Source organism: Andrographis paniculata, unplaced genomic scaffold (assembly GCF_009805555.1).
Source record: "Andrographis paniculata isolate CXL003 unplaced genomic scaffold, ASM980555v1 Contig51END, whole genome shotgun sequence".
Classification (NCBI taxonomy): domain Eukaryota; kingdom Viridiplantae; phylum Streptophyta; class Magnoliopsida; order Lamiales; family Acanthaceae; genus Andrographis; species Andrographis paniculata.
The window spans coordinates 2,993,383-3,064,780 of record NW_026137586.1 but is presented as its reverse complement, the minus strand read 5'-3'; the positions used below and the strand labels follow the sequence as shown (position 1 = coordinate 3,064,780).

The following is a 71,398-nucleotide window of genomic DNA, read 5'->3' as shown; positions in this document are numbered from 1 at the left end:
TTTTATAGATGATCGGGTCCTCAATCACTCCCTTAATTGTTCCTTATTACTTATGATGCCAACAATCAAGCTTTAATTCCCGTAATCCACCTATTTCCTTAGCATGGGAGCTTAATTCAAGTCTTTCCAAAATTCTTTGATCGAAAATATGGCATGGACATGAATCGCTCAATTGCCTTGCACAAACCAATACATGCCAAAAATGAGCATGAATCTATCCAAAACATTGATCAAATCTTATAATTTATCTCTATAAAATATATAACAATACATATTTATCACCAGAGTTTACAAATAGAAAAATCATGCAAGAATGTCGATGAACTATTGGATGCAGTCGATGCAAGCTTCAAAGAATTGACATCATAATGTTTTAAACAATGTATTTTTAAGTTTACAAAGTTGCATGATTAAAGTAATGAAAGCAAAAGGAGACAACTCATACAAGATCCCAGGTATGAAAAGAAACAACTTGTTTAGAGTTGACAATCTCCCAAATCACCTAATTGTTCTTATAGAATTAGTGCATAAATGCATTTAATATCTAATTGGAAAAAAGTGAGGTGAATGGATTTGAAGGAGTTATGATCTAGGATACTAAAAGGTAGGAAAACGTTTATGCAAAACTCTTGTGAAAAATCTTCTATTTTTGAAAACATCACTGAAAAGTTTAGTGCAAATTTTGTTTTGTAAATGTTTTGAAATTTTTTTTTTGGATAGGATAAGTACATACATATGTAGTGACATAGGAGTAATCTTTGTAATGAATGTCATTAAAAAGTTCAAAATATTTGTTTTCACAATTTTAACTCAAGTTCATGCTCAAGAAATCGAGTTTACGAGTGAAAATATGATAACTTTGAATATATTCAATAAGATCGGAGAGAAGAAAATGAATATCAATCCAATCCAGCAATGACAAACTACTAATCATTCATTAATAGTGAGCAGAGGGCATGTACACACATTATTGGGACATAACAACCACATATGGAGGGATATCAAGATGTATCAGAATGAAGGTAAGACGCAATAACATTCACCACAACCAAAGTAAGGAAAAAATAAACCATAACACTCAAACAAGACATACATTGCAATAAACTCAAAATTAATTCTACAACACTGAGTGATGAGTAAAAGTTGGTATAAATCTCACCAACATTCTCATAAGGGACGTGTTCGTCGGAACGATTAGAATAGATAAGTGGTTTTCTCCACATCGTGCTCAACCTCACGCTCATCTTCTGAGTCAGGGATGAACCCAAGTAGAAATCAAACATTAGCATCATCGGTAGTAGATTCAATGCCGCCATCTAGGCCCACATCCTTTTTCGGCATAGCTCAAGGAGGACGAGCAATTGTAGGCGCTGGTTCACGAAACCGAGCACCGACTTTGACATCCAAACCCAAATCGAAGAACTCCTCCCTGTTTGGAACCTAACCATCTTCTCCTTCGCTCCCTCCTAGCTTCTTCTCGGAAAATATGAACAGATTGGTGTCGCCGAAAATAGTTTGAAAAGCAAGTGTTCGGATTTTACTAGATTTAAGGACGGCGAAAGAAGAATAGCCACAGTTAGGACAACAAGGGTTTATGATTGGGGTAGGACTTGGAACACATGGAATCGGAAGGATAGTCGGGTTTTTGGACATTGAGGAGAGAAGGGGGAGAAAAAGAAAAGAGAGACAAAGAATGAGGTGGATATGGTGGGTAGGGTAGGATTGTAAATATAATTAGGTTAAATTAAGAATTTTAAATTAGGTTAGAAGTAGCCAAATATGGAAAATGACAAAATATATTAGATAGACACAAATATAAAGAAGAACATGATAAGTTGGACAAAAAGAATATTTATTTTTTATTATAGTAAAAATAATGAATATACAAATATCAAAATATTTTTTATTTTTTTATTTTTTTTTAACTTATAAGCATAAAAAGATCAAAATTATTTTATACATTTTTACTCATCAATAAAAATATTATTATTTTTAAAATTTACTACAAAAAGTAAAAGGATACATTCAATCGATACCGAAGAAATATTATATTTAAAGTATACAAATTATAAAAATTTGTTCATTTAATATTTTTGTTAGAAACCCTTTCTTATGAATATTATTTTAAAAAATACAATTATATAAATTAATATAATATATATATATATATATTTTATCATCTTACATAAAATCAATCATTCAATACAAAATATTATTTTTTATATTACCAATTCAATTCCAACTAAGTAACATAAAAGCCACATTTAAAAATACAAAATAAACAAACTATAATTTCACCTTTTTTTTAATACATTATTTAGAAGTTTAAATTTTATCCGTAACTTGTAAATATTTCTTTGGATTTAAAAAAAAAAAAAAAAAAAAAAAAAAAAAAAAAAAAAAGGTAAGAACGTAAAACCGAAAGAAATATTAAGGTAAATTAAAACTAAAGGAATCTTGTTATTTTATATCTAAAAAAAAATGTCTAGTAAGAAGAAATAGAAAAATTCATTACATAAATACAATGGAAATGCGGGGGATCGAACCCCGTGCCTCTCGCATGCAAAGCGAGCGCTCTACCATTTGAGCTACATCCCCTTTGCTGTTAAATTATTTTTAAATTATTCTTTACCATAACTTAGTCTGATTTCGCTAAACCCAGCCGCCGAGGGCCAGAAAAGGCCACACTGCCGTATTCCGGAGGTATACAGTCCTCGTTTCTCTTTGCAAACACGCGCACAGACTCGTCGGAGGGATGGATTTTCAAGTGGTGGTGTTAGCTGGCGGATTTTCGAAGGCCTTGGTTCCTCTAGTGTCGAAGGTTTTTTGGTTCTTTTTGTTTTGCTTTTGATTTTGTGTTTTTTGAATTGTGCTGGGAAATTGTTGATTTACTTTTGATGTATGGAAGGTTATGTTGGATTTGTAAAATGTATGCAGGATGTGCCGAAAGCGCTTCTTCCGGTGGCGAACCGGCCTGTTCTGTCGTATGTTCTCGAGCTTCTCGAACGGAGCGGGCTAAAGGATGCCATTGTGGTGAGTTTGTGCTTATTCGTTTGTGTTTTGGTGTGTGATTGTGTTTGGAGATGGAAATTTGAGATTGGTGGTTTAGGTTGTTGAAGGGGAGACCGCTGCTCTACTAATAAGTTCTTGGATTTCTAGCGCTTTTGCCGATCGGTTAAATGTTGAGGTAAACTCTCGATCCATGTTTTTGTTTCCACAATATTTTTCTCTGCCCGTCGATTCATCTCATCTCTGATTGATCTGAGAGGCCAAAAAGAGTGTAAGGGGAGGGGGATATGACAAGTCTGATGATACTTAAACCTAAGAATGTACTGCCATCGTCACTTTAGGTTCAGAAGATGATGTTTGTTAATTTTTATATAAGATAAGATAAGATCAACAAAGTCTCAAACTGTTTATCAATTTGAAGATTACAGAAGAGAAAATTGTACAACAGCTCACAATCTATGTGTTTGTTTGTGTTTGGGGTTAGATTTAATATATTTATATTTACACGAAACCTGCGTTTTCGATGTGTTTTGAACAAAAAATAGTCATTGGATGTAATGTTTTGAGTAGAAGATGTGTTGGATATCATACTTTTTCTATGGAGAAAAAATGATTTTGTTGTAGATTGCATTGTGCGAAAACAGCAGGGGAAACACAACAAAACTGTGTCTTTGATCATAGACAATTAGGGAACGTATTCATGTCGGCATTGGGCAATCGTTGTGGATGTAATGAACTTAGGACATGCTGAGACATGACCCGGCTGCAGAATTCATTCTTCTTGTGAACCTTTGTGAACTATCTTATGTCGCAATAAACTAGTTTCTTAGGCTGGCTAATAAAAATGATTTAAGATTTTGATCTCAAAGAATCAATCCATCATATTTCATAACAATACTTGGTGGATTCTGACACTAGTGCCAGAATTGTTGTATATTTTTAAATGTGACTTGTTCCTTCAGTGATAGGGGGAAACAACTTCTCCTGTTGCTGAATATCTTGCTGTCCATGCTACGGGGGTTGACTTAGCCTATGTAAATTTAACGCTTAACAGTATCCAGCACGTTACTCCAATCACAAGATAGTTTCTCCTGTTCAGTATCGTAGTTTGAATTTGATCTCTGATTCTTGAAGGTGACTGCAGTTCCTGAGGATGTTGGTACCGCTGGTGCTCTTAGAGCTATTGATCACCGGCTGAGCGCAAAGGACATCTTGGTTTGAGTTTTGTTCTATAACTAGGTTTTTCTTTAATAATGGTGTAGTCTATTGAAGACATGACTTTTCATCATATAGGTTGTGAGTGGTGATCTAGTAAGTGAAATCCCCCCTGGGGCTGTGGCTGCTGCCCATAGACGACACGATGCTGTTGTTACTGCGATGCTTTGCTCTGTTCCTGCTAGTGGACCATCAGATTCAGGTTCATCTGGTGCCAAGGACAAATCCAAGAAACCCGGGCGCTATAACATCATTGGCCTTGATCCGACTAAGCAATTTCTATTGCATATAGCAGCTGGTAAGATGTTCATACATGAATGTCTTTTTTATTGGTCTTGATGTGTGATTTTTCCCTCTGTGGATATCTTCATAATTTGTGATAGGAACTGAAGTTGAAAAGGATATTCGTGTTCAAAAGAGCATTCTTCGAGCAGTTGGCCAGGTATAGTATCTTGCAACTTTTTGTTCACTTGCATTAAGTTCCGAAAACATGTGGTCACCATCATGGCTTTACAGTACTTGCATGAAATATTACTATATTGTATGTGTGTAAGCATTTATAACAATTGTATCATTATATTGGGGAAGATACAGATCCAAAAGTATAAATATGTGATTAGTGGTTTGACATGAGGTGTGTTTTGGGGATGTTGAACTGAATCTGTCCTTCCTGCTTAGCTTTGAAATTTTAAGTACCCTTCTTTGTGGTAAGGGCATGATATTGATACTTAAAGATGAGAACAATGATTCCCGCATGAATGAGAGCAGCCAACTGCTGCTGAAAGAATATAAGCTACTAAATTTTCTGGTTGAATTTTTCCTATGCAGATGGAAATTCGTGCTGATTTGATGGATGCTCATATGTATGCATTCAATAGGTGTGTGAAATCTTGCTCTATTTTTATCATGGAAATAATTCTTGTACACATTGCAAAAATTATTAGCTTGACCTTTCAGATTTACTTAATATTCTTGCAGATCTGTACTGCAAGATGTCCTTACTCGGAAAGAAAAGTTCCGAAGTTTGAGGCTTGACGTATTGCCTTTTCTTGTTAAGAGCCAGCTGGTTGGTTTCTGTTCCTTGATAACTCTGTCATAGCAATTACATCAATTGGAAACGTAATGCAGTTACTGCCGGTTTCTGAACTTCAAATTCTTGATAACATATCAGAGATCTGAAATAATGTTAAATGGTGCACAATCAGACGAAAATGGCAATGGCAATGTCAATGATGCGCTCCAGAACAGTAAAGTCTTGCTTTCTCAACTTTTGGCTAATGCACCAAGTTTTCACGAAATCTATTCTCTGGGGCGGGCTGGCTCTGCTCCCGCTATTAGGAAGACTCACAAATGTTGTGTTTATATTGCTGATAAGAGCAAGTACTGTGCACAATTGAATTCGATTCAAGCATTCAGTGATATAAATAGAGACGTAAGTTTTCGTAACTGAACTTCTTGGAATAGATACAGTTTCAGGATATTTGCTTCAGATTTGCATTTCATGATGTCTCACAGGTAGTGGGAGATGCAAATCATCTGTCAGGTTACACTTTTTCTTCCCATAACAACGTAATTCATCCCTCCGCTGAACTTGGATCTAAGTCCACGGTGAGTCATGTAACTTGTGCAATTCGTCTTTGCAAATTACATTGGGCTATTGCTTGATCATGTCTGTAAATTGTTTCTTGTTAGGTCGGACCACAATGCATGCTGGGAGAAGGTTCCCAGATGGGCGACAAATGCAGCGTAAAGAAATCTGTTATTGGCCGTCATTGTCGAATAGGTTCTAATGTGAAGGTATTCCAAATTGACTGAAAATCTGCCAGCAACATCACATGCAAAATAAAAAAAAAAAAAAACTGACATGGAGAAACTGGTGGATATATATGCTGCAACAAATCATCTTGTAGCTATAATTTATTGAAGAGTAAAAACAATTTTCTTGTTAAATCTTCTTTGCAGATTGCCAACTCTGTTGTCATGAATCACGTCACTATTGGGGATGGCTGCTCGATTCAAGGCTCCATTATTTGCAGCAACGTGCAGCTTCAAGAGCGCGCCGTGTTGAAGGATTGTCAGGTAGAATTCCCAACAACCCCACCCCCCCCCCCCCCCCAAACCCCCAATAAGGCAAATCTCTTTAATTCATTTGAACTGTTATATAATCGTGATGATCCCCGATTCAGGTGGGACCGGGCTTTGTAGTCACTGGTGGCAGTGAATACCGGGGAGAATCCTTGGCCAAGAAGGAAAAATGAAAACAGGTTATTCTCAACAATAGTTTTGAACATCCTTCCTGTTTATACCTGGCATCAATGAAAAAGGCTTTTTTTAAAAATTTATCTAGTTTGGAACATGGGCAAGAAGGTGGTTGGCAGTAGCATCAATTTTGTTTGGCCATTCTGCTTAGATATGTGCTTACATTAACTGTACAATCGTTTCTTCGATTTCCATTTAATCTCTATTTGGAAAGAAAAAATTTTTGGGATATTTATTTGATGTTTAGTGGAATTTGAAATTGATTTCTAAAACATTCAGGTGTGTTTGTTTGTGGGTTTACACGTGAATTTTGTTTTGTAGGGTTGGTTTTAAGTGGATGATAAAATGAGAGTTATTCATGGTTGATTATGCCATTGGCAGGGTATTAATTAGGAAATGCACTTTATAATCTTAATGAAGGTGGATTCACCGCAGCACTGACAATAAACGGTATTATTACAGGCAGCATACCATGTGTATTCATATAAATACAAATACAACACAATGTTATAGTCTTACACCGCACAAGCAATAGTTGATTTTATCACATTGCATATTGTTATACAGTAAACTTGTAATTATGAACCAATAATACAAATACACCACATGAACTAACAAGACATGCTATAGTATTCTACAACACATACAATAATTGATTTCAACCCATTACGCTGTTATACAACACATGCTATAGTATTCTACAACACAAATAATAATTGATTTCAACTCATTATGCTGTTATACAACACATTTGTAATTATGAACCAGCACCATCTGATTTTTTCATTTCAGTACCTTGACCATTCCCCTTAGCGAAATATAAATAAGATTAGATTATAGCCTTGGATAGTAAAATTAAGATACAAGAACAGTACCCCAATTATAATATTATGGATCGGTGCAAGAAAGGTAGACATTTGCCTAAATTACAAATTAGCAAGCTTAGTTTGTGTTTTGTGTCATATGAATCCATATTACATTATGCACCAAGATCAAAAATATAATGGTGATGTGATGTGATGGGTGCAAGAAGAAATGAATGAAGAAACTTGTGTAGGTATGCAAACAAGTTTAAAGATGAAATGACATGACATTCACACAACGCAACCATAGCCATTTCCTATTTTATCAATCATGCCATTAACAACGCATTACTATATATTACTGCCTCCATCCCGAATTTAGGTATGTATCAAAATCCTGCTAACATGTTTTCAAGATAAAAAATAATTAATTATATTTAATCTATACCCACATTTTATTCCATCATATCACCCAAATAAGGAGCCGCCTGATGGTGCGGGGGTTAAACGGGTGACCGTGAACTCATGGGTTCAAACCAACGCCTCAGTCACCTGCCATACATGGTTCGCCTAATGTGACTTGCCTGTCGGACCTAATTTGCAGGATATTAAATTCGGTCGGAGTTTACCTTTGGTCACGGAGGGAGTACATTATTACACTGCAATGAACTTAGAAGCCCACCCTCCCTAGCTGAAATCAGATGGATGCTTTTCAAACTCCTTAATTTATTCATACAAATAACTTAAAACATAACTTGAAGAGGAGGAGGAGGAGGCTACATGCAAGACCTAAGTTGTGAGTGAAGAAAGAAATAAGCATAGATAGATGGATAGATAGATGGATACCCAACTTCAATCCAATCCATGAAACCACCCTCAAATTTGGAAGCAAGCACCAGCAGAAGAGCAACACAACATAACATAGAAAGAAAGTACAGTAGCTTAGCTTCCTTTATTAATTACACAAACAAACCAGCATCTTTGTCATGTCAGGTCATCTGATAGGAAGGAAGGAAGGACCAGTGAATAATTCAATTCAAGAAGATGCAGCATCGTCGGTGATGGGCTTGAAGTCCTGAAGCTCCTTGAAATTCATCCACGACTTCTCCCACACCTTGGCCTCATAAGCCTTCTTCTGACCACTACCACCCTCTTCCGCCTCCAGCGTTATGTAGTACATCTTCCCCGCCACCACTTGCTCCTTCACGTTCGTCACCCTCTTAAACTCCAGGAGCGCATTCTAACAACACAACACAACACAACACAAGCAAATTAAAATTCTCACAATAACTCAGCCACTCTGTCTGACAAGTTATGGCGCAACCGTAGACCAACCCTAGGTTTCCCCTAATGTCTCCATCCCATTCCGCAATAACAAAATTGTGAAAAATAGAAGCAAGTCGGTCGTGGAAACAGACTGACCGACTCAAACCAAAACCAACACCAAAATCAAAATCAAAATCAAAATCGGCGAAAGAAAGAATGAATGAATAGAAGTAACCTAGGTACCTGTTTCTTGTTGTGCTCAGCGACGGCGAAACGTGCGAGATTCTCGATTTCCAGGCTGTTATGCGATCCTCCTCCAGTCTGGCGAATGCCTCCGAGCGTTGCCATTTCTGAAAGAGAGAATGAATCCGACTGTTAGTGTGCGTGCGATTGGAGAAGGGGAGAGAAGAAAAAGCTATGTCTAAGTGTAAATGCAATAATGGATGGACTGGATAGCCTTGGAATTAAGCAATTACAGAACCTTATTCGGGATCCCATAAATCAATAATACTCCTTTACGTTAAAATTAGTTTATTTGGATAGACACAAAAATTGAAAAGGTAAAATTATTTATAATTTCAATGCGATTTCAAAATTTAGCTTAAAATCTCTCTATATTTTAAAAATTGTATGTACCCTTTTATACTTTTATAATTTTTATCTATATGTTTTGCATGGCGGAGGGTTTTATGAATATTTTTTAAAGTACAAATGAGCGTCATGCAATTTTTTTTTAAGTAAAATGGGGTTTTATGTTGAATGTGATTTCATGCAACATTTTTTAAAGTATAATGGAACATCATGCAATTTTTAAAGTAGAAGGGAATTTACACTGAATTTCGAAATTATAAGAGAGTTATGGACAATTTTGTCCATTGAAAAAATATAGATAGTTGATGATATTTTTAAAAATTTAGTTAAAAAATAAAGTAAATAAAGAGAAAATGTAATAAATTATTGGTATTTGTTATAAATAAATATTGAATGAAGGGTAATAATTAAATGTTTGATTTTGTCAAAATTAATAATTGAATAAATTTAATGGACCAACTAAAAAGAAAAATAAAAATAAATTTAATGGATAGAGAAGTAATAATTATAACAATAATAATAATCTTTAGGTCATCTTCAATTATTAACTCCATTTTTGCAATTGTTAAACTACAAAGTATAAACTTCAATTTTTATTCTAAAAAGTATATTGTTTTTATATTATTTTATACAGTATAATTTTTCATATTTATAAATTACACTACAATTTTAATTTATTTTTACATTATAATCCATACACGTATAATTTATAATTTATAATTTCTTTAAAAATTACATATATGAAAATTAACATTTATAATTTATATATCATTTTTAATATATAAAATTACACATTATTTTTTTAAAAAAAATAAAATTATATCACATTCTAAAAATAAAATTATACTCCCTCCGTCCACTCCCAATCTATTCATTTTGTCATTTTAGTCTATCTATAGCAAATGTATCTATTTTCTTTTTTAGTAAATGTATATTCCACTTAAATATAAAATTACTCCACCCTTTATATAATATTACACAAATGTCATCAAATAACACTATTTAATACCATAAATGTTAAGGGATATAATAATTTTTATGTATATCAATTATACCACATATCAATATAATACTAATATACTAAAATCTACGTGCATAAAATAAACGGATAGATAGGCGGTGGACGGAAGGAGTATCACTTTTTAAAACATAAAATTATACTATCACTTTTAAAAATAAAATTTTTCATTATTTTTCAAAAAAATAAAATTATATATAATTTCTAAAATATAAAATTATATATTATCTTCTAAAAACATAAAAGTACACTATACATCCAAAAAATAACAAAAATACAAAAAAAAAATACAATTAAAATATCATAAAAGTTCCGCTCCAAAAATAGAGTAGAGTTATAGTGTTAAATGGAGATGGGGTTGGGGATTTGGGGGTAGGTTGAAGCCCCTCGCTCCCCACTTTTTGTACAATTCAGTGGATCGGAGATGATCTCTCATAAAATTTGCTCCATTCATCACGCGGTAGTTAATTAAACATATTTTTTATTTTATTTTATTTTATTCGATAATAATTGATATATATTTATTTTAAATTTATAAATAGTAAGTATATTTTATAAATATAAATAAATTTTAATATATTGCATATAAGTGATAGTGGTGTAATTTTTTTTGCATTTTGGTTTGAAAGAATATTTTTTTATATTAGTTATAGGAAATTATGTATTAATATAAAATAATAAATGTATATAGTATAGTATTATTTTTTAAAATATATATATATTGAAATTTTTTTGGTAAAAGAATTACTCTCTTTACTAAATAAATATTTTTATCTATATTTACAATTCTCTATATTTACAATTCTTTATATTTAAAATAAAATATAGCTTATGCTAATCATATATAAATAAAAATATTTTTTATTTAATTATATTATATAAAATTTTATTCTATACGAAATAATATATATATTATATATTGAAATATAATATTTTTAAAACATTTAAAATTATTTTGATCATATATTTAATTTTTAAAAAATTTAAAATTACCTCTAACGCAAAAATAATTAAATAATTAATTTATTTGTTTTGTGAAAACAAAACCAACACATTTTTTTTCCAAAAATTAATACTACACATATTCATTAATTTTATATTATTTACACAATTTTACACGTCACATAAATTTAAAACTCTTTCCGTCTTGCCACATGATTTTTTTTTCTCATTTCATAGAAGATGACTCATTTCTATATTTTTAATAAAGTTATTTATTTTAAACATACTTAAAAAATATAAATTAATTTAATTAATTTTTTAATTTTTTACGAGTATCTTAGACCTACTTATTCATAACTTTAAATATTTTTATTTTAAAATCTGTCGGTCAAAATGATATTAAGTATAAAATTTTTATGATTAAAATAGAGTATGCTATCATAAGAAAAAGTTTAAAAACCAACTGATTAATTTTAAAAAATCATCATTTGAGCAAACTAGTAGCTCATTTAATAACGGGTTAGCTCATCTTGTATTGTAACAAACTATATTTGTAAGCTCATAACTTGATTTGGTTTTTACTTAAATTGTATAAAAGTGAATATATGGAAAAATTTATAGCTGATACTATTGATAATGAAACCATTAATCTAACTCGAAAAAGAATAAGACATGTATTTTACTTCCAAAGGTTATTAGTTGTCAATCGTAACAATGTATTGGTAGTATCATATTGATTGAGTTCGTTACCTTGATATAATTACCGAAATTGATACGTAATTATATGATAATAATATTCACTTAATCACAACTTAATTGTCGTGTTTGAAGTATAATTTCAATAGCTTAATAATTGTATCGTTGTAATTCAATATCAAATACGAAAAATGTTATGACTCTTTTTGACGCTCGATAGTGATGTGATTCACTTGGTTCGTCATTGCTCTTTTTTCGTGGATCTCATATCTTATACATATAGCATGATTGCTATGTGTGGACTTCTTGAATTTTACTGTTATTTGCAATGTACGGTGTTTGGCGATGACACCATCTTACGTACGTATATTGATGTAGGATTATATTTTGCAATAACGACAGTTAGTCGGACAACCGATTGATCTGTGTCGCAGGGTCTTTTGTGGATTAGACTTGGTTATTTATAGTTTTATATAATCATTATCGTACATGTTTTGGTCCACTCATTAGATTGATCACTAGTGGGGTCTACCTGATTCCTAAGGTGCAAGAATTCCTCTACTATACACAAGATAAATCTCTGGATAGGTCTATCTTTGCTATCACGAACGTGGTTGATGGCGATACATGTCTGCTATTCATGTGATTGATTGACGTACTTCTATTATTTTTACCTTGTTGGTTATATATTTGATGTTGGGTTGAATATCTATCCGATTGTATCAGACTTTTTATATTATTTATCGAGGCATTCTTGCTGATTTATTTTAAAATATATTATTTATAAAATAAATAATTTAAATTGTATTTAAAATTATAATTAAAATCTACTTACCTCTAAGAATGAATTAAAAAAAATTAAAATTAAAATTGAAATCGAATAGGAATAATTTTCATTGTTTTTTTTTTTTTCCTCGTTCTTTCTTGTCCTTCTTCTTCCTTCTCTAGACGTTTCTTCCACTATTGAATGGTAAATGTGGATTTGTTTATTTTTTTATATTAATTTACATATATGTATATATAATTATATTATTATTATTATTATTATTATCGTGATCGCCATAATTTATTATCTATCTTACCATATTATTTTATATATAATTATATTATATTATATTATATAATTATTATTTTTATCAATATTTATCATTTTTTAACTTTCTCTTCGGGTGTGTTTGTTTGGGGGATTTAATAAGATTTTTACTATTCATCCAATTTTTTTCCCCCAAAAACATTAAATCAAACACCTATTTTTTATTTTTTATATTATACTAAAAATCAATTTTACATTCAAAACATCACATCAACACCTATTTATATCACATCATACAACTATTCAAATTCAAAATTTTTACTATTCAAATTCCAACTCAAAATTCAAACCCCCAAACAAACACACCCTTCCTGTTCTCAATTCTCGGAAGAAAACAGTTCCAAGTTTTTTAATTTTTAATTTTTTTATTTTTATGATTCGGCAAGTGTCAGGGTTCTTATGGTATAAAAACCTCCCATTGTGGATCGTGTGTGTGTTTGAACGGGAATTGGATTTTGAGTTGGGATTTAAATAGTAAAAATATTGAATTTGAATAGTTGTATGATGTGATACAAATAGGTGTTGATTTGATATTTTGAATGTAAAATTGATTTTTAGTATAATATAAAAAATAAAAAATAGGTGTTTAATTTGATGTTTTTTTAGAAAAAAAAACATTAGATGAATAGTGTAAATTCAATCCAATCCCCCAAACAAACACACCCTTAATAGACCTTCTCAGGCCATCAGCATCAAATAAATCTTAAAAGTTTTTTTTCAATTTTCAACTCATACTATTTTTTTTTATTTCACAATTTTTTTTTCCACTTCACCATAAAAAATATATGTTTTTTAATTTATATTATAATAATTAATAATATTATTATTAAATTTAAATAAAATTATATCAATTTTGTAGAGAATAAAATTTTATATAATACGAAAATATTAAAAAAAATAAATAATTAAATAAATAATATTTTTTTAAAAAATAATAATAAAAAATTCTCCTGAGTTGCTCTACCCAGCCGCCTTCTCTGCTGCAGATACTGTCCACCACATTATTTTTATTTTTATTTTAATTTAAATTGCCGACATGGGTTTCTCTACAATAGAGAAATCCCAGTGCTGATGCTCTTAGGGTGTGTTTTGTTTGGGGGTTTGGATTTTGGATTGGGATTTGAATAGTAAAAATTTTGAATTTGAATAGTTGTATGATGTGATATAAATAGGGTTTGATGTGATGTTTTGAATGTAAAATTGATTTTTAGTATAATATAAAAAATGAAAAATAGGTGTTTGATTTGATGTTTTTGGGGGAAAAAAATTGGATGAATAGTAGAAATCCTTCAAAATCCTTCAAACAAACACACCCTTAGTATTCAAAAGAATGAAACCAATTTTTATTTTCAATTCTCTTTCTCTGTTTTGATTTATTTGCTACAAGATATGTAAACGAAGTGTTTTTATAATTTGATTTTAAAAATAATTAATTTTAATTTAATAGTAAAATAATATTTTAAATTTTTTTATGAAAGATAAAAATATGTACTTTTAGATTTATGTTAAAAAACATACGATTTACCCTTATATTATATATATATATATATATATTATTCATCTCTCCATTTATGGTATTAAAATAATATATAATAAGATATTTTGTAAGAAAAAAAAATATAATTTTTTTTTTAAAATACAATAATCCAAATAGCAAAAATCTGAAATTTTTGACAAAATAAACATATTAATATGCATTTTATAATACAATAGGATTATTAATAGAAATTGCAAAATTAATCACACATCTTTTTTAAAGAATGAGACTCCATTTATATATATATATAGTTTCTGGAAGTTAAATTGATATTTCTTGAGATAATTATATAATTTTTTTTCAATTTATTTATAATTAACAATTTAATACACCTGTAGCTTCATTATATTCATTTTAACAAATAATAACAAATTTACAACTATTTTTATTTTAATTTACCTTATTATTTTATTATTAATTATTTAATAAATTTTTACTTTACTTTAATTTTTTTTTACATTAAAATATTATTATTTTGATATTGTCTCCGAACACCGGGGCATCATTCGAGTGCTCATCATTACCCCTGACATATGAAGTACTATTATTATTGCTCCTGAGAAATTCATGCGATGTCTGAATTTTTTATATTTTATTTTTTATCCATCAATTTTGTTTATATCTTTTCTTTTTAATTTTTCATTAAATTTATTTTATTTAATTTTTATACTCTCTCGGTCTATTTTTTAATATTTTATTTGATATTTATACGTATTTTTAGATAATTAAAATTTTTGTTATAAAATGACAAATTTATTTTTAATCTTGTCTATAGAAAATAAAAGAGTAAATAAAGTAGGGATAAAAGAGTAAAATTTATGTATAAAAATAAAAAGAGGACAATAATTGTTGAATATTCCAAATAAAAAAGTAGGACGTTAGTTTGTGGACGGAGGAAGTATAATTTGTGTTTATTTAATTATTAATTTTTATTTACTATCATTATCACTATCAATATATATCATATTATTCTCTTTAAATATACATTCAAACAAATATATATCATAAAAAAATCAAAAAAATAATTAGGGTAACATAAAGAATTATTATATAATTAATATAAAATTCTAATTTAAAACTTATAAAAATTTATGAAATTTTATAAATACTTATTCTATCATCTTTAGAAAATATCTTCTTAAATTGTGTTGCTTATTGGTTTATGAAGTATGAAATTTAGAGTGGTTAACAGCTGAGTTTACTCGAATTTTAAGTGTTTATATTTGTTTGTTAACGTTCGCGAACAAGACTCGTGTTTGTTCGTTAAGCTTTCGGACTCATTCGTAGTGTTCGAGCTCAGCTCATTAAGGATTTTTATTGTTTGAGCTCGTGTTCGTGTTCGACTCATTTAGGCTCAATTAAATTCGTTCAAGTTCATTCAAGCTTGTTTATCTCACTTTTTTTTTTTAATTATATATAAATTAAAAAGAAAATTTAAAATTATTTTATTTATTTATTTTAAATTGATAGTTTATTTATTTATATATAATTTTATATGTATATATAATATTTATAATAAATATATTATTTTAACGAACATTCACGAATAAAGCTCAGACACGTTAATCAAACGAGTCTGTTTATATTGTTCGGCTCAGCTCGTTAACTTTCGTAAATGAACTTTAACCGTGCCTAACCGATCCGAGTTCACGAACGACCCAGTTCGTTTAACAGCTCTAAATATAATATATTTAATTATGAAAAATTACTATATGTTTTTTTTATTAAAAAATAAGAAAAATATTTTAATATAAATTCTATTGATTTGATATTAATAAATAAATAATACTCTCCCCGTTCCATAAAAAGAATATTACTATTTTTCTTTTATTCGTCCCAAAATAAGAGTACCACTTCATAATACATTTTTATTTTTTTACTATAAACCAAAATAATATTACAATATTTTTAAAAATCCTACCCACTTCATAATACATTTTTATTTTTTCTATTATAAATCAATATAATACAATATTTTAAAAAATCCACATGAAAAAAAAAAAAAATAATGATTTTGTTGCGGAACGAAGGTAGTATAAAAATTAGAAAATTAATTTTAATAATACATGCACCATTTATTATTTTTATAAATGTCTTATTATAATATTACTTAAATATAAATGTTAATATTATAGTTTTTTATACTATACTTTGTAGAATATATTAATGTATTGTACAATAATAAATTTTATTTATAACTAATTTAGCATTATGTAATTAATACAAATAATTAATTAAAATGTATAGATGATGATCAATTAGTATAAATAATATAACTATCATTAATTATGAATTTAAATGTAAATTAAAAAAAATTGAAAATAATTTTAAAATTATTAACAATCAAAAAATGAAAAAAAAAAACTTTGGAATTACGGGATCCACCGAGCTCAAATTATAGTAAATTATATAAGGAATATATTAAATTATCTATATAATATACTCTATGTTCCATAACAAAGTATCTATTTTTTCATTTTAGTCCGTCCTATAACAAAGTATCAATCTTTCTTTTTAGTAACTGTATTATCTACCTAACATTACAAATATCCTTATAACTTAAAATATATTACACAAACGTCATTACCTTTATATCACATACTAATAAAATTATTTTAGTCATTTTTACTTTATTCCTACTACATCTAAATATAATATTAATATTTTTAAAATTACGTGCAAAAAATTAATTATATGACGGATGAAATATATATAATAATAATAAATTTTGAACTTTAATAATTATATTTATTAGCTATAATTTTATTAATTATATCAATAATACCTATATAATATTAATGCTAACATATTAATTATATTAATTAATATTTTTATTAAAAAATCAAAAAAATAAGAAAAAAAAAACTTTGGTGGTTTAAAACCACACCGACCTCAAAATATATAATATATAAATTACATAATAAATATATTAAATTGTCTATAGAACATATAGATAATAATAATAAATTTTAAATTTTAATTATTATATTTATTAACTATAATTTCATTAATTATATTAATAATATCTATATAATATTAATAATAACCTATTAATTATATTAATTAATATAATTATTCTTATTAAAAAATCAGAAAAATAAGAAATTTTTTTGATAATTGAGACCCAAAGACCTCAAATATAGTATATAGATTACTATAAAAGAAACATGTAAATAGAGCCTAACGTTAATCAATTGTGGTGGTGAACCCCAAAGCCCTTATCAAACCTAATTTACATACTATTAGATTCGATCAAAAATTTACCCGAAACATCCACTCGAAAAATAACGATCGCAAATTCTGAATTCCCCTTTAAAATAAAAAGAAAATAAAAAAATAATAATAATAAAAAAGAAATGTTACAAATACGCGTTTTTGATGTACTCCCACACTTAGAAACACAACCACATTTGCCATTTAAACTTCCTCCATGACTGTACAAAATATATACATGTAGCATCAATAAGATGAAGTTTGACTGACTAATATTTTTCACTAAAAATATCCATCCAAGAATACTTACCAAAAACAAACATCACCTCCAACAACTTAATTATATGTAAATTTCTATTCAAAACTATTGTTCGTTCTATTCTAGTATAAATCTTCCATTAAAAACATTCAAATCTAAAACTCGAAAAAGCAAACCTCAATACAATCATGAACAAAGATATGAACGTAATAAATACCTTCCCCCAGTACTTGTACCCGGCTGGCTTCGTCCTTAACAAGTTCCGGGCCGGTTGGTTAATAAATCTTCGACCTCCTCGATGCCACATTCCCGACATAAATCAAGAATCCTGTCCGTCACTTGCAAATGCAAAGTGTCGTAAAAAACTAAATATGTAGTGTAATATTGGAATCAATGAGTAACCTGACTTTGAGAGAGCAAGTTCCACAAGGAAGAATGATAGATGCAGGCGAAGATCCCGGAATTCGCAGAAGAACTTGGCACCCATTTCTTGAAACCAGGCAACCTATTTCCTGCAACTCGGAAGAATCGAGAGAGAAAGTGTCACCGCATCTGCAATGGTGGGAGAGTTCAAAGCAATTCCCATCAACGCCATCATCTTTGACGGTCATGTCCTCAATGCTCACATCTTCTATGTTCACGTCTTGCCTCAAAGTTTGTAATTCATTGTCGTAAAGTGCTCGCGATCTTGGATTTGAGAGGATTTCCCATGCCTTTTGTACCTCTATAAACGCATTCCCTAAATCAGCTTCACATGTCGATTGCACTTTATCTGGATGATGATTGAGGATGGCAGTTCGATAAACTTTGCGGATTTCTTCTTGGCTTGCATCTTCCTTAACACCGATGATCTCGTAGTGGGTTTTATGGCTTAAATTGTTGCTCACTATCATGGCTTCAACTGCAGATGCATACAAACAATAGAATAAGAATCGAGTTTATAGATTCTAGAAAGTAGAGTAGACATTGCTACTCCAAATATAATGATAGTAATGAAAATGGATTTAAAGATTGAAATCTCCGATGAATTCTCATAACATAATACACACAACAACTTACTATGGCTCTGTTTACTTATGTTTTCAAACCACTTTTGACACTATTCATTAACTATTATATCTTTTTAAAAAAAGTATTACTCCCTCCGCATTCAAATCTATGATTATTTTTCTCTTTGGATTGTCATAAGAATATTCTCGTTTTATTTTCTAGTAAAATTATATTTCACCTTTTTAATACTTTTTTACTATAAAAAAAGTAACAATTACTATCTACTTTTATTAAAATTCGTGTCTCAACATTTGAGCACAAATTTGAATGACGGAAGGAGTACATCGTATACATTTTTTTTTTTCCTTCTTTTTTATTTAAAATACTGCATCCAAAACTTAGTTCTATACAAAACATCACATCCAACTCCTATCTATGTTACATCAATACTTATTTTCATTCTAACTTTCTACAATCTCTAAAATTGCCAAAAACTCCAAAATACTTCCAAAACATGATTTAGAGATTTAAAACAAACCACAACTATCATTCTAACATCATGTGCCAATACATATAGTACATTAGCAAAAACACAAAAGAAGGATAGTCAGCAGTCATACAATTTAGAGATTTAAAATAGCTACAACTCTCCCACAAACCATTCCGGCTTCGTCCAAGCAGAAAATTGATCTCGAAATAAGCCATAACCTACCTAATGAAACCATTTGTAATAGAAATGACGTAAAACTAATCATTTGCTTTGTGCATGTAGAGTCTTTTTTAAGAACTTTCCAGAGTCTGGACATCATTTAGCATTAAAAAAGTGGTTTATTTTTACTATCTTATTTGCCTTAGATCTTTATCCCATCTCTTCCATGTCTATACTAATACTTTGATCCAAATATCTAAATGCCATAATCAATTTTTCCCCAATCTGCAAACAATATAAAAACCTAAACAACAAAAGGGAAAACAAATTAAAATAAAATAGCAACTATAATGAAATTAAACAGTAAGTTTGAGCAAAGCTGCAACAGCTCACATACAGAAATCACATTAACATGAAATAGCAAAAGAGCAAAAAGATATCTTTCCATGGAATTAAAATAGCAAAAAATACATAAAAAGTCACGCACCATCAGTGTGAATCGGCAAGAAATCAACCATAATCATTGTGATTAAAATTGAAATTGAAAACCCTTATCAATTGAATTTAATTTGTAATAGCATAGCATACACATAAACAATCAGCCATATACCTAAAACAGCAAACACACACAGATGCTCTACCGGTGTATCTGCAAATTCTTCTTTACTGTGAACACTGTTCAATTTTCCGATAAAAAAAAAATACAAAAACAAAAACAGCAAGCACGCACTGATGACGACAAAGCTCAGAAGAAGAAGTCAGAGTTAAGGGATTTTGAGATCATAGCATAGGAGTGGTCGCCCCCGAACAAGTCCTCAATCTCAGAAGAAAAATAAGAAAAAAGAATTGAAAGAAATCAAAGAGTATTTTCTGAAGTAATAGAAATATTTGTATTTCTCACCCTTCTTTTCCAAATCAACAAACACGACCTTGAAGACGAAGAGCACGGCGGCCAAGGAGTATTTTCTGAAGTGATAGAAATTTCTGTCTAGAGACAGGAAGAGTGAAAGAAACCGTCGGGAAGGTTTTGCATCGGCGGCAGTTGGCGGTGGGGGCAGCAGACGAGCAGGTCGGCGGCGGCGGCGGCGAACAGTAGAGGAGTATTTCTGGAGCAACAGAAACTGTCTAGGAAGAGAGGAAGAGGAGAGAGGGAGAGAGAAAGAAATCAGCTGGGGTGGCTTCTCCTGCACCGTAATTTTGCCCGGAGGGAAGAGAAGCTGTCGAAGAAGTAGGGGAAGGCTTGCTATAAACGAGCCATTGTCAGAGCTCTTAGGGTTGTCATGTGATGTTTGTTTGGTTTTTAAATTTATAGTTTAATTTATTAGTAAATTGATTTTGACTAATTAAAATTTTTATTTAAAATTATAATTATATAACTTTTTATCGATTATCTATTTTAATCGATACATTTTTATATAATATTCATTACAAATTATTGCCATTAATTAAAAATTTCCAACCAATTTTTTTTTAAGGGATTTAGAGTAATTAAATTGTAGGTTCATATCAAACTTATTATACATTTGATACTAAAAAAATTAAAGGTGGAGAAATATGAAAAAATATAAATTACATGAATGAAAATGTAAAAGTATAAAATTTGATTGAAATATAGAATTTGAGCTTATAATAAATACAATGAGATTATTTAATGGTGTATTTTGAATTGACATTATATTTTTAACGGGAGAGGATCCTCAGCATCATCCCTCGGTGCTCCTTATGGCAATAATATTTGTTATGATTTTATTTCAGAACTATTGGTCCCCTTAATATTTGTTTAATGCGTTCAGACATTAATTTTAGGGGGTAATATAGCCCTCTCTCCCTTTCTTGTCAAATGGCTAAACTTCTTGAAGCCATTTTACAAAAAAGCTTCATAAACTTAATTTTAGATCCGCAAAGACTTGTTTCAAACTTCAATGCATGGTATGGTTTGACGATAGGATTATCGTCAAGCCATTGTTCGAACATGCTCTTGATTTGATACATAAAAATCCAGATCTCGATTAAGGAAACTGACTTGAGAGTGTTCTCCATCCGTTGATACTAGTTCATAATTGCTACCAATATTTTAGTTTTTAGTTATTAGAGTCGGCCTCATCTCAAGATGTGCATATCATACAGAATCTTTGGAATATAAACAGACACAAATCCCAAGGCCTAATTTCTATAGAGATTATGGTTATAGTCGGTTTTATATCTTTCAAGTATAGGGTCGATTCACAGGTTCGGTATTGTATCCGAAAGATGTTGGATCTACTCACACCATCTTAACCTTATCTTCGTCCCAAAATATTAATTGTTGATGGACAGTGGGTAGGATGTAGTGAGCAGAATGGATCCAATCTTTTCCATCTTAACATATTGAGTGTATACATGACAGAGAACACTTGGACATATTTGGCTTGAAACCAATTTTGGAAGAAACTTCTTTCTGAAATGTACTAGCTCGGTGCAAATATTTCTGACATTTCTCGATTCAGGTCGAGTATCTATGTCCTTGTGTTGCAAGATATAGTCAAACCAATGCATCTGATCGGGAATCTGTTTATTGTGACAAGTTATATATTTGGCCACAATGTTTTTGACCGACAAAAATCTCTGATTCTGAAAACCTTCGGTTGGTCTAGAGTTAGGCAATGTCATTTGACAAGGAGCTTGAAGTTTTTAAGGGCGAGGTCCGACTACTAATGTATTAGGGTTTCCTTTTTTTGTTGTCCAATACAATAACCATAACTCTCAATCATTTATTATCTTCCTCAACATTGGAATACATCTTGGAAACTGGTCTAGTGAAAATATAGCTTCAACCTTGAATTCTCTAGAAAAACATCGTATGATTATCATACCATGGGGAGTTTTCGGAATATAGACTTGTGATTTATGAACGAGAATCAAAACTGTGATGGTTGTGGGCAAAATAGCCTTGACGATTGCCAAGATAAATTACCCCAATAGATCTGTGATTAAAGTGAGAACCAAATTTTTGTACTACTTTCACAAGGCCATCTTGTGAGGCTTGCGGTAGATCTGAATAATTGGCATCCTTAATTTTTGTTGGGCCTTTGTCATAACTAGATGAAGACCGTCTTTGGGGCAGTCTGTTGCCTTGAGAGGGTGTTTCTTTTGGCGAGGCTGACTACGGCATTATAGTGGTAATATGAACCTTAGAAAAATGCTCATCATTCACCTTCATATCGGAAAGTTTGAGATGTTCGTTCTTCAAAGGTTTTTGTATGATCGCTCTAAATTGAAGGTAATTTTTGGTGGTATATCGGAATGAAATATGCTATTTTCAATACTTTCACCCTTTAATTTCTTGGAGGAAAACTAATTCTGGTAATTCTTGAAGGTAATTCTTTTATCATTAGACTCCAACTCCTGATTCCAACATGTCCTCCTCAGATTCATTCTTGAAATCCATCTCTCTCCTACTACCCACATAACCCATGCCTGCATCAATTCAACCCCTTCTCCTACCCCCTTAACCTCTATCACTTTGTCAACTTCTAAGACTACCACATCTATCAATTCCAACCCTATGCCCACCTCATCACATCTCCCCTCCCCTCCCCTCCCCTCCTTAACCTCATCAATATAATCCTCAAACAAAACATCACCGCTATCATCTATTTTAGAAGTCATTACATATTCACTTTCACTCTCACCGAAATCAATACCTTTAAACTTAACTTTTGCTTGGAAAAAAACACAAAATCATCACACTCCTCACCATGTTCTAGTACATATTGTCAAGAGTTTCCTCATTGCACACCATCCGTATAGATTAAAAAAATTCACATTCAAATCTTTTCCTACACCAATTAAAAGTGCATACCTTTGAAAAGACGCGAGGTCAAGGGATTGACCTTTACTGACCTCTCCTCAATGTATTTGGGAGTTGATGTTTGAAAAATATTACATCAATGCAACAGGGGTAACCTTAACCAAGATGGTACCCACAACATTGTAATTAACACAATTGTTAAAATAGTGAAAACAACACCCCTCAATAACAAGAGCAGATGTAGTCTTTCTTCTATACCATAATACATAAGAAAAACCTTGGATAGAAAAATAATAGTACTCATAAAAAATAAAATTAACAAATAGTAGGGAACCATACCAATGTCATTTAAACCAACAAGGACAAAAAGACAATGACAACAAAAATCATGTGTTGGCTACTCAAGATTAACATATTACTATAAAAGCATCGGCAATCAAACTAAACTTCTAATAGCTAAATCAAAATGTACGGGCTCGAGCAAATAATTGGTATACAAGCACAAGTTTAGCAGATGAGAGCTCCATTGCATCAAAGATGGGGCACCGGCTGAGAAAGCCAACCACCCGTCGGCATCGAGAACGTGGGGTCCATTGGTGGCTTGATTTCGATGGCAAGAACGTGGGCAACCATTGACAGGCTCCAATACGATTGAAGGGAGAAGAGTTCGTGAGGGGAAGCTTTGTTCGAACGATCCACTGGAATGGGCAGCTAGGGCTTGATTTTGTTTTAGTTAATCTAATTTTGCAATCTTGGTCTTATTGGACCAAATTACAATTTTAAAAAAATTGTAATTTGGCTCAATCGGGCCAAATTGAAAATATAATTTTTAATTTTTTTAAATATTAACTTATCCGATGAGCACCGGAGAATCTCTGCATGGCACACACGTCGGCCCCTATCATAGACATGTCATCAGCAGTAGTACACATCAGCTACATGTGCATGCATGTCACGTTCAGCTTTCCGGCATCGGATAATAGAAATAATGAACTTTTTTGAAATAGTCTTTTATTCGGAACCTGAAAAATTAGTATTTAAAAATACTAATGAACTCAATTTACAGGACAAAAATTACAATTTTTCTATAATTAAATGTAAACATTTTATTAAAATAAATAAAATAATTTATCTACCCTAGTCAAACATGCACGGCCTAAGACAGCAGTGGTGGTAGCTGAAGAAAATACAAATACATTAATGCAACATATCATAGATCTATATACAGCTCTTCAAAGATTCAAAATAAATCAATGCTGTTCCTCCAAAGATACAAACTAGTTAGCCTTCCTACACACACATATATATATATATATATATATAGTACAGATGGTTGGCTGCCGGTGTTGAGACATTCGAGCGTGTTGAGACATTCGAGCAGTTATATGGTGCCGGAGATGTCAAAAACTCCTCTTAAAGCAACCATCACTGCCACCAGAACCACCTTAACCATTGCATCAATGGGAGACAGCGGCATCGGGGCTGAGGAGAAGTTCACTCTTCGAGCCTGGTCCCTGCACCACAAATATATAATTATAGGGCGGTGTAGTAAAGTAATGCTCCCTCCATCCGCCTCTACAGATCACATTTACCTTTTGCGTCATTGTATCTAACATTAAAAATATTCTTATATTTGTATAATTTTTTTTGTACAAATATCATTCTATTAGTATTATAAAAGACCGATAGAAGTATTTTTGCAATTTTTTCTTAATTTGGATTACGTTTTGATATAATAATTAATATTCAAATATCAACACGGAAAAAGTAAATGAGACCCTTAGAGCCGGACGGAAGTAGTATATGTTAGACAACACATTATATATAAATCTAACAGCACAAAATATATATTTATATATAACCTATAGAACACTCAAACTAACAGCACATGACAGTAGTCCATACCGATCTCTAAGCACACAAAAAGGGTACTAACACAACACATACAAATAAAGACCTAAACTATGCAAGGATGGTGTTTTACGCAATAAATAAAATATAGGGTGTTTTATGCAATTTTATTAAAATACAAGGGAGTGTTATATAATTTACTCATTTTTATATGGTATCTATAGTATTTTCATATGATATCTTTAGTATGTTCATATGCTAATTGGAAGAATCAACATGGTATTGATATCCCTAATCAGTACCATTACCGAGGCGATAATTATAGGTAGGATTCAGCATGAGTAGTTGAAATAGTTTGTTATATCCATAACCGTAGTAACAGAAGAGATCGATTGCTTACTTCTGCAACGAAGAGAGTTCACCGCAATAAATGGTGTTCTCGGGCAACTCAACCTCTGTGTTGTCATTCTCCGGATTCACAGCGTTGATGTAAACTTCCTGACCGAGATACCATGAGTCGAGATTCTGGGAACGCAGGTTCCACATCCCGGCATTGTCCAGAAACACTAATATGGCTGACCATGCACCGGGAAACACCTGTTAATTTTCGGACAGATCAACCTACACCATTTTCAGAAGATTGACCTGTAAAACATTATGGATATCGAATGTACCTGGGTAGTAGAACGAGCCACACCATCCCATTTGTTATATGTGCTTCGGCTGTTCTCCGTCCACACTCCGTAGTCCATCCTTCATTAAATCAACACATATGCTCATTACTCGTTACCCAAAAGTCTGAAATCAAATTCTTTGTATAAAAAACAGAAATTATAAGTTTAGCTTGTTCCGTATAATGAAGTTTAGGGAAAATTGCAAAAAATATCTAAAATGTATACATTGTTATCACTTTTGTCATGTATTTATTCCGTTGGCAAAATATATTTCACATGTTTGCAAAAGTCGCTATTTATATCTTTTGGTCGCGCGTAGCCGCGCGTAGTGTGAACGTCACGCGCGGGTTAAATGATAGAAAGAACGACTTTTGCAAACATGTAGGATATATTTTACCAGCGAAATAAATTCAGAACAAAAGTGATAATGGGCTATACATGAGGAATATTTTTTGCAATTTTTTCATAAAGTCTACACTTCCCGCTTTAATCAAAATGTCGAAACAAAGTTCAACTTTTAGTTTAGTCCCACAATCTTACCCGACAACGAAGAAGGCGTAGCCATCAAGATGGTAACTCTGAACTACTGTGTCGTTGTTCTGGAAAATAATTTCGACAAATCCTTTGAAAGTTCCATTAATCACGGATGCATCGAGCTTTGCAGGCCTATTCATGAACCTGTTAGGAAAATCAAGCTTGAAGACCCCCGGGACCTTAAATTGCCTAGCAAGTGTGAGAGGTGTAGAAGGAGCTAAGTATGAAATCCCATTTAAAGTAGTACGCCGTTTTCCATCAATCAACTCAGCTGGCCGGTTAAGGATGACGAATACATCAGTCACAGTTATCTCGCCATATCTGAATGATCCCTGAGGGTTCGGACGAGCGGCTCCAGCAGAAACATTCCATCTGCATCCATGATATCGTCAAACAAAGATATAATATATTATATTATATGAGCATTAGAAGAACTCCAGTTAACTACAACCTTATGGATCTTGCCTGATTCATCGAGAAATAGGTGTCGAATTCATTAGGGAGGCCAGGAAGTGGACCCGAAGCAGGGCCTTGTGAATTTGAATAATGCAATATAGCGACTCCGGGAGGTTTGGTCCAGTTCGAGGAATCAAAAAGCCTTGGACTGGCGACGATGTAATAATCATTTGTAGCATTTTGGTCCATCGTAACCAAAAATGAGTACGACTGGCCAACATGTATGTCCATGTTCGAGTATTTCTGTTGCACCGTGTAAGACCCTTCAGTTTCCACTAGAACCAAGTCATGGTTTTGGATCCTGAAGTTTAAGCTAGTCGAGATCCCGACATTGTGGACTCGTAAGCGATAGGTTTTACCTGTCCGAAAGAATTTTTCATCATAAAGACAGATTAGACTCGCAAAAATCACATTCTGTGTTCCTCGTAATGTATGAATCGAGCATCTACTTGCTCAGCAACAAATGTAGAAATTTACCTGGTTCGACGTTTATTATTTGGTAAGGAATCCCGTCTCGTACCACGGCCCTATCAAATTGATAAGGGCCGAGACCATTGATCAAGACTCCATCTGGGGCTGCAAGGCTGTCCCCTGACTCGAGGTCATTTCTGAGTTCCTATGTCATTGGATGCTTTGCTCAGTAACGATATGACATATATTTGTGACAAAGAATAATAAACGAACCAAGAAATGATATGATTGAACATTAACCTTGTGATTCTTTATGTACCAATCACCGATAAAGAGGTTAACATCGCCATCGGGGGTTGCAAAAGGTACGGGAATAACATCTCGATTGTTGACAACAATACCGCCATATCCACCACTGGCTCGTTGGAATCCAAGGGATGGAAAATAAAAGAAACTCCCTATCTGGTCTTTCACCTGAAACTGATATGTCCAATTCCAACCGGCGGGAATCGGGCAATTTGTCCCCGAAACACCGTCCTGCCATGAATTCTTTCTTTGTTGAATTCCATTCCTGCATTCCTATAACAGTGGTTACTCTCTTATACATGCATACATGATACACCATTATATGCCGGCATCCCAATATCGAGTAGCATACCATGTTAATAGAAATGGCTCATCGAGATTATTTTTAACATTGATGACGACATTCCAATTCGTGGTGACGTTCAAAACAGGGCCCGGAAATTGCCCCTCTATACCAATCACCTGAAAAGGTGAGACATAGATGAAAAGTTAACAAGCCAACTCTGTCGATGATACAACAAACACCACAAAAATTGAGCAATATCTAAATACCACATTCAACACATGATGGAAAGAACAAGACCGTTCATGTTTGAGTTCGACCTGTTAAAGACTCAAGCCACTCATGTTCATTCATTGGGAGTCACGTGCTAACAAAGTTATTTAAGCTCGGTTAGTTAAACATTTTTTCTTGGTTTAGGTTTGGCTTCACTCATTAGCCAATTCTTTAATGTAAGCTTAAATTAAACAATTTTTTTCTTTTTTTTTTTTCCAAAAAAAATAAAAATAAATCATTATTTATTTTAATTATTAGACTTCATTTAACAATTAAAATCAGGTACAACATGATAAAATACATATAGTTTTGAAATATAAAAGTATTCATTTAGGCTATGTTTATTGTGATTGTTTTTTTTCTACTTCCTCGTTAATCTCTATAAAAATAAACTATTTTCTATCACAAGAAGTTGTATAAAATACAAAAACACAACTAAACACAAGGTAAAAAAAGCCCTCAATCTATAAATGCAAATAAAATTCGAGCTTATTCGTGGATATTACAAGCTCAATTTTGTTTGAATTCATCTTGAGCTTAGCAAGTGAGCTTTTATTCAACCGTAACGGCCAAATCGACCGAGTTCAATGCCATCAAGGTATCAAACATCCCAACATTTGACTATCCTAGCAACTAACAAGAGAATCTCTCACACAATAAACATTTGTTGCTTTGTCTACTATAGAAGTTGAGTATGTAGCGGTGACTAAAGCAAGCAAAGAGATTTGTATAGTTGCAAATAATCTTAGTTGGATTGGGGAAAGAGCAAAAGAATGGCATACTTATAATGATAGTCAAAGCACCATTTATTTCGCTAAAAATCCTGCATTTTATTTAAGGACATACATGTCAACTCATTGAAAAGAAGAACTTGCAGCCTATAAAAACTCAAGAGGTAGAAAATCCCGTGGATATGGTTACTAAAGTTGTGACCTTAGAGAAGTTGGAGTTGGAGCTACGTAGCGTTTCAACAGGCCGTAAAGGGTGAGAAGAAAAGAATTAGCATTGTCATTTGCGGTTATAATAAAATGTAAAAGTAGGAGATGCAATCCTGAAGCCTAGGGATGAGTGTATAATTGGCAGAGCGAAGGGTTCAAGTGTACAAAGGGGTGGGATGGTATACCGAACTTCATGCAACAGATATATCGTATACTATATCAAAATTTTTTATATGATATTTTACCTTAGCGAAAATTTGATATGATAGATATATATACCGTACCATCCCGACATATCGAATACTAAAACATCAAAATAAATTTATCAATTTATATGCTGACCGTAATGAGAAAGTTCGATTACTTAAATCTTTGGTATACCAAAACTTTACTTAATGTGCGGTATGTCAGTTTTTTTTTTTTTTTTTTTTTTTTAATAACGTGACTCGTCAAAGACGAGTAAGTGCACTCTGGTAAACCCTAGCTAAATCTAATACCCTACAAACTAGGTTCAGCCAGGCAAGTCCGGACACGTTCGGATTTTGACCCGGCACCATCACGGCCACTAATTCACCCCCACACCACCGGGCATCAATTCTTTTTCATTTACCCACTCCAGGTGTACATCACAATTACACATTGTAAAATTTTTGACTTGGCAATGCCCTAGGTTTAGGTCGTAGGTTCATGTCCATCATTGCTTTTTAGCTCCGTAACAGTAACACTTCTAAATTCAACCAACAATAGAACTTCACTCCAAAATCAACTGCTCCCATCAATGAATTAAGCAATTTTAGATGCAAAAGCTAGCCTTACTTACAAAGCACTGCCCAAGCAGCGAATTGAATCAAACAAACAAAACGAAGATCCACCATCAAATTACATTACATTACATTACATGAACTACAACGATAGAAGCCAAGCCAAACAAAAAAAGGAAGAAATTAGAAGAAGAGAAAGCACCTGTTGCTTGATCCCGAGAGGGGAGGCAGTGAGATAGTCCACAGTCCAATCGTAGAACACAAATGGGTCCGCCGGTAAACCGACGGAAATCGAGCAGAGAAACAAGGTGAAGCAGAGAAACCCGCGGCTGCTGAGGGACATTGATTTGATGATATGATGATATAGCGAAACCCAACCCTCCAAGAACAGCAGCGCAATCGGTTTCCTGCAGAGAATGATTTTGGAAAGAAGAAAGATTTAGGGATCTAGCTAATGAGCTGCTAACTGTAAAAGGAATTCTGAACACTTGCCAACTGCGAGGTGGCCTGTTTCGAAACTCGTGCCGTTACTGATCATGTCATAGACAAACTTCCCCATGCGGTTTCGAACTGGACCGGCGGTTCGTCGGTTTTGAACCGTTTAACCGGAATCGAAACCGGTTCAAGTTCTTTTGGAACCGTGAACGGTCGGTTCGTAACAGTGCCGAACAGCAGCGAGACGACCGGTGAAGAAGAAGAAGAATCAGAGAAGAATAAAGAAACGATAGGAATAAGGAGGGGGTGTAGATCAGTAGATGGTTTGGAACGGAGAGGAAGATGGGTCGTTGGCGGCTGTAAGTAGGTTAGCTTTGGCCGTCTTTGTTTAAGAGATTTTGTAAAAAAATTATTAATTATTTAATTTTTTTTAAAAAAAATATCAAATTAAATATTTATTTTTTATTTTTTATATTATTTTAAAGCTAAATTACGTATGATTTTATCAAACTTCCCCTAAATTCGACTGTTTTTATTTAATGATATTTACAAATAAATTTTAGAATTTTAATTATTTAATTTAAAAAATAATAAATATACTAAAAAAAATATTTACTTTATCAAGTTTAAAGTTTATTTTTATTATTTTTTAAACTAAATATAAAAAAAATAAAGTTGATATTTTAAAGTTTATTCGTAATTTTTGATCAAATATTATTAAATAAGAATCGTCTAGAGGTGAAAGCGAATTTGACGACAATTTTAAAAATATGAAAATTTAACACAAATTCATAAATTGTGAATTTTATACAATTTAATTTAATTTTAAAAATTAATTTTACATTAAATCCAAACATCCAAACAAACACACCCGTTAATTTTTTTAAATCGAAATAAATCCAATTGAGTACACGATACAATCCTAAATTTCCAATCATCAGCCGCTGTGAACCGCCGGCGTGACACGCGATTCCAATTCCAGGGATCGGGATATCATATCCCCAAATTGTTGGAACCCTAATTTGAAAATCTCCCATCTTTGGCTGCTGCGATTAGGAATCTTCTTCGTTTCTTCAATTTTTCTTCTCTAATGTCAGTCGGCACGAATCGGTGCATATAAACACTATATGGCGAGAATCCTTTCAACGTTTACAGAAGCCTTGCAGTCCCAGGTCGTTTTCCATTTCCCATGGCCACCGACGCTTCCCCAAAATTGCAGGATCCAGTCCCCCAGACACACGATTTCGACCAAAGAACCGCGACTGCGGAGCACGATGGGCTTCAATTTTGGCAGTTCATGGTCGCTGGCTCCATCGCCGGCATGGTGGAGCATATGGGAATGTTCCCCGTAGACACTGTCAAAACGCGGATGCAAGCCCTGGGAACTTGCCCGATCAAATCGGCCAGCGTGAAGCTAGCGCTTCAGTCAATTCTGAAATCGGACGGCCCCAAAGGCTTCTACCGCGGGATTGGCGCTATGGGATTGGGCGCTGGCCCCGCGCATGCCGTGTATTTCTCCGTTTATGAGATTTGCAAGAAGAGCTTCTCCCGAGGGAATCCAGATAATCACGCAGCTCATGCTGTTTCTGGTGTTTGCGCCACGGTTGCGAGTGACGCTGTGCTAACCCCCATGGACATGGTGAAGCAGAGATTGCAGTTGGGGAGTAGTCCGTACAAAGGATTGTGGCAGTGCGTGCAGACTGTTTTCAGAGAGGAAGGTATTCGGGCGTTTTACGCTTCCTACTTAACGACAATCCTCATGAACGCGCCGTACACAGCTGTGCATTTCTCAACCTATGAATCCACGAAGAGGGGACTGACGAAAGTTTCCCCGGACAGTGCGGATGAAGAGACGCTAATGGTTCATGCTACCGCTGGAGCAGTAGCTGGGGCCTCCGCTGCTGCCTTGACCACTCCTCTTGATGTGGTGAAGACTCAATTACAATGCCAGGTACATGAATTATGCTATGAGCTTAGAAAGTTTGGGGAAAAATAAAAAAATTGTCTTATTCATTTTAAAAATAAGCGGCCTATAAATAAGATCAAATCTCAATATAAATCTAATAAATGTAAAATTCAATATCTAAAATATTACTTAAAATTTATATTTAGTAGATATTATATCCGATCTTATCCATAGATTAGATTAGTGAGATTTGAGTCTTTCGAGTTTGTATTGCTTATATATAGGTTTTTTATTTTGATGATTAATAAAATTTATAACATGGTATTAGAGCTTATTTTTCTCTAAATATCTTCGTTTCTCCTGGTACATTCTGTACATTCATCCTGGATTGTACCCGCTATTTGTCTGTTGCCTGCGATTTGAATCTTGTGTGCAATCTGCCATATATCCGTTGCTTGTCTGTTGCCTGCGTGCTATTTGAAATTTGTCTGCGATCTGTTTTCAGTCCGTTGTTTGTATGTTGCCCGCCTATTTGGCATGTATGTGCATGTGTGTTTACTTCTACTTCTTGGGCATATACGGTAATGGTCCTATGTGTATTCCGGACGCCTATACATATGATTATTAGAGTGACGACGAGTGAGATTGGGATCATTTATGGGAATGGTCGGTCACTTGCAAGACAAAATTTGCATGTTTCCTTTTGTTTTCATTTTTATGAAAATATGTATTGGATGAGATATTTCAAATGTAATTAGGTGTTGGATGAGATTCTTTGAATATAGTACAAGTTTGGAATGAAATGTTTTAAACAAAAAGTAAGTCTTGTATTTGATGTTTTAAACGGGAAATAGATTTGTCTTCTCTAGGATCTTAGAAATAATTAAGGGTGTGTTTGTTTTGGGGTTTGGATTTTGATTTGGGATTTTAATGGTAAATTTTTTTAAATTGAGTAGTCCTATGATGTGATATAAATAGGTATTGATGTTATGTTTTAAATGTAAAGTTAGTTTTTAGTATTATGAAAGTGAAAAATAAGTGTTTGATTCGATATTTTTAGAGGAAATCTTTTTGATGAATAGTAGAAATTTGTGAAAGTCCAGTAAACGACTGCACCCTAAATGGATAGTAAATTTTATTTATTGTTGAAAATTAACACTATTATATATATGGTGAAAATAATTAGGGAGCCTAGTAACTTGTATGTGTTTTTTTAGGGAATAATATATATATATATATATATATCTCTTAATTAGAATGAATAGCTTGAAAACAATAGTAATACACTTTTTCATCCCTTCATTGTTGTAAACCAACTCATGAAGATAGGGTGTAATTTAGGTGGCTGGATTGAAATAATGTCATGTATTTGTTAAACAACTTGTTGCTATAGGAAATGGCTTTCAAATAAATATGGCAAAGCAACAACTTTGGGATAAGTTTGCTAAACAATATGCAATAAAATGATCTTTGTGATCTAGACTTCTAATGTAATTAATTGATTAGCTGGTTATTTTATTTCTAAACTTGGTCCATATCCCTAACTATGAGTCCCTGCTGCTATCTCATTTTATGGTGCTGCTCTTTCAGGGTGTCTGTGGATGCGATAGATTTGCCAATGGTTCAATTAAGGATGTTGTTCGAACAATCATAACGAAAGATGGTTACAGAGGCCTTATGAGGGGTTGGATGCCCAGAATGCTCTTCCATGCTCCTGCTGCTGCAATTTGCTGGTCCACTTATGAAGCTGCCAAAACCTTCTTCCAAGAATTAAACAACGGTCGAAGCTCAGGTGTGTTTACTTGAGAGGTTTTGATTTTGAATTGAAATAGTTGTTTGATGTGATATAAATATGTATTGATGTGTAAAATTAGATTTTAGTGCAATAAAATAAATAAAAATTGAGTGTGATTTGATGTTTGTGGAGAAAAAATAAAGTTGAAATAGTAAAGTCAGGGGTAAAATCTTAAAGTAAACACAGCATTTTTTGGTCTTCTGCTGTACTTACTAATGCTCCTTTTTCCATTAATCCCGGTACGTGCAATTACTGCAACAATAAGCTTATACAAATGCGATGAATCGACCTTTTAGCCTTACTAGTTGCAATCTTGTGATCCGATTAGGATCTGCATTTTTTAAACTCGGATATGTACAGTTTTTTGTAGCAATGCTAAGTAATGAGTTACATATTTAGCATTAATCAGAATTCAGTTAGGTTTTGGCAGTGTCTTGAATAGTTTGCTTATCCTTACATATTTCTTACATATTTGTAAGTAGTTTAAAAACTGTTATGATGTATACAGTTCTTGCGAGCATGATATGGGAGTATCATATTCTCTCTCCCTTAGCAATTTATTTATTTTTTCATTTAGGTATGTTTTTAACAAAATATTATTTTTTTTTTTAATAAGTGTATTATCTGCCTAATATTACAAATATTCATCCAAATTATAATATATTACACAAATATTATTACAATTATATCATACAATACTAATACTAATAAGATTAATTTAATATTTTTACCTTTATTTCTATTATATCTCAATATAATACTAATATTTGAAATCATCAGGTACAAGCAGGTAGTTAATGGAACTCAATTCTCGAGCCAGAGATGTCTCAGCCCTTGATCTACAAGGGTTTGACTTACATCCTCTCGTACACAGTCTAGTTCTTTTTATTAAATATGTAATATAGAAAAATATAAATAAAAATTATACTATACTATAAATAAATATAATTTTTAAGTGATCTATTAAATAAAAATTTATATTTTATTTATTTAAAATCAGATAAAAATGATCATAATTCATAACCTCTCATTGTTTAAAATTCAGTGTAAATTTTTTCTAAATTGCATGACGCTCTTTTATAGTTTGTATGTAATTTTAAAGTACAAGATAATTTACGTGCCAAATCTCTCCATTTCGTAAACTCTCCTCTAACTTTCTCGGCGTCCTTATTTAATGGTTTTTGATCTACATGCGTCCAAACTGCGAATAAATGTCCGAATACTAATTTCTAAATTTCTAAAATTATAAACATATTTATTTATCTTATATTTACCCTAAAAAAATAATTTTTTTTAGACCAGAGAAAAATAATTATTTATAAGTATATTTACTGTTTCCTGATGTTAAATAATAAGAATAATAAGTACTTTTGTAATTTCAAAGTTTTAGAAATAAAGACTTTGAAATTCATTCGCAGTTTGAGCGTGTGTAGGTCAAATACTGTTAAATAAGGATAGCCGAGGGAGTTAGACACACAATTTATGAAACCACGAGGAAGTTTGACACAGTTTTAAAAGTACGGGGGATTTCGTCCAATTTTGTGAAACTACAAGTGGATTTTATGCAATTTAGCCTTAAACAAATTATGTTATATTTTAAGTTTTTAAAAAATAGCCCCCCTTAAACCATATCTTGGTTCTTCCGTTATTTGTTGTTGCTAAAGTCTCATTCGCCGTCATATATCTTATGTTGCTGTCATTAGCCGTCGCTCTTGCTATCTTCGTGGACTAGGTAGGAATTGTGGAAAATTAATGCAATTTATTGTGTGTTAAATAATGTATTTAAATATTTGAATCGGTTATGCGTCCGTGTTTTATTCATGAAAATAAATTTGGGTAAAGTATTTTTAATTTCATTTTCTTTGGAGTTTATTGTGGTCTATATATGATCATTCCTTTCAATGTATATCTATCAATTATCCTTAGTTGAATAATAAACCAATCATTTTTTTGCCTATTCAAATTTCTTTAGGTTTTGTTTCATGGTATCAGAGCGGACTTTGACGGTGGTGGCGAACGAAGCGAATCGGGGGAGGAGCATGCAAGTGGCACGTCAATGATGAGTATGTCCTATGGGAACTAGATATTCCATAGTGGAATTCTGGAATGCTCCCAGCGTGGGGGAGTACACTCGCTCGATATTGCTGGACACATCAAAGAAGAGCATGTCCTAATGTAAATGGACATTCTAAGAGGAGAGTGCTTCCAAGGTGGGGGAGTACGCTCGATGTTGCCGAAGGACCAAGGTGACCGAGTTTTGTTCGTGAGGGAAAAACTACGTTAAGGACGATCTTCAGGTGAAGAATGCACAAGCCACAAAAAAAGATATCCCGGATAGTATGCAAAAACGAGCGGCGGAATATAGGTCGCATATGGGGTGTCTATAGCAAAAGACCTCGTTGGATGTAGAGTTGTTTTTATTAATGACAGACCCAAAACACGGTCTAATTTTTTATTTTTTATTTTTTTTAAAAAAAGAAAAACTTTTCTTAACAAATAGATTTACACACGAGTTGTTAGAAAAATAAAAATAAAACTTAAGACTAGACAATTTTGGGTGGCACTTTGATAGCAAAAAAAAGTTCCAATAAAAAAGTAAAAATTTCCTTCAAAATTTGACAAGACAGGTTTGGTTCTTATTAAACCAAACAAGAACAATTTGATTTTTAACAAGAAATAATGAAGATTTCAAGATTGATGAAAACACAAAAACATTTGGACTTTTGTTTTGGGGTTTGGATTTTGAGTTGGAATTTGAATAGAAAAAATATAGAATTTGAATAGTTGTATGATGTGATATAAATAGGTGTTGATGTGATGTTTTGAATGTAAAATTGATTTTTAGTATAATATAAAAAAAATGAAAAATTAGTGTTTGATTTGATGTTTTTTAGGGGAAAAAATTGGATGAATATAAATCCAATCCAATCCCCCAAACAAACACACCCTTCAAAAAAACACAACAGAAGACACACGTCGAGAGCAAAATGGAACAAGTTTTACAAACTAACCACAAGCTCTGATTAGATTAAATTTAAAACTTTTGTAACGAATATATTTTAGAAAAATAGATAAAAATATAAATTTTTAGAGTATGTTTCTTTAGCAAAGTTTTTCTAAATTTATTATTTGGACTATCTATTTTTAAAAAAATTATATTTTTTAAAAAATATCAAATCAAATATTATTTTCATATCAAATTCAAATTAAATTTTATCAAAAGAAATACACCCTAAGAATTTTAAAAAATAATATATTTTACTTAAAAAGAATAGATTTATATTAATAAAAAAAAATAAAATCTAAGTGCAAAGAGACAGTATATTTTTAAAAAATTTAACATTAAAGAAGCCCAACATTGTTAAGGACAAGTACAATTATTAATAAATAATTAATTAGGATAATTAGAGGTTAAAATGCTGGAAGGAATCAATTAATCAAACACAAACAATCAGGCGTCCCATTCCTTCCCACTCTTTTTTATTAATCCATTATTAGTTCAATTCGATTTCTAACTATCACGTCACGGCCTTTTGCATTTCTAGATCCAAACTTGGGGCTTCGCTCTCTCCAGATCTCTGCATCCCCTTTCTCCTATGTGTTTCGGGGATCGATCTTGCTTGCCCACTTGAGCTGTTAGTGTGACCGCTGCTCGACGACGACAATTATAGCTGGATCTATCTGGTAGAGCTCTTGCTCAGCTTCAAAACGGATCCAATCATGAATCCCTTCTCCTCTGGCACGCGCCTGAGGTTAGTTGCCATGCGACCTCGCCTTTCCATCGATTTTTTTTTTTTTTGGTTCCTCGCGCATTTCTCATTATTAATGGATCGAGTGCTGGAATTGAGCCTTGCTACTGCGATTGCGCTTCAATTTTTGTTAGTTTCAATTGGGTTTTATAGGATGTTTGTTAGTGTCGCATTCTAATGTGGATTTCATCGGTTGTTGGATCCTTGTATTGCTTTGTTGCTGTGCGATGCTCGTCAGATTGCTTAGGGCTAGATGGTTAATTTTGTGTGAATTTTTCTAGTTAAGGTTCTAATTGCTAATTGGTACACGGAGCTATTGATCAGTAAGTATGTATGAGTTAATTGATCGACATGGGGGCATTACGGTTGAACACAATAGTTAAACATTAGTGGAAGGATAGCCAAATGGTAATCATTAGTTTTATGATAGCTGAAGTTCTTCTGTTTATATAGCTCTGGAGAGCCCTCTAGAAGAACTGGATTTGAACATGTTAGATTAGATGATCTTTTTTGGTATTATTTTTAAAATAAATTGTTTCAATGGTGCTTGGTTTTGATATATCAAATCTTTGAGGGATTAGCAGCCTAGGTAAGCCAGTGCATCCACTTAGCTACTTATGGCTGATGGCTTTATTCTCAAAGCAGAAGATAGAGAATCAAACTCTATCGTGGCTCCTCTTAAAATTATTTGGTGGCTCCTCTTAAAATTATTTGATTCGTTAACGTTAGCAACTGAAGTTTGTTTCTAGGTGTTTGAGTGAATTTCTGGCCTCACGTATTACCATTTGGTATACAAGAGTGAGATGCAATATTTAATACTTCTTTGTGAAAATTCTTGATTGTTAACTAAATCAACTTTAGAATAACATCTGCTCCAAAAGTTCCCTTGGTTGGATTAGTGGTGATGGCTCCATGGAAGGTCAATTTAAAAATGAGTAAGTTGTGAATCCTCATCTCCAGATGCCTAGATATCACTACTCTTCACCATATTCCTAGAAGTGGAAACAATCCGGCTGACTTCCTTGCAAAGTGTGGGACTCGAAAGGGAGGAAATTAAGGCCTGGCTCTAAGGCTCCTTATCCCGGCTCCCGAGACACTCTCCTTCCTTAGTTTTAATTCCACCAAAATGATTAGGGCTTGTTCAGTTTTTAGTTAGTTTCTTTGCTTTCTTTCTCTTGTATAAACTGTTTACTTTCCTAAAACCAAAAATGGCCTCCTATTCAGCTATATTTGGTATTCCTGAAAGGGTGCAATTGTTTCAGAATGTATGCTGTTTCTCTTCTGAATTTTATTAAGTGTCTGTATACTCTTCATGTAAAGCTGTGCAAGGCATATCTTATTAAGCTCTTGTTTTCAATAAAGCATCTTTGGTGATATTTATCCAGTATTTTTTTTACTTCCTAGTTTTCCTTGAATCAGGATTTGATCCTAGTATTGTTGATACATTTTATTATGCTTCTGGCGTAACACATAGCTGAATAAGCATGAATGATCCATTTCCTTTGGCATGTAAATGATTTACCAGCTAATACTGTTGCAAGTTTCATATCATGATCTTTCTTAAAGCCTGATGCTTGGTTGTTATAGTAACTTACTAATATATTCTTTGAGAGGATAGTGTGGAGATATTTTTTATTCTTGAGCATCTTTTGATGTGGGTTTATTGAATTTTAAATCACTTCATTCTTGTAGTAGATGATTTTTTGGGTATACAGAAAATTACTATTTGGAGGCACTCAACTACTAGAAACTACCTATGTTTTGCATTATCTTTTTTACTTCCATTCTCTTTGTGTCACTAGCAATATTCTACATTACAGAAGAACACATGATAAATTCCACTGTCAGGGCCTTTATGCTATGTTAATCAGTAACCACCAAATGCAGTTTTTCTGGTTGATGACTTCAGATTAAAACTTAAAATTTTCTTGTACTGAACTTGCTTTTTCTGCCAGGGACATGATTAGGGCTATACGCGCTTGCAAAACTGCTGCAGAGGAGCGTGCAGTTGTAAGAAAAGAATGTGCTTCTATTCGAGCTGCTATTAGTGAAAATGACCAAGATTATAGGCATCGCAATATGGCAAAGCTCATGTTTATTCATATGCTTGGTTACCCGACACATTTTGGTCAAATGGAGTGCCTGAAGCTAATTGCAGCTCCCGGATTCCCAGAGAAGAGAATTGGATATCTTGGCCTCATGTTACTTCTTGATGAAAGACAGGAAGTTTTGATGCTTGTTACCAACTCAATAAAACAGTATCCTTTCAAAATATATCAAGTTCTTGTATTGTATTTGCGTAAAGTAAAACAACAAATGTGCATAACATTGGTGCGTCAGGGTTACATATTGTGGTTTAATGTTCAAGTCATTGCTCGTGGTTCTTTTCCTTGCCTTGAACATAGTGTCTAAATTAATCTGGTTGCCTTAACCTGCTTTCAGAGATTTAAATCATACAAATCAGTATATTGTTGGGCTTGCTCTTTGTGCCTTGGGTAACATTTGTTCTGCTGAAATGGCTCGTGATCTTGCTCCCGAAGTTGAAAGGCTACTCCAATTTAGGGATCCTAATATCAGAAAGAAAGTAAGCCTTGCTGCTATATATTTTTGATTCAGATGTCAGAACATTAATTTAATCAGTTAAACGCTGTCACATTATGATACTGGATGAAGTGATATATACTTCTGATATCATTATTAAATGTGATGAGCAAAATAAAAGTAAAGGTGAATACTTGGCAGAAAGAAATTATTTTTAAGGGAAAATTGCTTCCTTTCTTGTTGTATAGAAGAGTTTCTGTTCATGTTATTTTGAAATTTCATTATATTTTTGCACTTTTGTGTTTAACATAAATACAAAACTGATGGTTTCATAATCTGTTGTATATTTCAAGTTACTCTTTATCCTTTGTTAATTCAGATTCACATGTGATTCTGTAATTTTAGGAAGGAAATCATATAAATGATCCAAAAGAACTTCTATTCATTAGTCGAAATAAGAATGTGAAATGTAAATTTTCATTGGAATTCCGGTTGAGAAGTTTTGATTTTGGATTTGATTTGAATGTGTTTAAATTTTAGAGCATTTAAAAGCATTTCTTAATTTATTTTTCGTATAGTATAAATTTAATCCAGTAAACGAAATCTCAATACCGGTAATAGCAGTATGTGAGGTATTAGTAATACTAATTATAGAAGTTTCGGTATAGAATAAGTGGTGATGATGTCTATATGCTCGATAACAGTGTCAACAAGTGAAGCAAAAAGATTGTCCAGTTATTTCCTTGTATTATATTTTAGTGTGGTAAATTTCTAATCAAGCGGAGTACCATAATGGGCAATAATTTTAGCTGCTGGTGCTAGTAGAGTTATTGGAGTCATTGATTTATAAATATTATTATTGCTTGAGTAGTGGTTACTTGAAAATAGGAAGAATTTCCCTTTTTTGGGAGATATGTAAGCCAATATTCTTTTTAAGAAGTTAAGAATTAATATCTATCGACATACTTACTTATGTGTGATAATACAGGCAGCTTTGTGCACAATAAGGATAATAAAGAAAGTTCCAGACCTTGCAGATAACTTTATAAATCCCGCTGCATCATTACTGAAAGAAAAGCACCATGGAGTGTTATTATCTGGAGTTCAGCTTTGTAACGATATGTCTAAAGTCAGTATAGAGGCTCTTGAGTATTTTAGAAAGGTAGTTTTTCTATTTCCTATGGAGTTTCATCTTTTTGTAATTACTTTGATGAAGCTAAATATGAACAAACCTTCCAACTTGATGAAGTTTCATCTTTGTTTTTTCTTTTATGTTCTAGAAATGTATAGATGGCTTGGTCAAACTTCTGAAGGATCTTACCAACAGTCCTTATACACCTGAGTATGACATTTCTGGGATCTCAGATCCTTTCCTTCATATTAGATTGCTCAAGCTTCTTCATGTGTTGGGCCAAGGAGATGCTGATGCTAGTGATACTATGAATGATATTCTCGCGCAGGTAAGGGTTTATGCTATGCAACATCTTCCTTTATAAAAGAAAAGAATTATGATGAATTGAATGTAGTCTATTGACTCTCTTGGAACTTTCTACTGATACTTTTATTCCGACATGGATCGTAGCAATTGAAATTATCTATTCATTAATTTTGAAAGTGATATTGTGCTTTATTAACAGAGTGCCTATTATGTTCCCGAAACTTTTAGGTGGCAACCAAAACAGAATCAAACAAAAACGCAGGCAATGCTATTCTTTATGAATGTGTTGGCACAATCTTGAGCATTGAAGATAATGGTGGATTGCGTGTACTTGCTGTTAATATTTTGGGCAAATTTTTGTCTGGACGTGACAACAATTTTAGGTAAATTTCTTTCATTTGGCTCGAGCATTCATGTTAACCTGCCTATAGCATGATCTAGTTGTTTTTGGCCATACCATTTGCTTTTGAAATTCTCAACTTTTATTGTGATACCGCTGATACACATTGATGAAATTAAGCTTCCATTTGCTCTTTCTCTATTTTCCTTATGGATAAATTAATGGTGTATTTAACTATCAAATATCAGATTGCAATTGGAATTGTCCTATAGGTGTCCCTGTGAAAGCTTAATTTTAAAGCTTATATAATATTGTATTTCTAGTGGTTAATTCAAGTACTCTGATAATATTGTGTTTTTTTAGAATATATCCAATTTGTTTGGTTTGAAGTTCTTGTTGATCTGGAAATGTGAAACAAAAAAATAGTGTGCATTTTTTGTAAGATGAGTAACTGAATTAAAAATAATGTCCTCACCCCCAAGACAGTTCTTGAGACTCTAGAACCAATTTGAACTGTCTTGAGGGTGAGGACAGTGGCCAAGATTTGTGCTGTATTTGATTCCTCGATGCCAATATACTTGGAGAGGAGAAAAAGAAAAATGTGAATGATGATCTTGAATGACTGCCCTGATACCCGCTAGACCCGGTTTTGGTTTATCACCACTATTGCCTGGGAGATTTCAACAAACTTAGCAGTTTGAACTTAGGTGATTTAGGGTGGCTATGAGAGATGTCTTGAAGATTATTCATCATAATGGAAATGGGTAGAGCCAAATCTGGAACTGACCCTTGTATCATTCTCCAACTATGAGACATACTCCAAGAATCACCCTGTCTGAGGAGAGACAACATCGTTGCAACTTGCAAGACTTCCCTATTTCCCAGAGAATAGCTTTGAGCACTCTGTCCTAGATTTGGAATTAGTCCAAATGGAAGTGAGACGATTATTGAAAGATAAGATCATGCGTTGGAGGACGGCCAAGCCTATAAAATCTCCCAGAGTCTGAGGAAATAAGTCCATATGCTTAACACCAAAGGACAGAGAATAAGATCCAGAGATTCTTGAGGAAGGTGTCAGAGAGGACAAAAACTCTCTGAGATCATGCAACCTCGTATGATTCCTCTCATTGGGAGGTCAAGCTGGAGAAGTTTCCATATAAATGTGTTAACTCAATGAGGGGTATTTTGAGACCTAGCAATCTGCCAAGGATGCCAGACTAAGAACTTGAGTCCAAAACCTTACGAAAGGATTGACAGGAGAAAGCGCCATTTGGATAAGGTTTCCTAATCAGACTATTTGAATCCTGTTGAGGGATACAGGCTGAATTAATGGTTTCAAGCAGATTTGAGTGATGATTAGATTTGAGGGTGTGTGATATCGGTAAACTTGCTTGTTAACAAATTTATATACAGAATAATGCTTGGATAGTTATAGAATTCAGATTTATCTTTATACCTTTAAGAGGTCAAAAATTATTTGGGAGAAGTGATGCATGAGAGTCAAATTGTTTTTGTGTGATTGTTGAGGTTTATGCTACAAATCAGATGAAGAGTTTCTGAAACTGAAAGTAGTTCTGATTTGTGCTTTGCTACATTTCTGATTTATGATGTCTATGTGCAATTTTGCAATATTATGCTTATGGTTTAATAAATAACAGAAACCTTGTTTCTGTACTACCAGTAAAAAGGCTAAGGAAATATCATATTTCAGTTATTATGGTTGGAGCTTAGAATGTAGATGATCTCCCTAAGCCTACTTCTTCTATCTCAAGGATTACTGGTTTAGTATGTTGCTTCCTACCTGATTTTAGCTTGATCAATGGTTTTACTACAATTTCAGCTCCATGGTAATTGTTACACACATTCAATTCATTCCGTATGCAAAGTTTAAATAACAGACATTAGTTTTTTTAATAATTTCCTAATGCTATCCAATTCTGTGATGATAATGCATGGTAAAAGCTTATAGTTTTACTGAAACCTAATAAATATCTCTGAAAAAACTCTGTGGATTGAATTATTCGTGAATTTAAACAGCAGTATATTGTTGTATAGCAATGTTAATGATGCTCACTTCACTGTGCAGTTTTCATTATGTTTTCCCTGAAGGAACAGTTATCTGTAATGTCAGTTTCTGGAGCATAATTTTCAGTCTAATAAGTTAGATCTTTTATGTTTTTTTCCCAGATATGTAGCATTGAACATGCTTATGAAAGCTCTAGCATTGGATAGCCAAGCAGTGCAGCGGCATAGAGCCACAATTTTGGAATGTGTAAAGGTATCATGTTGGTTGGGTTGTATATGTTTCCTTAGAATAGGTATGCTATGGTTGTTAATTTCAACAAAGAAGTTCTCTCCAAAACAAGTTCTTACCCCCTAATATAATCTTTAATATTTTCTCATGCAGAAATTAACAAAAAAGAGTGATAAATTCAAATTCGAACAAATTTTTATTTGTACATACTTCTACCAATATGGATGTAATATAAAAACTAATAATACCTTCTACACTTGTTTTTGGGTTATAATATAAATAAAATATTCGCTATAAAGTGATAAGTAAATCATATATGAAAATTGGCTGTTCATATCTTCACTAAAGTAGTTTTTTTAATTTTTTTTTTTTTTTTCAAATACCAAACTAGCATTCAAACAAGGTGATATGGTAATATTTGTTTATGAAGTCTATGTTCTCTTTGTTTGATATGTTGAAAATATGACATCATATGTGAGAAAGTGAAGTGCACCTGCTTATCTTGGTCTAGGCTTTGGTAAACATGTTTTTCTTCTTTTTTCTTATTATTTTCTTTTTATAAAGCTTCTCCTTTTTTGTGTGTTGGGGGTTAAAGATTCTTGTAGTTATCTTTTCATCTGAGATTTCCTGAAATACCTTCAGATGACATTGTTGGTTTTTTTTTTTTTATTCTAATAGTAATTACGTTTCACTAGTTATTCATGCTCACTAGATGCTAATTTGATGCCAGGATTCAGATCCTTCGATTCGTAAAAAGGCCCTGGAGCTTGTCTATCTTCTAGTAAATGAAAGCAACGTGAAGCCTTTGACAAAGGAACTCATTGACTATCTGGAAGTCAGTGACCCAGACTTTAAGGGGGATCTCACTGCCAAGATTTGCTCAATTGTGGAGAGGTAAGTGATATGATTGAAATTTTGTGTATAAATGAGTCATAGTATTCAAAAGACTTGAAGTCCCTTTGCCTGATTTGATCCAGTGATGATATTTCCGCTATACTTTCAAGTTATGAGAAGTTTTTATTATTAATAATTTCACCTACTTGGGGGAGGGGGGGGGGGGGTCACAGATTGATTTGTGAGGAAATAATATTTCAAGTTTAGGCATTACAAGTTTTTCTCCTTAGTATTGTGAAACTCCAACTACTTTCCATCAATTTAAATATTGTTTTGTTTCTCAGAAACTTTCTTTTTGCTGTCCAGTTGCTTTTCCTCACCTCTTCATTTTTTTTTATCTTATTTTTCATGTGCATTCTCATTTTCCATAATTGTTATACACCTTTTCATGGTCCCTGCATCAGGCATACATGAATAATAATGTTGGCTCTTTCACATTACAAGCAACTTGATCATTGATGTGCTATTAGTTTATTGCTGCCCATTTCCTTGTGAGCATTCAATGTGTTGTTATTTTTAGGTTTTCCCCGGAAAAAATATGGTATATTGATCAGATGGTGAAGGTTCTTTTGGAGGTATGTGTATTTTGTGAAATTCCTGTTGTACTGAAGTTTTGGTGTTAGACTGAAGTTTATTTTTGACAATTGACGATAGGCATTGTTTATTTGAGGAATCTATCACATGCTTTTGTTTTTGCACTATATTGCTTGCATACATATGAACCCAAAATGTCTCTAGGTATGCAGTCAGTTCTGAAAGATAGAATTACAATTCTTTGTCTTTTTATCTTGTCGCTGTAAGGCCATAGATTGGCATATCCTGGATATTATAATTGATATACAGATAGGACTGCACTCTCTTATTTCATGTAGCAAATGAATATCATCTAGATGCCAATGCAGCAGGTTTATTCATTGAGCAATAGCTGACTGATTGCTATCAACATTACCATTTCAGTTGGGACTACTGAATATTGGTCATTTTCACTTTAGGCCCAAGTTATGGCTTTTGGTTTGGTGCTTCCATTGAAGTTTTGGTGGTAGCTCTTAGTCACTATATGCAACTATGCGAAATGGCATCAAAAGTGAGATTGAGGAAAAATGCTAAGATATCATATACTCAGTTTAGTTTTCAGGGTGTTGGTTGACTCCTGTTTGTAGATAAATAAATAAATGATGCGTATCCCTAAAAACTTAAGCTTTTTGGTGAAACGGTCATTTACGTCATATAACATAGTATCAGAACCATAGGTTTTGTGTTTGAGTCCCACAGCCCCCATTAGTGCTGTGTTACATTTTGAGAGAAATAACTATCATATATACCTAAATAATATAACATGTTAAAAGACACCTTTTGGTATATGTTGTTGTTTACCAAATACATGTCTAGTATTGGCTCAGTGTCCATACCTCTTGCATTAGTAATTAGCAAAAATATTAAATACTTGTACAGTGGTAGATTGTATGCCATTTATAGCTGATATTGTTTGACAGATGAGACAGAGGGATGGCTAAATGATAAATTAGAAGGTTGGAGGGTGAAACTTGATTGTAAAATATGTATGATATGCAAGTGGATGGAATGGTGCTTTTGTAGTTTTCGAGGTCGTGATAGAATTTAAGTGGATACTATGTAACATACTTTATAGGCTAACTGCAGGAATGAACATAGCTTGATAGAGCTAAATTTAGGGTGATTTAGTGTGAGGATGGACAAAAAATTGAGGTTAGCGTGTTGATATGAATGTGCAAGTGCACAAAATCAAGTAAAGTTAGGTAAGAAATGTATCAGATGAAAGTGGGGGAGCACAAATAAATTAATAGAATGAGAAGAGAAACAAGTTACGTAATGTGTATGGAGACTTCTGAATGCTCTGGGATGGGTAGAAGGACACTCGCCTGTTTATTTTGAAGGGAATGCTACATTAAAATCATTTGAGTCTTAGTCTTCATCAAGTTGCTTCAACATGCAACATAATGGGTGAACTGCTATTGACAGTGTGGTAAAGACTGACAGTGATGGAAATTGTTGGTATGAGATTGCTAAATATTTCAGTTAGAAATGTTCATCTTCACTTCAACTTTTATCTTCTATCACCATACTTTTTCTGTTGTATATATCCTGTCAGTCATGAATTTTATGGAGGTCTGTTTTTCTGTAAGTGTTCTTCATTTCCTTTGTAGAGACTAGAGAATTGACTTATATAATTGTATTACAGGCTGGAAGTTACGTGAAGGATGAAGTGTGGCATGCCCTCATTGTTGTAATCACTAATGCATCAGACCTTCATGGATACACTGTTAGAGCACTATACAAGGCTATACAAACAGCTGGCGAACAGGTATGTCGTATATTGTGTCTGTAGTAGTATTTTTGAGAAATGTGGTAACATATGCATCCACTCTCTTAAATTTTTCTCTATCTTCACCAGGAAACACTTGTTCGAGTTGCTGTTTGGTGTATCGGAGAATACGGAGATATGTTGGTTGGCAATGCGGGAGTACTTGATGTAGAGAATTCACTAACTGTGAGTTATTTCTTTTGGAAATTTTCTTGATTTCTATCAGAATTTTATTGGTTTCCACATCAATTAGGAACACATTTAATGTTGCTCTGGATTGCATATCTTTATGATTGTTGGGAGTCTTGGGACATGGTATTTGTTGGATACAATGGGTTTGTCGCATGTGTTTCCAAGAATTTTTCTGCATTATAGGTTAAACAATCAATGTTTTTTATGTCTGCATAATTTAAAGGAGTCTACTCTAATCCATATCATGCCATGTAATTCTTCTTCATAACAAATTAATGGAACTATCAGTTTAAAATACTTTGCTCAGTTGGAAAATGTTTTAGCCAGGTAGTTCTCTTCCTCTTATTTTCTTTGGCATGATGCCTTTTTATAATATCTTCATAAAATGCTTGCTTGGACATTTTAAGTGATGATTGCATACTAATATATTTGCGGCATTTGTTCTATTCTTCTAGCCAACATCAATATTGTATTTAGGCATCAGAGCCTTCATTTTCATGGAAAGTTTCTATTTATCTGGGGCAGGTAACTGAGGCTGATGCTATCAGTGTAGTAGAAACTGCAATTAAACACCATTCTTTTGATCTCACAACTAGAGCTATGTGTTTGGTTGCTCTATTAAAGCTATCTGGCCGTTATCCTTCTTGTGCAAGGTATGTTTTTCTTGCATCACTGCAAAATTATAATGTTGTGCCAAATGATAAAAATATGTCCTATTTTTATTTTTTTAATGGAATTGTGCCTCTCATGTGGAGCAAACTGAATAACCTGATTAAGTAGGCTCTGCATGTACTTATGCTTGATGTTCTCTTAGCTTGGTTGGTATTATTTGCTGTTCTATTTGACTCACTTAGTGAGGAGTCATGTTGAACTCATTACAGGAGGATAAATGATATCATCGTCCACCAAAAGGGAAGCATTGTGCTTGAACTGCAACAAAGAGCCATTGAATTTAACTCAATCATTGAGAAGCATGGGAAAATGAGGTGCAGATACTTTGCCCTTCACCTTGATTTTTTAATTTATCCCTTTTCATTTCCCAATTACATGGTTCTAGGATGATGTTTAATTTTGTTCAGGTCCACATTGGTTGAACGGATGCCAGTACTTGATGAGGCAACTTACAGCGGGAGGAGGGCTGGTTCTGTACCTGGTGTGGTTTCAACCTCACAAGGAGCTCCACCAAAAATGCCAAATGGTATTGCCAAGTCCACTGCTCCAATTGTTGATTTGCTTGATCTTAGTTCAGACGACAATCCAGCACCCTCCTCTTCGGGTGGAGATTTTCTTCAGGATCTTCTTGGGGTTGATCTGTCCCAAACTGGACAAGGTTGGTTTTTGTAATACACGGAATATTTAGAAAAGCTTAAAATTTTCCAGCGTCTTTGTTTAAAGTAGATTGCTGTGACAAACCAGAAACGTATATCCAAATAAAGTGCCGATTGTTTTCTCTCTGTTTATGTTTCATCCCTTTAACTGGAGGCTATATGTTATGTGGGCCAGAGTTTAAATTTGAATACATTGTTATTTCAGGAAACAGTCAGACCCAGAAGAGCGGAACAGATGCCCTGCTGGATCTTTTGTCAGTTGGAAGTGCTCCATCTCAAAGTAGCTCGTCCATGCTCGATATGTTATCACCAGGACAAGAAAACAAGAGTTCAATAGATATCTTAGGCAATTTGACCTCCACTTCTCAACCTTCAGCACAATCCTCTACTCCTGTTGGAAGTTCTTCCATGATGGATTTGTTAGATAGTTTTGGTTCCAGTCCATCTGTGCCTGGTATGGTCCCCAAACTTTCTCCATCTGTTGATGTTCCTTCTTCGCATTCTTATATATTTCCTGGTTGCATTAATTATATTCAACTCCTTTGTTCTGATGCAGAAACAAATGGCTCATCTTATCCATCAATTGTTGCCTTTGAGAGCAGCGCCTTAAAAATTACATTTGACTTCCATAAGGAGCCGGGAAATTCACAGACTACGCTGATTGAGGCTCAATTTGTGAACAAGTCACCTAATACCTACTCAACTTTTGTTTTCCAGGCTGCAGTTCCAAAGGTAATCGAGGCTTGGGTTTATGTTGAAAGTATTATTAATGATGCTCAGGTCAAGTGTATTTGCTTAAAGTGACATTAAGGGTTGTCTTCGATAAACTGGAACTAGATAATGATGCACAATGTTCTTACCACTATTTCAAAAAGTTGAATTCTTATCTGATTAAGATGGGACGGACTGATCTGTGCCTTACCTTATATTTTTTGTCCTTCCTGATTATATCTGTATGCTCTAAATTATTTTGTGCATTCAATCTGCAGTTTCTTCAATTGCACATGGATCCTGCTAGTGGCAACATGCTTCCGCCAAATGGTAATGGGTCAATCACACAGAAGCTTCGGGTTTCAAACAGTCAGCATGGCAAGGTAAAAAAATAAATGCTCAATCTTTCTGCACACGTCTCATTATATGTAACTCATTATGTTGCATCATTGTGGCATCGATTCATATTTAATTATTCAAATAGAAACCACAACTTTGCCTGATGTTATTTTTCCTCACCCTCGCCTTCAACCATAGTTTTGGCAGATTTCTTTATATGCAAACTATGAAATGTATTTATACCTTTGCTTTTCAGAAATCACTTGTCATGCGCGTTAGGATAAGCTATAAGGTGAACGAGAAAGACGTGTTGGAGGAAGGACAGATCAACAACTTCCCCCGTGGTTTGTGAACTCTATCTATCGCATCATCGCTTGGTTGGTTGGGTGGAATTTTACGAAATTGTTTGGGTATGTGTTGTTGCATTAAGAGGTTTGAGTATTTGGATGTTCCACTCTGCGTTTTTTCCTTCATTAAAACCCGCTCTGCTCCACCCCGCCCATATTATGTGTATATCATCATCATCATCATCATCATTATCTTCATCCCACCACACCATCGCCATCGATATAAGAAAGAAAAAAAAGAAAGAAAGATTGATTCCTGGTTGTAACCATTTGGTATCTATCTATCTATCTATCAAATTTTGCCTTTACTGGCACGTACATGGATGCATGCATTATTCATACATCCATATATAAAATACACATTGCATTTGTGTTGATGATGTGTCTGTGTGTGAGTCTAGAGAGCTGTAGAGACAAATTTGTTACAATACACAAGTTTTGTATTCTTAATTTGAGAGAGGCTGGCTGCCTGGCATTACCTCTGTTCTGCTCTTTGTTTTTGCTCTATGATGGTTTTTTAAGTGGTATAGTTTTAAGATATATATATATATATTGATTATTTTTTCTCTATTATTATTATTATTATTATTATTGTGAGGATCTTATAAATTGTACTGGTAAGTATAAATGGAAAAAAAAAAAAAGTATAAAGTAAATAAAACTGCAAATATTTTAGGGACTGAATGCGGTGTTGATGACATGTGTTGTGTATTGTTATTTATTAGCGAACAATTATACGTGTTGTGTGGTTTATTATTATGAGCTGTTTACACGTTATAATTGTATTATATTAATATAAAATATGAGTTGATTGTTTATTTGTTATGTGTTGTTCGGCTAGGGTACTGTTGGCACCATCTACAATACTCCATTCGTTCCCTCTTAAGGGTCATATTTACTTTTTGTGTTACTGTACTTTGATTTTTTTTTTGCAAATGTTTTTATGTTAATATTATAAGAAGTTTTTCTTTTTTTAAATTTGTATTATGTTTTGATATAATAATTAATATTAAAAAATCAACAAGGTAAATGAGACCTTTAGAGCCGGACGGAGTTAGTATATTAATTGAGCATACTAAAAACATGTATTTGGGGGCGCAAGGAGCATAATATTGATAAAATTCACGGATCCAAATTTTAATGCTACCTCCGTCGATCATTAATCTATCCGTTTATTTTTTGCACGTTAATATTTGAATATTAATTATTATATCAAAACGTAGTACAATTAAAGAAAAGCGACAAAAATATTTCTATTAGTGTCTTATAATACTAATGTAATGATATTTGTACAAAAAATTATACAAATATAAGGATATTATTAATGTTAAAAACAATAACGTCAAATGCAAATGAATAGATTGACGGTGATGGAGCAGTAGATCTTCCTCATGTACGTCAATATTTTAATTTACCCAAGTTGTGGGGTGGATCCACAATATATGTATATATATATATATATATAATGGATACAAGTGTTATCAATGCAGTGTGATACATATATAATTAAAAGAAGGCATGTTGCTGAACGTGAGTTTTGTTGCTAATTAATTTATATTAATTGTTATGTTTAATTCAATATATGCGTGTAATTTTAGAAATATGCTATTGAACGCCACATAAAATTAATCAAAAAATTTATTAAATTGTGGTATATATATATATATCATTATCATATAATCATTTGTTAAAATGATAGAATATATATATATATATATATTGAGTGACATATACAACCTATTTAAACTTATTCTGTACGGTATCTCATCTCGTATAATTAATATATATGTGTTATTATTATTATTAATAAGTACAGGTGCATGCATGTGCATGTAGACTAACCCTTTTGTTTATTAAGAAAACAGTGAGAGGAAAGCCATGCAAGATTGGGCAAGGCAGGCAAAGGCATCAGACAAAACAAAAATAATATTTAATTAATGTAATAAAAAAATTGGTGTTTAGCTTTCAGTTTGTTGGGAGACGAGAAGGATGAATCCAGTCCATAATCATTTGTTTAAGGATTTTTAATTTATTACAACTACAGAATAATTCATTATAAAATTGGCCTTTGGGATCAAATTAATTAATTAATTAATTAAATTATGAGTACTACAGCTGTAAGAATCGTACCACGGCTATTCATCGCTCATCACTTGGCTTATTTTAATTAGGACTGGTTCGACCGCGTACACAAAGCTGGCTGGTCGGGTTCTTACAATAATATGTAGGCGGTGATTTACCTATTCATCCGTCCATTAACTAATGTTCTATTTTTTAATTGGGACGTCAAACTAAATTTTACTTTTTTTTTACTATTTTTTAATTTCTACCGTACTATTAAGGACAAACTTTTTAATTCGTAAACAAAAAAAATCACCTAAAAAACCGTGCAGATATACTTTAGAACTATAAAAATCGGACTGAGGAAGTAATAATTTTCTCTTGTAATTTTTAAGCTATTACATTTTACTATTATTTAAATTATAATCCATATAATAAAATGATAACTACGAAGTAATGTTTCTTAACGAATTTCTTAAAAAAAAAAAAAACAAGAACAACGACAATTTAAAATAAATTTGATAATAATTGCAATATTTGCTGCCAAAATTGCAAAGTTTATTTATGTTCACTTTGTATTTTTGAATATATATTTTTTTGTGTTAGATATGAATACTTATGCTGATAATATATAAAATAATATTTTATATTAAATTATTGGTTTTTTTAATAAAAAAATATATATTATATATTGCATTAATATATGTATATTTTAAAAATAATATTTATGAGAAATAGTTCAACTAAAAAACATTGTGTATTTATTTTGTAAAAAAGTTTGAAGAGAAGTATAAAAAATTGTGTAGATAATTGAAAAATAACGAATATGTGTAATATATTGATTTTTTTTTTGGAGAAATGTGTGTTTTGTTTTTGGCAAAACAAACAAACCTTGTAGTGAACAAACCCTTTGTTTACTTGGATTTTTAAAAAAATAATACTATGAATATAGTAAATAAAAAAGAAAATTATAATAAAAACAGTCATATTTGTTGTAAATAAGTATTGAATAAGATGTAATAATTTACTGTTGATTTGTTGAGTTTTGTAAAATTAATAATGAAATAAATTTAATTGACGGAGAAACTAATATTTTGTAATAGGAAATAATATACTCTCTCCGTCCAACTACAAAGTATACATATTTTTATTTTGGGACGTCCAATTACAAAGTAACCATTTTATTAAATACCCAATTTTTTTTTCATCATTACTTTTATACAAAAAAAGTAAGGGCAAAAATGTCATTACACTACTTTTATATACCCACTATAATTAAAAAATTATTATTTCTGAAACTCCACGCCAAAAATAAATATATACTTATTGCTCGGAAGGATAGAGTATTTTAATAAAAAAATATAAAAATCCATAAGAAATGGACATAAATCACTAATTGAATAGAGCGTATAGTTACTCTCACAAAAATGTACATATTGAAAAAAATGTTAAAGAATAATTATTAGATGTAATTTAGTGGACTTTTTCTTAGTGGAATTTTCTTTTTCTTGTGTTGAGTGAAATAAATAAATTAATAAATAAATAAATTTGTTTTGCGTGTTTTCAATTTGAATTTTATTATTAACTGATTTTTAATTCCAAAATATTAAATTATTATTACAATAAACAAATATTTCAATTTAACAAATTTACTATTAAAATCCTCCAACCTAACTCCAAAACTCACATACAAATAAAATACACGATGTGTTTTATAGTTTATTTTTTTCTTATAAGATTCAAACTATTTTAAATAAAAATAAAAAATAAAATTTGATATTTATTTTTAATAAAGAATATATACACATATATGTTTTTTGAAAAAAAAAAAAAAAAAAAAGGTAAACGGTGCTACTAAGTCTTGTATTTTAATAAATATAAAGTCTACAATAGAGTATCATTTTTATCCAAAAATAATGATGATTAAGAACTCCGCGCCTATTATATATGGATTGAAAAAAAATGCTACTCCCTACGTCTCATATCTATATATTCATTTGTTTTTTGCACGGAATTTTAGAAACATTAGTATTATATTTGGATAAAGAAGAAATAAAGGTAAAAAGACTAAATTAATCATTTTAGTATTGTATGATATAAAGGTGTTACAGAAATTCCCAAGAAATCAAGATGAGATAATAAAGACAAAAGAACATAAGAATTTGGTAACCCAGTTCGATCACGATGATCTACGTCTGGGGGCGCTGCCAAGTCAGGAATTTTACTGTAAAGTACGTAGGCACATGTTAAAGTGAGAATACATGGATATTTATAGCTTAAGCTTTTGACAATAATATCCAAATCATATCTCTAAAATCTAAAATATAATATCCAAATCATATCCCTAGATTTTAGGATATAATCAGGCTTCATATCCCAACAATATCTCCTCCGCTGCATTTTCCGAAACCCTTATCCTTCCCTGCCAACCTTGCACCGCCTATCACAAAGGGACTCGCAGCCTGACCTACCAGTCGGGACCGACCCAACACCGCCAGGAGACTTTCGTTTTGATTTCCTGGAATTTCCGTAACAAAAGGTAATAACATTTGTTTAATATATTGTAAATTGGAAGGGTATTTGTAATGTTAGATAGATAGTACAATTACTAAAAAAAATAAATAGATACTTTGTTATGAGACGGATCAAAATGAAAAAATTGATAGATTGTTAAGGGACATGAGAGTATTATATTTAATTTAATAGACAATATATTAAATTTTTTTATAATATTTATTTCCATGCGCTATAAGGTTATTTGTATGATAGAAATGCAATATTTAGAAACTTATAAGAATTCACTTAATCCTCTAAAACAATTGACAAAGGTTTGTTTGGTTTGAATTTGAATTTTAGGTAGTTTTTATTTATTTATTTTAATTTCGATTTAAATAGTATATTAAAATGATATTTTATAAGAGAAATTAATATTTTTATAAGATATTTACGGACCAAATAGCGAAATTTGCATTTAAAATAAAAACATACACAAAAGGTATTTTGTAGTACAATTTTTATTTTTTTTTCTAATATAATTTTTTTATATATATATATATATAATACTCTCTCCGTCCCACCTTTTGTGTCCGGTTTAATATAGATATAAAAATTTAAATAAAATATAAGTAGTAAGTAAGAAGTGCATTCATAAAAATTATCATTCTATAATAAAAATAATTATATATTAAGATTAACATAACTAATATAATTAAGGTTTAAAAATTATAGATTAAATAAATACAAAATCTTCATGCATTTTTAATAAAAGACAATATTTTATGCAATTATTTTTTCCAAAAATAAATACTCATCCTATTCAATTCAATGTATATATATATATATATTATCATTTTCATTTGTCCACTAAAAATATCTATTTTTAATTATAATAATAAAATTAAAATTATATAAATACTAAAATAACCCTAATTTTTATGAAAATATTTATTTTTTATATTTTAAAAGATAAAAATATCAAAATAACTTTGCACCTTTACTAACTAGGTAAAACATTATTACTTTTTAATTCACAAAAAAAACAAATATATACTTTCATTGACGAAAAAAATATAATATCGTTAGGTAAATGATATAAGGGCAAAAAACAAATACTAACAAACAAAAGAGTTATAGTTTAATTAACCAAATGTAGCTGTCACTTTTATTTATTTATTTATTTTAGTTTCTTAATAAAAACAGAACAGAACTCCCTACACACCCAACGCATGCATGAGTGAGAAACAAAAGATAGAGAGAGAGAGTAGACTAATCCGATAAAACGACGTCGTCGTCGTCGTCGTCATCAGCTGCCATCAATCAATTCGATATATATACATACATATATATATATATATATATAAATGGGCAATTACAGTAGTCTTCTGCGGTGCTGTTTGGCTTGCGTCCTTCCCTGCGGAGCCCTAGACCTGATCCGGATCGTCCATCTCAACGGATCCGTCGACGAGCTCACGGGTCGGGTCACCGCCGGGGAGGTTCTGGCCAACCACCCCAATCATCTTCTCACAAAGCCTTGCTCCGGCGGCTCCCACGCCGCCCGTCGTATCCTCATCCTCTCGCCGGAAACCGACCTGAAGAAGGGCTCTATTTATTTCCTCATACCTGCTTCCTCCTTGCCCGCCGAGAAGACGGCCAAAATCCTCAGGAAGTTTTCTGCCGCCAGAAAGTCGCCGTCGCCGGAAAATATTGAAACGAAGGCTTCCAGTTCGAGACGCCGGCGTCGGAGCAGTACTGCTACCGCCGGACGACGTCGTCTGTGGAGACCCAATCTGGACAGCATTTTTGAGGATTAATTAATTATTTTTTAAAAATTTGATTATCTTTATTTAATTTTCTCTCTTTTTCTTTCAACTGTATATTTTATTTTCTTTTTGAGGATTTTTTGCCATTTGTTTTTACTTTGGCATCTATTTTTAATTTATTAAAACTCCACTATTCCTTTCCAATATTTCTTGTTTCACTTTTCTTATTTTTCCTTCTTTAAATAATAGATGAAATTCAGATATTTAGCGTGCTTTATTTATTTATTTATTTATATATATTATTCAATGTTAATTTTAATAAAACAAATTATACATATTCTCTTATTTAAAATCATGACATAATACAGTACAAAAATTAATATAAAAATAAAAATAAAAATAAAAATAAATCATGTATTACAGATATATATCAATTGATCAGATAAGTTCTATTAGATTTCAAAGAACTAACTAAATTGAAGTCTCAGAAGATTAAAAAAATTTAATGCCATAATTCACAAAAGTTATATTAATTCTACAGCTGGAATAAACACATAATTCGATCTAATATTGGATTCCATTAATCAGTATATTTTATGTAGAAAAATCCAATCGATGAGTTGAATTTGTTAATTTTTACAGCGTTTAAAAGTGGGTGGATGGTATTTTTTTTTTTTTTAGCCGCTATCCCGAAAGTGCGCACTGGGTGAACCTCCGATCGAACCTAATACCGTGCAAATTAGGCCCGACTGGGTGGATGGTACTTTGTGAGCATGTAATGTAATGAGTCCACCACCATCGATATAAAAAAAATGTTTACTAACTACTATTATATTTTTAACTATAAAATATTTTTTTTTTAGTTAAAATGTGTCATTCAATGATAAAAATTAATTTCGCCACTAAAAAAAATTATATATTACAAAATTGATTTCGTCACTAAAATTCTTCTTTCAGAAAATTCTCTTTTTGTAACAAAAAAATTTTAGTTACAAAATTATTTTTCATAGTGTTAACTATAGATATCTCTTTTGTATTATTTTATTTTTAATTTAACCCCGAGCCCACTCGTATATATATTTTTGTACTCTTATTTTTGTAATAATATAGTTTTATAATTTTTTCACAAATTCTAACATGGTATCAGAGCCCAATTTAAAAAATATGAAACCTTAGCCACTGCCGCTCTGCGGTCGACACCGCCGCCACCGTTGGGACCGCCTCGTCGTCTCGGGCCGTCCTTCAAAATCTCGCTGTCAATGGCTGCGCGTACCGCCCTCACGCGCACTGACGTGAATCATGGCAAAAGAAGCTTTTCTGCCGCCATCCTTCGGGCCGTGCGTGCGGGTGCGTCTGACCACCTCCGGCCGTCGTTTTTCAGCCGCAACCTCATGTCTTCATTTTCTACGTTGTTGTGTGGTTGGTTATGTCCTCGGAGTTAATTTTATTTTGCGTCCGTTACTAATATGGCTTCGTCAGTCCAGAATATCGTAATTCTCTCACATTGAGCTTTTGCTTCTAGTTCCTCTTCGGTCATGGACAATTCGTGGTATTTTGACTCCGGATGCTGCCATCATATGACACCTACACTTGGTCTCTTGACCAATGCGTATTCTGTGTCCTTTTCATTGCCTATAGAGACTGTTGATAGGAGTCGCATGAATATTACTCATTCAGGATCTGTCTCTACCATTTATATCTCTTCTGATACTTACTACATTCCTCAATTGACTTTAAATCTTGTATAAGTTGGCCAACTAGTTGTGTAGAGACTTACTGTTACATTTTCTCTTCTAGTGTGCAGGTTCAGGATCCACATACAGGTCAAATTCTTGGGACAGGTCAAAAAATGGGTCAACTATTTAAGATACAATCTTTAAAAATTCCTTCCCGTACTTTTTCTGCCGCTACTACTGATACCCCTCTTCCTACCATTAATTCTCCTAGTCTTCAATGACACATTCGTCTTGGTCATGCGTCTTCCTCTAAAATTCAGTCTTTCGTTAGAAAAGGTCATTTGGATTCTACTCGTCTTGAGTCATTTGATTGCTTATACTGTCATTTGGAAAAATAATCAACCTTATCATTTTCAGAAAATATTTCGGTTGCAAGTAAACCTTTTTCCTTGATTCATTATGATTTGGATTCCTTCAACTGTTTCCTCTATGAGTGAGTGTCGTTATTATATCATTTTTATATACGATTACTCTCTTGTTACATGGATATATTTTTTGAACAACGCTTAGAATTACCTCAAGTATACATTCAATTTGCTCAAATGATTAGAACTCAATTTTTTTGTTCCATACATACCCTACGTACTGATAATGTCCTTGAGTATAGAGATTCTACCTTATTAAGGTTTCTCTCTGCTCAAGGTACATTGATTCAATGTTCCTGTCCATATACTTCCCAACAAAATGGTCGCGCTGAGCACAAAACATTCTTGATATTGTCCGTGCGTCTCTTTTGTTTACCTTTTGTCTTGATAAGTTCTGAGAGAAATCTGTCCTTACTGTTGTCTATACCATAAATCGTATTCCATCATCTGTCCTCCATAATAGTACTCATTTTGAACGTCTATATGGTCAACCACCCGATTATAGTATTCTTCATCCCTTCGGTTGTGTCGGTTTCGTCCTTATCCCTTCGCATGAACGTTCCAAATTAGAACCTCGTGCATGTTTATTGTTTTCTTGGTTATGGGGTAGAGCATAAATGTTATATGCTTTGGGATCCGATTTCTAAACGGTTGTGTATATCTCGTCATGTTACCTTTTGGGAGAGTATCATATTTTCCATCCTGTCTAAATTTAATGTCTCATCTATTTCTGGCTCATCTTCATTCCTGTCATCATGTCCTCCCTTATTTCTTGACCTTGATCCTACGACTTTATCTTCGTCTCCGAATCTTGTTCCAATTGAGACTTCTGATCAACCTATGACATCATCTCCAGATGTTGATCCGTCTACGGTGCTTGGACTTGTCATTCCTCGTCGATCGCATCTAGTAAGTCATCCACCTTCTCTTTTGCGTGATTATCATTTTTACTTTGTCATATTATCTCATCATGAGTCTTGGTCATTTCGTGAGGCAATTGCTGATCCATTATGGCAGCAAGCTATGACTGAGGAATTGCAGGCTCTAGACAAGACTCACACTTGGGATTTAGTAGATTCGTCTTCTGGAAAGACACTTATTGGGTGCAAGTGGATTTTCAAAATCAAGACTAATTTTGATGGTTCGGTTGAGCGCTACAAGGTGCGTTTGATGGCTAAGGGTTATTCTCAGGAATATGGAGTTGACTACGATGAGACTTTTGCCCTTGTTGCTCGTCTCACTACTGTTAGTTGTCTTCATGTTATTGTTGTTGTTCATCAGTGGTTCCTTCTTCAGTTAGATGTCAAGAATGCATTCTTATATGACACTATTTTTAAAGAAGTTTATATGACTTCTCTTCCAGGTTTCTCGTCTTCTAGAAATGTTTTTCGCTTACACCGCGCTTTATATGGGTTGAAGCAGACCCCTTCGGCTTGGTATGCCACATTTAGCTCTGCGCTATTGGAGTTTGGTTTTACCACATGCGCTTATGATTCCGATTTATTTATTTGTTGTTCTTCCTCAGGGATAGTTATCCTATTACTTTATGTTAATGATATGATCATCATGTGGGATGATGCGTCTGATATTTCTGATCTACAAGTATATCTTAGTCAACAGTTTGAAATGAAGAGCTTGGGTCCCCTTCATTATTTTTTGGGACTTGAAGTCTCTGATTCTCCTAATGGTTTCTTTTTGTCTCAGGCTAATTATGCCTCAGATCTTATTGCTCGAGCTGGTCTCACAAACTGTCAGATAGCCTTCATACCTCTTTCCTACGATGTTCGACTTACCCCTCATGATGGCTCTCTTCTTGATGATCCTACCCTATATCGTCATCTTGTTGGGAGACTTTAGTTTCTTGATCGAGCGCCAAGTCCGAGTATCGTGCTCTTGCTGACTCTATGTTATAAATTTTATGGCTTCGTCGATTATTCCCTGATCTTGGTGGACCTCAGTCATCTTCTACGGTTCTTCACTGAGACAGTCAAAGTGCTATGAAGATGACCCACAATGATACATTTCACGAGCGCACCAAATATATTGAGCTTGATTGTCACTTTATTTGACAACATGTTATCGGTGGGGTTGTCCATCTCATTTCGGTCTCCTCCGCAGATCAGACAATAGATATCTTTATAAAGTCTCTTCTTTCCAACCACTTCCGATTGTTCTTGGAAAAACTCAAGTTAATCTCTACAATGTCTACTTGAGTTTGAGTTTGGTGTGTTGAGATATTTTAGAGTTTTAGATTTAGTAAATTTATATTTAGATTTTATCTTATCCATTTATTAGATTATTTAGATTTGAATATATATTATATATAGACCTTTTATTTTGGTGATCAATAATATAATCTTATAAATTTTTTCCAAATTCTAACAATCACATCAAATATGTCAAAATTTTGTTTTACAACCTTGCAAGAGTATCTTATATAGGTACGAAAAATATGTATGAAGGTAATTTATTGCACACACATATACATATTGAGAAAATTAAATAAATGTATAATATAAATTATTGGTCAATCGGTATATAAAATACCTCTTTTACAAATATTGCATGTGTATATATGACCGAATACCTATAAGTCGACACTTATAGGCTTCAATTAATGATTATATATGCTCACCTAGGAGTTAAAAATATATGACAATTTTTATCAATCTTTTGATTAGAGTGCAAAACTTTCGCAGAATGGAAGGGCGGTAACTGTGTGTCTGCGCTTGTTTGGAGATTTGAATTTTGAGTTGGAATTTGAATAGTAAACATTTTGAATTTGAATAGTTATCTGATGTGATATAAATAGGCGATGATGCGATATTTTGAATGTAAAATTGATTTTTAGTATAATATAAAAAATAAAAAATAGATGTTTTATTTGATATTTTTTTTTAATGATTGAGAGCTGTAAATAAATATATATATATATATATATATTGAAGTCTTGTTGACTTCACAATTGCTCCCCCCTTACATAATGAACTTATTATTTCGAACTAAAGCTTAGCGATGTATAACTCTAGTCTTTTTTGGTATTGATGTCCTAATCACATATAACATACAAATTTATGTAACTAAAGCATTCCCTATATATCACTGTGATATTAGTACAAAATAAACAATAAATTAAAGCCAAACCAAACAAATTACTAGAAGAGGATCATTCATTTTATTATTTATTACTCCATCCGTCGTTCAAATCTATGTCTACTTTTTTTTTTGGATTGTCATCGAAAAATATTCTCATTTTCTTTTTAAGTAAAAAATCATTCAATTGTTGTACTGTTTTTTACTATAAAAGGAAAAAGTAACAATTATTACTCACTTTTATTAAAATTTGTGCTCGGTCAAATGAGCACACATTTGCACGACGGAGGGAGTATATGCTAGCGTTGTGGTGTATCGCGAATTTGGATTACAAATTTGCAATAGACAAAAGCAAAGAAGAGAGATTATAATCATGGTTCGGATTAGGTACTAAATTTGAGATCTTCCATTGAATTACAATTCAGACATATTATGATTTCGACTGTATAGAATAGATTGGCTGATGCATAAATTAATGGATATTTATAAATTAATACATAAATAATTTTTAATATTTGATATCTATTATATATACAATACTAGCATTTAAACCCGTGCTATGCACGGGTGTATATATAATTAAAATATGTTTAAAATAATATTGTAATGTAATTATATTATTTGATAAATTTTGCATATATGATTTATTTATAATTTATAAAATAAATATATATAATAAAATTATTTTTATACTATATAAATAAAAGTAAATAAAATATTGTAGATGGAATTGTATATAATATAAATCATATATTTAAGTAAAAGTCATTTTATAAACTACGGAAAAAATATATAATTAAAAAAAAATAGAAAAAAAATAGTTATAATTGTGAAGGACTTTGCAAAATATGTGAATATTCTTCACACCAATCTACGGTCATAAACTTGAAATACCGAAGATGGAGGATCTATTCTTGCAAAAGTTAGAGGCATAGGAACGATGAATGTGAACGCTCGGTCAATAAACGCAGTCAAATAATTTTTTTGCATTATTTTTCTATTTATATAAATATAAATAGATAAGAAATATATATTTACTAATTAGAAAAAAATAAGTAATTCAAAATTTTTAATTAATACATATGCATTGTCTTCCTAAAAAAAACTTTCTAAAAGAAATATATAAATATATCTAAATTTTTTCCATAAAACTATCTAAATAAAGATATATAAATACTAACAACCACAATGATGGACAAGATAAATTATTAAAGAAAAATTATAATTATTTATTTATAAAAAAAATATCCACCTTATTTGATAATTGGCACTAAAATGATCAAATGAAATAATTATAAAATATAATCTATAGCATTAATGATTTTTTTAACTTTAAAAGAAAAAATTAAATCTGTGAATCTTCAATCTTTCTTTATCTTTATCTTTTTCTTAAATCAAATTAAATATAAAAGTAAAATTTGTTGAGAAATATGCAAAAGAAATGAAAATATATGAATATTCTTCACACTAGTCTACTGTCATAACTTAAAACACCGGAGATGGAACATCTGTTCTTACAAACGTTGGAGGCACAGAAACTATGAATGTGAATGTTCGGTCAATAAATGCAGTCAAATAATTTTTTGGCATTATTTTCCATTTATATAAATATAAATAGATACGAAATATATATTTACTTATTAAAAAAAAATAAGTAATTAATACATATGCATTATCTTCCTAAAAAATACTAAAACTATCTAAAAAAATATATATAAATATATCTAAATTATCTCCATAAAACTATCTAAAAAAGATATATAAATACTAACAACCTTGATACTTCATATTATATATATAAACACAATGATGTGCAACATAAATTATTAAAAAAAAATTATAATTATTTATTTATAAAAAGAAAATACTCACATGATTGACACTAAAATCAATTGAGATCAAATAAAATAATTATAAAATATAATCTATAGAATTAATTATTTTTTTTAATTTAAAAAAAAAATCAAATCGGTGAACCTTCAATCCTTATCTATCTTCATCTTTTTCTTAAATCAAAATAAATATAAAAGTAAATTTTATTGAGAAATATGCAAAAAAAAAAAAAAAAAAAGAGAATATTAGTTTCAACAAAAAAAAAAAATAATCAAAATTAAACTTTATAAAATTTAAAAAGTGTATATATCCACTAACATTATAAAAAAAACTGTAAAAATTATATAAATTTTAAATATCCTACTATAATGATAAAAAACTATATAACAAAAAGAAATCAATAAATCAAAAAAATTTCAAAAATATCATAATAAAAGAATTATGGCTGATCTCAAATATATAATATATATATTACTGGGTGTTTTTGTCAAACAAATGATAGATCATAGATGAAACAGTTGATTCCATGCATTGGTTGATTTTTAAAAAATTATATGTGTTTCTAGATTAGCCACTTGTTTAGAAGTTGTTATTACAATATCATCAATCTATTTTCGGGGCTTCTAGAAAATAGGACAACCCATACTAAAACGACTGATTCTTGTTTTCGATGGTCTTTGCCACGATTCATAAAGTCTAAAAAAATTTCAGATGGCCCCAAAATTAGGCACAGGCAGCCGAATTCATTCCGTTATTCCCTCGCAACCTAAGTTTCGGGGAGGGGGCGGGCCGGCCGGGGGACAGGAAAGCTGGGGGACGGATGTCGCACGTTCTGTCTTCCCTGGGGCCTGTCCGAGGGCCAGATGGACAAGAAACAACTCTGGTTTGCCAATTTGCCCACAGGACGAGTTCCCAGGGCGATTTATGGTTCGGCGGTGACATTCTCGCCTTCACCGTGCCGCTAGTTTCCTTGCAGCTCATCGTCGTCTTCGTCCTCTCCAGCTCCGTCTGGTTCCTCATGAAGCCTTTCCGACAGGGCCTCATTAGCGCGCAGATCATCGTAAGCAACTTGATTAATTATATATGCATAGAGCTGGCAAAAAATTAACACGACCTGATAACCTGACCTGAAATAGTTGAGTTTGGATTGAGATTTTTAATCCAATTAATAATTGGGTCAAGTTGGTTTAACCTATTTAATAAAATGATTAGTTTTGGTCTAGATTTTCAATTTGAAAATAATCGATTTAATTTGTTTAAGTAATAGTATTATTTTAAATTTTATCGATACAATTCAATACTTATGGCCAATTTTATAAAACTAAAAAATAAAATTTAAGCTACAATTCTATAAAATTAGGATTAAACAAAAGATGTGTATTACTCCCTCTGTCCATTAATAATCTATCTATCTAACTGTGAAAAAACAAATAGATACATAGATATGGGACAAATGGAGTATTATTTAGTATTTGTTAATTCGACTCTAAATATTAGTTTCATAATACCAATAAATAATTTTTTCTTTTAATATATATATTATGCATTTCAAAATTTGTTATTAAAAATTGTAATTTGAAATTAAAATTTTAAAACTAGTTAATTAAATGAGTCAGATCAAAATTTTTGTAACCTATTTAAAGCTGATCGGAACCTGAACACTGCATAACCTCATTCGTTTGTCAACCCTATACATACATATACATGCATATTTGATTTGATTATGTATATATAGGCGGGGATCATTATAAGTCACTCCTTCTTCGGGCAAGTTGGAGGATCCCTATTCTCGGAGAAGCTGTTCTCATCTCGGGCAAAATGGATGCTCGAAACATCGGCCAACATGGGATTGATGTTCTACATGTTCATCCTCGGTGTCCAAATCGACCTCAAGCTGTTGCGCAAGCTCAACAAGAACGCCGTCGTGATTGGCGCTTCGGGTTTCCTCCTCCCTCTAATAGCCGGCTTGACATCGGTCATCGTCGCCTTCCAAATCAAGGGCCTCCACGCCTCCGTCATGCAGTCGCTCCCCATCGTCGCGTCCATGAACGCCATCTCGTCGTTCCCTGTCATTACAAGTGTCTTGTCCGACCTCAACATCCTCAACTCGGACATCGGCCGCATCGCCACCCTCGCGTCCCTCGTCAGCGACATTTGCAACTACATCCTCTCGTTCGTCCTCGGCACCGTCGCCATGTGCGTCGCGACGAAGAAGCTGGCGGCGCTGCTGCCCGTGCTGTCTGTCGTCGTCTTCTTCTTCGTCATTCTGCTCGTCCTTTGCCCGATGATCATCTTATCCGCCCGCCAGGCGGCCAAGAACGGGCAGCAGCTCAAGCAGACTGAGTTTCTGTTGATCGTGCTTATGGTCATGGTTTGCGGTCTTGGCGCCCAACTTATAGGGCAGCCGGCCGAGCTTGGAACGTTTGTTTTAGGTGTGCTCATCCCCGACAACATCGGGAGCGCCTTTCTCGGAAAGATGGATATTATTACATCCGGCTTGCTAGTCCCGGCCAAATTCATGATCATCGGGATGAAGATCAACATCTTGGATGTGAAGATGGCTTCCGGGGCGGTCATTGAGATGGTTATTTTGATATCGTATACGGTAAAGTTTGCAACGGTGTTTCTTTTAGGTCGTCGTTACAATATCCCGGCGAGGAATGCCGTATGCCTTGGCCTTATTATGTGTTGTAGAGGAGTCATCGAGGCTACGCTATCTAGCACCTTAGAGGAGGACGGGGTAAGTAAGTACGTAGTGTGTATATATATATACTCGGAGGGGATCGTCAGTCCCAAACATCTTCAATGACATAGGTTGATTTTTGGGACCGACGATCCCCTCCGATATATAATACACTGGTTCGGTTACTCTATGTATTGTGTCTTTCCTATACCGGATAGGCACGTACATTGGGAATAGGATAACTGAACCATGAATATATATGTTCAAGTTTCTTCGATTACAACTTAATGAATAAATGATCGATTTGATATATTAATATAATGCAAATACCGCAGGTGATAAACGCGGAAGCGTACACTCTTATACTACTGTCGATGCTGATTGTCACCGGAATAGCGAGGCCTCTTATCGCATTCTTGTACGATCCTTCGGCTAAGTACCTCGGCCACCACAACAATTGCACCGATCTCCTCAAGCACCATAACAATAGAGCCGATTTACGCGTGTTGGTTTGCCTCCACAACGCGGAGAGCGTGCCCACACTCATCGATCTGCTCACGGCCACGAGTCCATCTCTACCCGACCAGACCACGTCGGTCTTTGTCCTAAACCTCGTCGAGCTAAAGGGCCGGGCCTCATCAGCCTCCATGCTCGAAGCCAACACGGGAAGAGGCCAACTCACCGTGTCCAAATCATGGTCGAGACACGTGAAGAAAGCGTTCGACTTGTTCGCGGATCGACACCGAGAAAGCGTCAATGTCCGCCACTTCACATCAGTGACGCCGTTCTTGAGCATGCACGACGACATTTGCTCGATGGCGCTCGAGGAGAAGGCCAACATCGTCGTCGTACCCTTCCACAAGCAATGGACGATCAACGGCGGCATCGGAACCAACTCGCACTCCGTAAGAACCGTCAATTACAACGTCCTCTCTAAGTCCCCGTCCTCCGTCGGCATCCTCATCGACCGCGGATACATTTCCCGGAATCAGCGAGTCGGCGCCCACCTGACGCTCTTCCAAGTCACCCTACTCTTCCTTGGCGGCGTCGACGACTGCGAGGCCTTAGCCTTCTGCTACCGCTTCGTTGGAAAATCGAACGTCTGGCTAACGGTGATTTGGATTCGCGGCGACGACGACGAGAGAGAGAACATATCCCGGGAGGATATAGAGATGCTCAACAAATTCAGAGCAGCAACAAATGGACATGGAAATGTAATATTTCGAGAAGAGAGAGTTAAGGATGCAATAGGGACGACGCAAGTGATAAGATCGATGGACGAGAGATACAACAGCAGTAGCTGTTACAGTAGTAGTTACAGTAGCTGCAATGGCGGAAGCGCGTGTGATTTGTGCGTAGTGGGGAGGCACCACGACCCGAATTCGACGATGGTTCAGGGGCTAATGGAGTGGAACGAGCTTCCGGAGCTCGGGCTGATCGGGGGGATGCTGGCGAGTCCTGACTTTTATTTCTCGGTCTTGGTGGTTCAACGAGAGCCGCGCCAGACGGCTTCCGAGAACAAGGATGTTCTGCGCTCTATTTCTTGCATGTATCGACAGCCTACTACTGCCAATTATAATATTAATAACGACTACCCGCCGCACCGTCGCCCGGCTTCTTTCATGCTAAGGTAGCTAGCTAGCTACTTTACTTTTTTGAAGAAACCAATATGTAGGTTTTATTTATACAATACATTAATTATTTTATCTTTTTATAAAAAATCAAATTAAATACTAATTTTTTATTTTTATTTTTTTCCAAATCAAAATTTCGAAAACGTTCGAAAACCTCTATAAACAAAGCACATGTCTGTGTGTATACATGTATATGTTCTTCAATTTTTTTATTTGTAATGTTGAGTCAATATTATATATATATATATATATTCAAGGAAATTGATAATTGTTGAAATACTATCCAAAGTGGCATTATTTTAGATTTTTATAAGAATACATTATTTAAGGGAGTTTTGGTATTCTCCTCATGTTGATTAAAATTCAGAACATCCTAAATATTTTTAATCTGTTGGATCAATTTTACTGACAATTCAATGATTGAGTTTGATTGAGGATATTTTGGTAATTTGAAAAGTAATTAAGATATCTAATTAAAAAAATTAATTAGAAAAAATTATCATAACCACCTCCGATAATTTCGGAATTTATTTAAACAATGTCCAAGTAAATGCATTATGATATATTATATCACATCGCCGATTATGATATGACAATTATTTAAATAAATTAAAAATCAAATATATATATATATATAAATATCCTTCTCACCCCATCTTATTTAAATAAATTAAAAATCAAATATATATATATATATATAAATATCCTTCCCACCCCATCTATTTACCAAATCCTAAAGTACCCTATCTCCCGTCGTGCTGCCTCTGCCTACAACATAGTCTGCCGTCGCAGCCGCTAACCTCTTCAGCCACGCCCACTGCCGCAGCCACGCCCACTGCCGCCGCCGACCTCTACAGCCATGCCCGCCACTGTCAAATAATTGCCTCCGCCATCAATTCCTTCTCTATCTGCACATCCGCACTAGACGGAAGTCGGCGATGACGTGCAATTCCTCTTCTATTTAGGAGTTCACATTTGACGAATCTTCCAATGACGGATTCAACTAAGTGAGATTCTGAGGCTTCTATTAAACCCAAAACGAAGATAACGAAACATATTCAAGTACCATCCGTGTCAAGAAAGATAGCAGATTTCAACAACGATAAACTCTTTTCGGCTAAACAGACAGATTTGGTGGTTGTGTTTTTAATACTGCGTAATATTTTATGGTCACCAGGCGTATATGTGCATTCTTAATTAGTCTCTTTTAGAAAAAAAAAATATCAATACAGTTATTCCTAAACATATTTTTGTTGGCCTCTGGACACGTACGATTGATATTCATGGCACATATGTGTTTAACTCATGATAGACTTATGATACCAAACCTTATTGTGCACATTTTTATTTCATGTTATAGTTCATATTTATGATTTACATATTGCATAGTTATGATATATTGATCAGATTTAAATGATGGACTATGTTAAATATATTTTTCACCGTTATGTTTATAAATATGATATATAAGTAGACATGATAAATACATCAAATATAAATGATGTAAGTTGCATATAGGGATGTTGCACGTATAGTTATGATATATTTCATTTTATGATTTCTATTTATGATTTATATATTGCATAGTTATGATGTATTGTTCAAATTTAAATGATGGATTATGTTATATATATATTTCACCATTATATTTATATGTATAACTTAGTGACAACATCCTGTGAACATGTTCGTTTATTATTAGGGTAAAACTTTACTATTATTTTTGCACCTTTTTTTATTGCGGCAATAATAAATGTATTGTATATTTGAAGATCACTTTTTGCCTTTTTGCATTTGTTTTTGTACGGAAAATTTTTGTCTATACGCATATCTACAAAATGACTTGTACGCATCATTGGAGTTTGCAAAAGATGCATTTATCCAATAGTCGTCACCTGAAGTGCCAAATGACATATATTGTTCTAAAATATGCTGTTTATTTTAATGTAATATCGTTTACGGAATTCAGTATTATGATATTATTATGATATTGCTTCTGCGCGAATATTGAGTAACTAAATTACTTGCTTTCATTTTTTTTTACGTAGTATATGATTGGATAAATATTTTATATATTTTTTAAGCATTTAAATAATAAAAAAATAATAGATATAATTTAACTTGAAGACTGGTTCAACTCTTAAGGGCAAATTATTTTAATTCAACACTTTAAAGTTTGAATAAAGTATACTCTTTATCTTATTGATTTCAAATATAATTTCATAGAGCAATCGATTAAATCATATTAGAAAATTAAAATGTTTAAGTGAGTACTTATATAAATTGTACAAAAATATAATAAAAATTTAAAATCGTCTAAAGAAAATAATGTAAACAAATTTTATTTTATTTTTTTAAATTTCAGGCTACATATCATTCGCACAAATATTGGATTCGACAATTAAAATAAATTTAATGTATCTAATTGAACTAATGGAAGCTTGCAAGTCTTCTATTGTTTCAACCATTGATTAAATAATTCTTGTGTGCAACTATTGATACGTTGATTGACTAATACGATTATGATGCATATATATTTAGAATATGATGTTTAAAAGATAGGTATATGATGTAATAAAAATTCGTCAATACGTTACTTTCGCGATCGATAAAAAAACTTACCCCGTTCTGTAATTTCTAAAACGTTATCTTCGTCCACAACACACTGGAACAGACCGAAATGCATATCATTTTGCTTCATTTTGTTCTACGCTCCGACTTATTCACAATTTATTTTCTTGGATAGATGTCGGTGAAAGAAGATGTAGTTATCTTTTTTTTTTTTTTTTGGATGTGAACCGACTAAAATTATGAATACGACTTGCATCTATCTGTATTTATATTCCCTTAATTTATGCTAAAACAAAGTATTGATTATTAATTATTAAAATCAAATTACATATCTACCCCTAACTGCAATCTCATCCGTTGATTAAAATTTTGATCGGACGGTTGACAATTTTTTAGAATTGTACTGAATATTGTATTCAGGACCGTACCGGATTGTATTTAAGGTGTCTTTCTCCGCCCAGGTTACTGTTTGTACAGTAATTGAGTCCAAACCTGGACTGTCTGGTTTTGGGGACATGACTTGTTTTCTATTTTTTTTTATTTAGTTTTTTCTTAATTATAAATATAAATTCTTTTTATAATAATTATAATTTAATGAAATATAAATAATATATATATCATTTCGTAGATAATAGAATTTCTATAATACAAATAAATAAAAATTTAGACATATATAGATAGATATAATATAAATTTATAATCAAATTATACAAATTAATACACATTGATATTATTA

At 32.6% G+C, this 71,398-nt stretch overlaps 8 protein-coding genes and 1 non-coding gene across 16 annotated transcripts; 5 read left to right on the top strand and 4 right to left on the bottom strand.

Moving 5' to 3' along the window:
- Positions 1-2,525: 2,525 nt before the first annotated feature.
- TRNAA-UGC (transfer RNA alanine (anticodon UGC)) lies at positions 2,526-2,598 on the bottom strand. Its single transcript has one exon. It is a non-coding gene; the product is annotated as a tRNA-Ala (tRNA).
- An 80-nt stretch (positions 2,599-2,678) lies between these two features.
- Positions 2,679-7,113, top strand: LOC127253674 (uncharacterized). 3 transcript variants are annotated; one of them, XM_051278375.1, is made up of 14 exons: positions 2,679-2,821; positions 2,938-3,033; positions 3,110-3,187; positions 4,144-4,224; positions 4,303-4,522; positions 4,608-4,666; positions 5,053-5,102; positions 5,203-5,290; positions 5,396-5,656; positions 5,740-5,832; positions 5,917-6,021; positions 6,187-6,303; positions 6,411-6,488; positions 6,805-7,113. In XM_051278375.1, the coding sequence occupies exons 1-13, from the start codon at positions 2,756-2,758 to the stop codon at positions 6,480-6,482; spliced, it is 1,386 nt and encodes a 461-aa protein (XP_051134332.1). In that variant the 5' UTR covers positions 2,679-2,755; the 3' UTR covers positions 6,483-6,488; positions 6,805-7,113. The 3 variants fall into 3 exon arrangements, with proteins under 3 accessions (XP_051134332.1, XP_051134331.1, XP_051134330.1); XM_051278374.1 differs by having other exon boundaries at positions 6,865-7,112; XM_051278373.1 differs by lacking the exon at positions 6,805-7,113 and having other exon boundaries at positions 6,411-6,792.
- Positions 7,114-8,080: 967 nt separating this feature from the next.
- LOC127253675 (cysteine proteinase inhibitor A-like) lies at positions 8,081-9,008 on the bottom strand. The gene is made up of 2 exons (XM_051278376.1): positions 8,796-9,008; positions 8,081-8,526 (listed from the first exon to the last, which is right to left on the bottom strand). The coding sequence occupies exons 1-2, from the start codon at positions 8,898-8,900 to the stop codon at positions 8,323-8,325; spliced, it is 309 nt and encodes a 102-aa protein (XP_051134333.1). The 5' UTR covers positions 8,901-9,008; the 3' UTR covers positions 8,081-8,322.
- Positions 9,009-17,902: 8,894 nt separating this feature from the next.
- LOC127253901 (uncharacterized) lies at positions 17,903-20,817 on the bottom strand. Its single transcript, XM_051278705.1, has 2 exons — positions 20,442-20,817; positions 17,903-18,802 (listed from the first exon to the last, which is right to left on the bottom strand). Exon 2 carries the CDS (start codon positions 18,792-18,794, stop codon positions 18,267-18,269), a length of 528 nt encoding a protein of 175 aa, XP_051134662.1. The 5' UTR covers positions 18,795-18,802; positions 20,442-20,817; the 3' UTR covers positions 17,903-18,266.
- A 3,691-nt stretch (positions 20,818-24,508) lies between these two features.
- On the bottom strand, positions 24,509-30,591 carry LOC127253842 (monocopper oxidase-like protein SKU5). Of its 3 annotated transcripts, XM_051278622.1 has the most exons (10): positions 30,310-30,591; positions 30,020-30,224; positions 27,915-28,024; positions 27,557-27,827; positions 27,323-27,461; positions 26,841-27,204; positions 26,396-26,761; positions 25,856-25,934; positions 25,582-25,778; positions 24,509-24,844 (listed from the first exon to the last, which is right to left on the bottom strand). In XM_051278622.1, exons 2-10 carry the CDS (start codon positions 30,158-30,160, stop codon positions 24,712-24,714), a joined length of 1,800 nt encoding a protein of 599 aa, XP_051134579.1. In that variant the 5' UTR covers positions 30,161-30,224; positions 30,310-30,591; the 3' UTR covers positions 24,509-24,711. The 3 variants fall into 3 exon arrangements, with proteins under 3 accessions (XP_051134579.1, XP_051134580.1, XP_051134582.1); XM_051278623.1 differs by lacking the exon at positions 30,310-30,591 and having other exon boundaries at positions 30,020-30,302; XM_051278625.1 differs by lacking the exons at positions 30,020-30,224; positions 30,310-30,591 and having other exon boundaries at positions 27,557-27,835.
- Positions 30,592-31,160: 569 nt separating this feature from the next.
- Positions 31,161-36,284, top strand: LOC127253868 (uncharacterized). Of its 4 annotated transcripts, none has more exons than XM_051278664.1 (4): positions 31,161-32,203; positions 33,749-33,950; positions 34,734-34,743; positions 35,926-36,284. In XM_051278664.1, exons 1-4 carry the CDS (start codon positions 31,442-31,444, stop codon positions 36,011-36,013), a joined length of 1,062 nt encoding a protein of 353 aa, XP_051134621.1. In that variant the 5' UTR covers positions 31,161-31,441; the 3' UTR covers positions 36,014-36,284. The 4 variants fall into 4 exon arrangements, 3 of the variants coding, with proteins under 3 accessions (XP_051134621.1, XP_051134622.1, XP_051134623.1); XR_007839352.1 differs by having other exon boundaries at positions 31,162-32,203; positions 34,734-34,800; XM_051278665.1 differs by lacking the exon at positions 34,734-34,743 and having other exon boundaries at positions 35,946-36,284.
- A 1,151-nt stretch (positions 36,285-37,435) lies between these two features.
- Positions 37,436-50,910, top strand: LOC127253667 (AP-1 complex subunit gamma-2-like). Its single transcript, XM_051278357.1, has 18 exons — positions 37,436-37,705; positions 39,658-39,960; positions 40,145-40,286; positions 41,232-41,405; positions 41,524-41,703; positions 41,910-42,064; positions 44,209-44,299; positions 45,006-45,169; positions 45,690-45,744; positions 47,388-47,510; positions 47,601-47,696; positions 48,228-48,355; positions 48,584-48,688; positions 48,782-49,032; positions 49,236-49,484; positions 49,587-49,762; positions 50,020-50,124; positions 50,337-50,910. Exons 1-18 carry the CDS (start codon positions 37,674-37,676, stop codon positions 50,430-50,432), a joined length of 2,625 nt encoding a protein of 874 aa, XP_051134314.1. The 5' UTR covers positions 37,436-37,673; the 3' UTR covers positions 50,433-50,910.
- A 5,301-nt stretch (positions 50,911-56,211) lies between these two features.
- Positions 56,212-56,975, top strand: LOC127253814 (uncharacterized). The gene has a single exon (XM_051278587.1). The coding sequence runs from the start codon at positions 56,349-56,351 to the stop codon at positions 56,796-56,798; it is 450 nt and encodes a 149-aa protein (XP_051134544.1). The 5' UTR covers positions 56,212-56,348; the 3' UTR covers positions 56,799-56,975.
- A 7,584-nt stretch (positions 56,976-64,559) lies between these two features.
- Positions 64,560-68,173, top strand: LOC127253735 (cation/H(+) antiporter 14-like). Its single transcript, XM_051278475.1, has 3 exons — positions 64,560-64,834; positions 65,510-66,514; positions 66,793-68,173. Exons 1-3 carry the CDS (start codon positions 64,595-64,597, stop codon positions 68,089-68,091), a joined length of 2,544 nt encoding a protein of 847 aa, XP_051134432.1. The 5' UTR covers positions 64,560-64,594; the 3' UTR covers positions 68,092-68,173.
- Positions 68,174-71,398: the final 3,225 nt, after the last annotated feature.

Coding starts and splice junctions, on each gene's coding strand:
- LOC127253674 (XM_051278375.1), top strand. CDS start 2,756: ATGGATTTTCAAGTGGTGGTGTTAGCTGGCGGATTTTCGAAGGCCTTG. Junction 4,225..4,302: donor TGAGCGCAAAGGACATCTTG/GTTTGAGTTTTG, acceptor TTCATCATATAG/GTTGTGAGTGGTGATCTAGT. Junction 5,657..5,739: donor TCAGTGATATAAATAGAGAC/GTAAGTTTTCGT, acceptor GATGTCTCACAG/GTAGTGGGAGATGCAAATCA.
- LOC127253675 (XM_051278376.1), bottom strand. CDS start 8,900: ATGGCAACGCTCGGAGGCATTCGCCAGACTGGAGGAGGATCGCATAAC. Junction 8,527..8,795: donor CTGAGCACAACAAGAAACAG/GTACCTAGGTTA, acceptor TTGTGTTGTTAG/AATGCGCTCCTGGAGTTTAA.
- LOC127253901 (XM_051278705.1), bottom strand. CDS start 18,794: ATGATAGTGAGCAACAATTTAAGCCATAAAACCCACTACGAGATCATC.
- LOC127253842 (XM_051278622.1), bottom strand. CDS start 30,160: ATGTCCCTCAGCAGCCGCGGGTTTCTCTGCTTCACCTTGTTTCTCTGC. Junction 27,205..27,322: donor AATAATAAACGTCGAACCAG/GTAAATTTCTAC, acceptor TCTTTCGGACAG/GTAAAACCTATCGCTTACGA. Junction 25,779..25,855: donor TGGCTCGTTCTACTACCCAG/GTACATTCGATA, acceptor GAAAATTAACAG/GTGTTTCCCGGTGCATGGTC.
- LOC127253868 (XM_051278664.1), top strand. CDS start 31,442: ATGGCCACCGACGCTTCCCCAAAATTGCAGGATCCAGTCCCCCAGACA. Junction 32,204..33,748: donor AGACTCAATTACAATGCCAG/GTACATGAATTA, acceptor CTGCTCTTTCAG/GGTGTCTGTGGATGCGATAG.
- LOC127253667 (XM_051278357.1), top strand. CDS start 37,674: ATGAATCCCTTCTCCTCTGGCACGCGCCTGAG. Junction 47,511..47,600: donor TACAAACAGCTGGCGAACAG/GTATGTCGTATA, acceptor TATCTTCACCAG/GAAACACTTGTTCGAGTTGC. Junction 48,689..48,781: donor GAGAAGCATGGGAAAATGAG/GTGCAGATACTT, acceptor AATTTTGTTCAG/GTCCACATTGGTTGAACGGA.
- LOC127253814 (XM_051278587.1), top strand. CDS start 56,349: ATGGGCAATTACAGTAGTCTTCTGCGGTGCTGTTTGGCTTGCGTCCTT.
- LOC127253735 (XM_051278475.1), top strand. CDS start 64,595: ATGTCGCACGTTCTGTCTTCCCTGGGGCCTGTCCGAGGGCCAGATGGA. Junction 64,835..65,509: donor TCATTAGCGCGCAGATCATC/GTAAGCAACTTG, acceptor ATGTATATATAG/GCGGGGATCATTATAAGTCA. Junction 66,515..66,792: donor GCACCTTAGAGGAGGACGGG/GTAAGTAAGTAC, acceptor CAAATACCGCAG/GTGATAAACGCGGAAGCGTA.